Source organism: Bos grunniens, chromosome X (genome assembly GCF_055505025.1).
Source record: "Bos grunniens cultivar Pamir isolate PY7600 chromosome X, Bosgru_T2T1.0, whole genome shotgun sequence".
In the NCBI taxonomy this organism is placed as follows: Eukaryota; Metazoa; Chordata; class Mammalia; order Artiodactyla; family Bovidae; genus Bos; species Bos grunniens.
Genome location: NC_141194.1, coordinates 145,546,726 through 145,618,814, shown reverse-complemented (window position 1 = coordinate 145,618,814; position 72,089 = coordinate 145,546,726). Strand labels below are relative to the sequence as shown.

Genomic DNA, 72,089 nt, shown 5'->3' with positions numbered 1-72,089 from the left:
CTAGAACTGTCCTAATATAAGAAGTGTTTTTATTTAAATTTTTATTTAAAATTTTATTAATATTTTTATTTATCTAAATTTATTATTTAAATAAAAATAAAAAGACATTGCTACAATTGGGGTTACTAAAACCAATTTATTCCTTTTAAAAAATTTTATTTATATTTTTTGGCTGTGCTGGGTCTTCGCTGCTGCATGCAGGCTTTCTCTAGTTTGGGCGAGTGGGGGCTATTCTCTAGTTGCAATGTGTGAGCTTCTCATTGCAGTGGCTTCTCTTGTTATGGAGCACAGGCTCTAGAGCAAGGGTTCAGTAGTTGCAGCATGTGGGCTCAACAGTTGTGGAGCACAAGTTCTAGACTGTGGGCTCAGTAGCTGGGGTGCATGGGCTTGATTGCTCCTTGGCCTGTGGAATCTTCCTGGACCAGGGATAGAAACTGTGTCCCTCATACTGGCAGGCGGATTCTTTACCACTGGACCACCAGGAAGTTCAAAATCAATCTATTCTTAATCACTAATAAGTTGTTCAACCAAGGCTCAAAATTTCTGATGTCCTATTTGTTTCTAGATACCCTTCATCTGAGTCATTTTCTTAGTCCCATTTAAGGCTATTTAGGGAGGGTGTGCTCAAACTAGGAATGAAAAGTGCTCGGTTGTGAATATAAGGCTTTTGCTGCAAGAAAGTAGCCTTAGGGCTTATTGTGGCTTCTATATGTTGCTTATGCTTAGCCTGATCTGGGAAATCACTGCAAACTCCAGATGGAGAAAGGAGGAGGCAAAGAAAGCCTGATGTTTTGTGTTTTCTTTGAGCATTAGTCCTTCTGAAGCCAATGTCAGACCTTAGCTAGTTGATGAGCATTGACTGTATTCTGACATTTCAGGGTGCTCCCTAGAGTGGCAACATGGTAAACTTCGATGAATTCTCAAACCTTGGGAACAGGTTTTCTGGCTCATTTTAGAGGATGATGTGAAAGCTTTCAGTGTATGTTGGTTTCACCTGCTCTCTGAAATCTCATATAAAAAGGAACACCCACGAAGTCCCAGCTTCCGTACTGACACTAATCTCACTCCAGGTCAGAGAGCACAGAGAGAGAGAACACTTCATGCCTCAGGTGAAGAATAGCTCAAACCCCTTTAAGGAAAACCTCACTAAGTCTATGCACTGATTAAATCAGTAGAAGGGGCAACACTATAGGACTACTTGAAGCAATATCAAAGTCAATGACCGTGAGAGATGCAGTGTTGGGAGAAGCAAAACCCATTAAAGAATATTTAGGCCTCTCCCTCCCTGGATTTCTGGAAAAACTCCGTGTGGAAGTCTAAAGGACTATAGCGTTTAGCAAATGAGCTAATTCAGCTTTGCGAGGGGGAAATAAATCCTGCTAAATTGAACCTTGATAAAGAAAATCAGAATTTTACAGTATCTCAAATTCAGAGCTTGATAAAATACATCATATATTCTGGTAATTTATAGAATGTATTCTTCCCTTTATCATAGGCTCTTTCAATCCCTAGCACCACTTCTTAACCTCCTGCTATTACCCATTTAATACTTTTGTTTCACAAGAATTGTCCTTTCCTTTTTCTTTATGGATTGTTGATTATGCTGGTTCCTTACCTTTTTCATGTTTCCCTTGTCTCTGTTTGGTCCAATGTTTATATTTAGAAATAAGCTAGTGTCATCTACAAAGTAACATGACTCCAAAATCCACATGCTTTTGCTACTGAAAGGTATATGTGGCGGGTCCAGCTCTGGCCACTCAAAAGCCAGTAAATAGCCCAGGTTGGTAGAAAGGAAAGTTTGCTTTATTTCAGATGCTGGCAGCTGGGGGAGGGGAGGGTGGCGGACATCTGTCCAAAGGCTGAGTCCCCCTGCTGACAAGCAGTGGGTGAGAGCATTTAAAGACAGAATTAGGTGAGGGTTACATGCAGAAACAGCACAGTTATCTCTAACAGTCATCTTCAATTGGTCATCAGTGGTCTGACTAGCATCATCTTGGTTGTTTTAGGTATAGTTAGTTCTGGGGTGCACTTGTTCCATTCGTTTGCAGTCAGTTCTCGGAATTATGGCAGCTCAAGTCCTGGATACTTCCCTGGTGGTTCAACCGGTAAAGCCTCTGCCTACAATGGGGGAGACCCAAGTTCAGTCCCTAGGTCAGGAAGATCTTCTGGAGAAGGAAATGGCAGTCCACTCCAGTATCCTTGCTTGGAAAATCCCATGGATGGGGGAGCCTGGTAGGCTACAGTCATGGGGTTGCAAAGAATTGGACATGACTGAGCAACTTCACTTACTCACTCAAATCCTGGGTACAGTCTGGTCATGTAGTTAACTTCTCTAACTGGTGTTTCAGTATCTATAAGGCAGTTCACAGGATATGGCTCAGAATATTTACAGCCCTTGAGAAAAAACTAAAGGTCCTTGACTGTGCTTAATGACTACATAATTATTATTTAGTGTCCTTTGACTGTTTTCCTTTGTTTCCACATTTCTTACTTCTCTGATTAAACTTACTCTTTGACTAGGGTTTTCCACAGTCAAAAGGCAGGCAGAGGACATGGCGGGGGGTGGGGGGCGGGGGGCAAGGGCCAAATGGTCCTGCTTTGTTTCACACTGAACTTGAGAAGAGTTGGTTGATATGAGTTGAGTACATTTTTTTCCTAGTGGATTTAATGAAGCTGTCGGGTTTTTGTTTTATATCTCTAGAAATTCTAAAGTTTTCTGTTGACTATGAATAAATTTAAGCACCATATTTTAATAGTATTAGCATTTTGTCAGAAAATTAGCATATTTCCTTAAATACAGTTTCAAATCATACAAAATGCTGCTCTTTATTCTCCTCTGTGATCCTTGTGTTTTATTTATTTTCATTTTATCTTTTCCAAGGAGCATCTCTCTTATGTTATCATGAAAGTTAAGGCAAAAAGTGATTCAAAACACATACATTCAACTGCAGGAAATATAATGTGAATTATATTTCACATTATATTCTGTCCTGCCAACACCATGGAAGAATTAGCAAAGTCTGTTTTGCCAGTGTATTGTCGGACACAACTGAGTAACCAACACTTCTCCTCTAAAAGTGCTGCAGTTCAGCTCCAAGACCTAGAGGTTTAGAGATATACCAAGGCTGTGTTTATCTGGCAGAAGTAGAACAGCATGATTGAGTCATTGTTTTGGATAATTAGTCCTTTTTTTTTTTTAATTAGTAGTTGATTTACAGTGTTGTGTTAATTTCTGCTATACAGCAAAGTGATTCAGTTATACATACATGCGTGTATATATATTATATATATACATTCTTTGTAAAATATTATTTTCCATTATGATTTATCATAAGATACTGAATCTAGTTCTCTGTGCTATACAAAGGATCTTGTTGTTTATCCATTCCATATATAATAGCTTACATCTGCTAACCTCAACCTCCTACTCCATCCCTCCACTAACCTCCTCCCCTTGGCAACCACCAGTCTGTTCTCTCTGTCCATGAGTGTGTTTCTGTTTTGTTATTGTAGTGTTGCTAAGTCATGTCTGACTTCTTTTGCAACCCCGCCAAGCTCCCCTCTGTCCGTAGCACTCCCCAGGCAAGAATACTGGAGTGGGTTGTTATTTCTTTCTCCAAGAGATCTTCCCAACCTAGGAATCGAACTCTCATCTCCTGCACTGCAGATGATTCTTTACCACACACCACCTGGGAAGCCTATATATATAACACATCTTTTTTTTTTTTTTTTTAAATGATGATGTCTTTCCTTCTTTCTTTTATTTATTGGCCACACTGTGTGCAGCATGTGGGGTCTTAGTTCTTGGACCAGGGATCAAACATACCCCTCTACCTGCATTGGGAGCTTGGAGTCTTAACCACTGGACAACCAGGGAAGTCCCTATTTAAAAAAAAATTATCAGAGTAAATAATTGATTAAGTGTTGTGTTAGTTTCAGATGTACAGCAAAGTAAATCAGTATACATATACATATATCCACTCTTTTTTTTAGATTCATTACAGAGTATTGAGTAGAATTCCCTATGCTATACAGGATCTTATTAGTTATCTAATTTATATATAATTGTGTGTATATGTCTATCACAATCTCCCAGTTTATTGCTCCCCCCATCCCCTGGTAACCATAAGTTTGTTTTCTATATCTCTGATTCTTCTGTTTTGTAAATAAGTTCATTTGCACCTTTTTTTTTTTTAAGATTCCACATATAAGCAATATCATATTTGTCCTTCTGTGTCTGACTTACTTCACTCAATATGGCAGTCTCTCGGTACATCCATGTTGCTGCAATGGCATTATTTTGTCCTTTTGTATTGCTGAGTAATATTCCTTTGTATATACGTATCATATCTTCTTTATCCTTAAATGGTGATGGACATTTAAGTTGTTTCAATGTCCTGGCTATTGTAAATAGTGCTACAGTGAACATTAGGGTGCATGTATCTTTTTGAGTTATGATTTTCTCCAGGTATACACCCAGGAGTGGGATTACTGGGTCATATGGTCATTCTATTTTTAGTTTTATAAGGAACCTCCATAATGTTCTCCATAGCGGCTGTACTTATTTACACTTCTATCAATAGTATAGGAGGGTTCCTTTTTCTCCAAACCCTCTTGAGCATTTATTGTTTGTAGATTTTTTTTATTATGACCATTCTGTTTGGTGTGAGGTGATACTTCATTGCAGTTTTGATTTGCATTTCTCTAACGATTAGTGATTTTGAGCATTTTTTTGTGTGTTTGTTGGCCATCTATGTATCCATCTTCCTTGGAGATATGTCTAATTAGATCTTCCACCCACTTTTTGATCGGTTCATTTGGTTTTTTGATTTTGAGATACATGAGCTGTTTGTATATTTTGGAAATTGATCCCTTGTTGCTTGCTTCATTTGTAAATATTTTCCCAGATTCTGAGTCTTGTCTTTTGTACCATATTTTCTTTATCTATTTGTATTTCTTCTTTAGACAAATGTCTATTTAGGTTTTTAGGTTTTCTGCCCATTTTTTGATTGGGTTGTTTTTTGTTGTTGAGTTGTATGAGCTGTATATTTTAGAAATGAAACCCTTATTTGGTCACATTGTTTGCAAATATTTTCTCCCAGTATGTAGGTTGTCTCTCTCTCTTTTTTTTTTTTTTTTTTTGATAACTAGTCCTTTATATGGACAAGTGTTGTTAACATAATTAAAACCATTACATTAACATTAATGACCAATCTGTTGCTTTGGTTGACTTGGTTAAATAATGGAGATTTATGGAGTCATGTTCTAGATAGTACTAGTGGTTAATAAGAAAGAATTCTCAGGATCTTCTGTGGAATAGCATTCAGTTCCCTGATTCTGAAAAGACACTAGACTCATTCCCTTTCTTTTCTTTTCTTTTTTTTGCCTCTTCTACTTGCCTTCTTTGCTTCTTTCCCATATATAAATATATCCCATACTCCTCCCTTAGGATAAATACCTATTTCTTTTTAGTATACTAAATACATATATTTATACAAATATTATATGTAAATATGCCATACTCCTCCATTCAGGTATGGAGATAGATGTAGACAGTATAGATGTAGATACAGATTTCCCAAGGGAAGGGGTCGGGGGAAGGGAGGAAAGGAGGTAGAGGGGAATGGAGTTCTCAGGTATTTGAAAATTGAGGGGAGGAATAATGAGCTTTTCTTGATCAAAGCCTTAGTCCATTTTATAGATTTACATATATTTCCAGGACTGTAGATCAAAGGTAGTGTTTTGTTGTTTTCATTTTTCATAGCCTCTTATAGGGTAAGAGGTATTAGGCAGTACTGGTTGTGCAAAAACTATAAGGAAATAACTTGGTTTATTTATCTTATGATACTTTATACATTCTGGTTGATTGCACACAAACCGGGGTAAACGTTGTACCTCTCCTCATACATTTTAAGCTCCTACATGGTAACGACAGTGTTCTTATTTTATCCCTTATGGTATGTAACATACTACCTGCAACAAAGCAAGTACTTGTGTATGCTTTTGAAGAAATGAACCCTAGAGATTGGAGAGCTGTAAGACAACTTAACTTTGAACAAAACTATAGTCCTAGAGGTATATTACCTGGGTTCTGTACACATTTAAAAATGATTCAAAAAGGTGAAAACTTACCTTCATTAATCATAAAGGTTTATGTTGGCAACCACTTAGTTCCTATGGTTACATTTCCAAGAAATTATGAAATAGGTTCTTCAAAGGTTTGGGAACAGGAACAAATTGGCTGTTATAGAATTCATGAATGCTAATGACTCATTTACTTATAATGCTTACAATTAAGTAGTTAAAAATCATCTACTGTAGTTTTAAAATGAATAGGATATTTAAAGGTCACCATTGCTCTCGGCTCTCATTTAAAACTCTAATCAAACAAAAATATATTGTGGATATCAATTAAAACATTTAAAATTATTCTTTAGCTAAACTTAGTCTAGAATAGTAAATGATGTACTCTCATGCTTTCTTTTAAGTGTTGTGATCTATACCCTATGGTTAAGTTATTACAAAACAATGTCCAAGGTTTTGGATGATGGGGGATATGCCCATAATTTATGAAATAGAATGAAGTAGAATGAATTATGTACACATGAATTTCTTGTTAGATGTTTAGCAATGAATCTTCATTTCTTTTTTTCTTCACTGGAAATGTCAATTGATACCATGTGCTAAACCATGTTTAATATTAAAGATATGAGATTCAATTAGCAAGTCCTTTTAGCAATGCCAAATATAGCATCCAACAATGAATCTCAACAAAAATGAAGCAACATATCCACATATAATGCTGACAGAAGAAATAGCATTTCTTGTAATTTTTGACTAGAGATATGTTAGCAGACATGTTGACACTATTAAAATGGGCCTCTTGTAATTATGAAAATGATAAATCTTTAGAAAAAATTGTTACTGTTGGTTCATGGCAGAATTTTCAAACTGTATTCCATGGAATACTGTTTCAGGAAATGTTGACAGAAATGTTACATAAAAAGGATTCCATGACCAAAAAAGTTTGGAGAGTTGTTAATGGTAGCTCTTTAACTATGTCTTCCTAATCTAAACAGATTTTTCTATTGTCCTGGATGAATGCAGGAAAGCATATATACCCATTTAATAATACCTTTTCTATGAAAACATTATCAATACATCAAAAAACACTGTTTAAATATGATGCACAAATTAACAACATATAAAGAACTATCAGTGCCAAGTGTGAGAGATTGTATTTTCCAAAGATAACTGCAACAATATCTTCCATCCCACATATTCTTACAAAGTCATGTCAACAATTCTCCATTGGAGAAGTGAGATCTATATTGCCTCTCCTTCAATCTGGGTGAGCTTATAACTACATCACTTATAACTCCAGTGATGCAGTGTGACTTCTGAGGCTAGGTCATGCAAAGTGACACAGTCTGCCTGGTTCTTTTGAATACTTGAGTGGAGTCACCATGTAAGCACTCCAAGTATTTTGAGGGCCTCATGTAGCGCCATGAGGAAGGCCAAATAGAGAGGACATGTGGAGAGGCCCTGAGGCTACATGAAGGAATAAGAATGCCAGGTCAGCCATCTGCTGCTTCAGCACCTCTTCAGTTTCTGCTCCAATCACCATCTGACGGCAGTCACATGTAGACTCTCATCCTGAACCACCCAGCTGAGCCCTTCCTGAAATTCCTGGTTCACAGAAACCCATGAGAGAGAGTGAAGTGATTTTTGTTATTTTAAACCATTAAGTTTTAGGGTGATTTTTAATATATCAATAGTAACTTGAACATTGGGTATGATATTCAATATAATCTTTAGTAGTAATATTAACCAGATACACATAGCCTCTTTTACCTTCAGCCTTTGCCATTGTAAAATGAGGATAATCTTTTGAACTTAAAAAAGGAATAACAGATAAAATATTTCACAGGTTCCAAATCTTAGGTTCTGTGGTAGACATGCTATGTGCTCACTGTCCAAAGTATTTCCATAAACAAACCTTAGGGTCACTTAGTCACTAGGAATGTATAATTTAACTGTTCTTGAATCATTTAAATATAACATTAGAAATCTTGACACCTGTTTCTTTACTATTCACTGCCCACAAACACCTTACTGTGATTTAGTGATTAAACAGGAGTTGAGTGTTCTTAGAGACTTTTATCTAGACTTGGAAAACTTCTCCTCACCATGAATACTTAAAAATAATCAGAGGTCAACTTGAGGACAATGATTGAAAAACTTGTTACAAGATGATCTTCCCTCACATGAGGTAAAACTGAGAAGACACTGCAGGTAGATTTCCTGAACATAGGAGTCCAATATGCTTCATTCATTATAGTCACTTAATTGGTTTGGTTGCCAAAGTTCTTCCTAAGAAGGGGAGGGGACACCTAATAGTCATAACTTAGCAAATTTTAAAAAGACCATTTGAAAGGAATGCTGATGATAATTGAATTTGAAGTAGGAAGCAATATAGGTCTGGGGAAATATTTTAGACTCTGAAATGAAGTCTAGTATTTGTTTAGGAGTGTGAAATATTCTCTATTTCTAGTCGACTTTAACTTTCTCTAAATACTGACATGTAATGTTGTCATATGGAGGTTGATTTCTTCTTTATCATCTAACCAGTGAATGATTAGAGTTTATCATCTTCATTTAAACTCACTTAATACTGCCTAGCATTTATTTATCCCTTACCAAGCACCTACTTTGTGTATTAACTCTTTTAAACCTCAAAATTCTGGGATAGATACTACTGTTATCATCCCCATTTTACAGATTAAGAAACTGAGCCCCCAAAAGCTTGCCCAAGATTAAACAGTCAGTAATTGATAGTTTGGATTCAGATTCTGTCAGTTAGGTTCTAGACCCAGTACTGTTCAATAACATGCTAGATTACCTCCCTTGAACATTTGCTTCAATATAGTACTAACCAAAGATAATCAGATCAGATCAGATCAGATCAGTCGCTCAGTGGTGTCTGACTCTTACAGACCCCATGAATCCCAGCACGCCAGGCCTCCCTGTCCATCACAAACTCCCGGAGTTCACTCAGACTCACATCCATCGAGTCAGTGATGCCATCCAGCCATCTCATCCTCTGTCGTCCCCTTCTCCTCCTGCCCCCAATCCCTCCCAGCATCAGACTCTTTCCAGTGAGTCAACTCTTTGCATGAGGTGGCCAAAGTACTGGAGTTTCAGCTTTAGCATCATTCCTTCCAAAGAAATCCCAGGGCTGATCTCCTTTAGAATGGACTGGTTGGATCTCCTTGCAGTCCAAGGGACTCTCAAGAGTCTTCTCTAACACCATAGTTCAAAAGCATCAATTCTTCGGCGCTCAGCCTTCTTCACAGTCCAACTCTCACATCCATACATGACCACTGGAAAAACCATAGCCTTGACTAGAAGGACTTTTGTTGGTAAAGTAATGTCCCTGCTTTTGAATTAGCTATCTAGGTTGGTCATAACTTTCCTTCCAAGGAGTAAGCATCTTTTAATTTCATGGCTGCAGTCACCATCTGCAGTGATTTTGGAGCCCAGAAAAATAAAGTCTGACACTGTTTCCACTGTTTCCCCATTTATTTGCCATGAAGTGATGGGACCAGATGCCATGATCTTCGTTTTCTGAATGTTGAGCTTTAAGCCAACTTTTTCACTCTCCCCTTTCACCTTCATCAAGAGGCTTTTTAGTTCCTCTTCACTTTCTGCCATCAGGGTGGTGTCATCTGCATATCTGAGGTTATTGATATTTCTCCCGGCAATCTTGATTCCAGCTTGTGTTTCTTCCAGTCCAGCATTTCTCATGATGTACTCTGCATATAAGTTAAATAAACAGTGTGACAATATACAGCCTTGACGTACTCCTTTTCCTATTTGGAACCAGTCTGTTGTTCCATGTCCAGTTCTAACTGTTGCTTCCTGACCTGCATACAAATTTCTCAAGAGGCAGATCAGGTGGTCTGGTATTCCCATCTCTTTCAGAATTTTCCACTGTTTATTGTGATCCACACAGTCAAAAGCTTTGGCATAGTCAATAAAGCAGAAATAGATGTTTTTCTGGAACTCTCTTGCTTTATCCATGATCCAGCAGATGTTGGCAATTTGATCTCTGGTTCCTCCGCCTTTTCTAAAACCAGCTTGAACGTCAGGAAGTTCACGGTTCACATATTGCTGAAGCCTGGCTTGGAGAATTTTAAGCATTACTTTACTAGCATGTGAGATGAGTGCAATTGTGTGGTAGTTTGAGCATTGTTTGGCATTGCCTTTCTTTGGGATTGGAATGAAAACTGACCTTTTCCAGTCCTGTGGCCACTGCTGAGTTTTCCAAATTTGCTGGCATATTGAGTGCAGCACTTTCACAGCATTATCTTTCAGGATTTGGAATAGCTCAACTGGAATTCTATCACCTCCACTAGCTTTGTTTGTCGTGATGCTTTCTAAGGCCCACTTGATTTCACATTCCAGGATGTCTGGCTCTAGGTCAGTGATCACACCATCGTGATTATCTGGGTCGTGAACATATTTTTTGTACAGTTCTTCTGTCTATTCTTGCCATCTCTTCTTAATATCTTCTGCTTCTGTTAGGTCCATAACATGTCTGTCCTTTATCGAGCCCATCTTTGCATGAAATGTTCCTTTGGTATCTCTGATTTTCTTGAAGAGATCTCTAGTCTTTCCCATTCTGTTGTTTTCCTCTATTTCTTTGCATTGATCGCTGAAGAAGGCCTTCTTATCTCTTCTTGCTATTCTTTGGAACTTTGCATTCAGATGTTTATATCTTTCCTTTTCTCCTTTGCTTTTTGCTTCTCTTCTTTTCACAGCTATTTGTAAGGCCTACCCATACAGCCATTTTGCTTTTTTGCATTTCTTTTCCATGGGGATGGTCTTGATCCCTGTCTCCTATACAATGTCACGAACCTCATTCCATAGCTCATCAGGCACTCTATCTATCAGATCTAGGCCCTTAAATCTATTTCTTACTTCCACTGTATAATTGAAAGGGATTTGATTTAGGTCATACCTGAATGGTCTAGTGGTTTTCCCTACTTTCTTCAATTTAAGTCTGAATTTGGCAATAAGGAGTTCATGGTCTGAGCCACAGTCAGCTCCTGGTCTTGTTTTTGCTGACTGTATAGAGCTTCTCCATCTTTGGCTGCAAAGTATATAATCAATCTGATTTTGGTGTTGACCATCTCGTGATGTCCATGTGTAGAGTCTTCTCTTGTGTTGTTGGAAGAGGGTGTTTGTTATGACCAGAGCATTTTCTTGGCAAAACTCTATTAGTCTTTGCCCTGCTTCATTCCATATTCCAAGGCCAAATTTGCCCGTTACTCCAGGTGTTTCTTGACTTCCTACTTCCTACTATTACCAAAGATAATACTGAGTTAAAATCCTGGCTTTTTAAGATTACTGACTCTGACCTTGGATAAATTACTTAATTGTTCTGACCCTCTGTCCCTGCAACTGTGTGGTGAGGTAATAATACAGTTCTTATTATAAGCATAAGAAAAGCTATGACCAACCTAGACAGCATACTGAAAAGGTGAGACTACTTTGCCTAGCTGGAATCAAGATTGCTGGGAGAAATATCAATAACCTCAGATATGCAGATGACACCACCCTTATGGCAGAAAGCGAAGAAGAACTAAAGAGCCTCTTGATGAAAGTGAAAGAGGAGAGTGAAAAACTTGGTTTAAAGCTCAACATTCAGATAACTAAGATCATGGCATCCAGTCCCTTCATATCATGGCAAATAGATGGGGAACCAGTGGTAGACTTGATTTTGGAGCCCCCCAAAGATAACTGCAGATGGTGACTACAGCCATGAAATTACAAGACGCTTGCTCCTTGGAAGAAAAGTTATGACCAACCTAGACAGCATATTAAAAAGCAGAGACATCACTTTGCCAACAAAGATCTGTCTAGTCAAGGCTATGGTTTTTCCAGTAGTCATGTGTGGATGTGCGAGTTGGACTGTAAAGAAATCTGAGCGCTGAAGAATTGATGCTTTTGAACTGTGATGTTGGAGAAGACTCTTGAGAGTCCCTTGGACTGCAAGGAGATCCAACCAGTCCATTCTAAAGGAGATCAGTCCTGGGTGTTCTTTGGAAGGACTGATGCTGAGGCTGAAACTCCAGTACTTTGGCCACCTCATGCAAAGAGTTGACTCATTCGAAAACACTCTGATCCTAGGAGTGATTGGGGGCAGGAGGAAAAGGGGATGACAGAGGATGAGATGGCTGGATGGCATCACCGACTTGATGGACACGAGTTTGTGTGAACTCCGGGAGTTGGTGATGGCCAGGGAGGCCTGGCATGCTGCAGTTCATTGGGTTGCAAAGAGTCGGACATGACTGAGTGACTGATGTGAACTGAACTGAACTGAAGAAGATACAGCTTTGGAACCAGGGACTAGTCTCAATCACTCAGTAGCTTTTGTGTAGCAGAGTTTTATTAAAGTGAAAACGGGACAAAGAAAACTTCTGATATAGACATCAGAAGGGGAACCGAGAATGCCCAAATCCCTAGTCTTAGCATGGGAGCTATATACTTTTTTAATCGGTTTTTAGAATAAATCAGAAGAATGTCTCAAGGTTGTAAAGATCTTAATAGACCCACTCCCACAATTTACATTTGAAGATGACAGGATTAGAACAATAGAAAGGTCTTACCAGACCCACTCCAATAATATACATTTTAAGATGACCTGATTAGAAGATGGCAGAGGAATAGGATGGGGATACCACTTTCTTCCCCACAAATTCATCGAAAGAACATTTGAACGCTGAGTAAATTCCACAAAACAAATTCTGGATGCTGCCAGAGGACATCAGGCACCCAGAAAAGCAGCCCATCGTCTTCAAAAGGAGGTAGGACAAAATATAAAAGATAAAAAGTGAGACAAAAGAGGTAGGGACAGAGATCTGTCCAGGGAAAGGAGTCTTAAAAAAGAGAGGTTTCCAAACACCAGGAAACACTCTCACCTTGCGGGTCTGTGGCAAGCCTTGGAACCTCAGAGGGCAACATAACCTTTGGGAGGAAAAATAAATAAATAATTAAAACCCACAGATTATGTGCCTAATGGCAACTCCCAGCAGAAAAGCAGTACAGACGCTCACATCCACCACTAGCAAGCAGGGAATGGACAGGGAGGCGCGGGCTGCATTGCTTAGGGTAAGGACCAAGCCTGAATGCCCTGAGGGCAATCTGAGGGAACTAACTTGAGATAGCAACCCAGACTGTGGGATAGCTATCCCGCAAAAAGCCCTAACCTAAGACACTGCCAGGCCCACTCACAGAACAAAGGACTGAGCAGATCTAGCTGGCTGCAGACCGGCCCATGTCCCACTGGAGACAGGCAGGAGAGGGCAGCCAGAGCCGGAAGAGGGCAATCACGGCCCCAGAGAGGCATCCTCTATGAAACTGCAAGCAGGCTTCGTTGCTAACCAAGACTTCTTGGGATTCTGGACGGTCAACATTTGCTGGGAGGGTAGCAGCCAGAGATCAGCTCCCCAGAAGAGACACATGGCACACCTGAGAAGGTGCACCAGTCACACACCCAGAAAACCAAGCGGCTGGGACAGAGGAGGAGATAAGCCGCAGCCCCCAACTGGGCGCGACAACGCTTGCCAAGCACCTGGTCACCTGAGCTGCTTGGACCTGGGAAGGGCACAAATCACAGGCCTAACAAAGTCTGCGCCTTTGTAGAGTACCCGAGAACCTGAACAGGAGTGGCTTAGACCTGAGAAGTGCATGCAAACCAGGGCCCGCCTGAGACACTTCCCAGCAGAGCAACCTAGAGCCTGAACAGTATAGACTGGGAAAACACGCAGGCCATGAGCGGGAGCAAACCGAGTGTGACCAAGACACTGCGAGCAATCCCTACACACACCAGTAATATTTGTTTGCAGTGTTCCTCCCTCCCCACAGCAGGACTGAACAAGTAAGCCTAAAAAGGTGACCACCACCGCCCCCTTGTGTCAGGGTGGAAATTAGACGCTGAAGAGACCAGCAAACAGAAGAAGCTAAAATAAAGAGAGGGAACTGCTTTGGAAGTGACAGGTGCAATAGATTAAAACCCTGCAGTTAGCACCAACTACATAAGAAGGGGCCTGTAGATCTTGAGAAGTATAAGCTGGATCAAGGAATTATCTGAAAGTGAACTGACCCCACACTGTCCACAACAACACCAGAGAAAGTCTTAGATATATTTTTACTATTATAATTTTTTTAATTTTTAAAATTTTTTAATTAAAATTTTTAAGTCCTGTATTACTCCTTTAATTTTCATTTTTATAGCCTACTATTACTTTGCAAAAAAGACCCTATTTTTAAAGCAAACTTAATATATACATATTTTATAATTTTTGTGACTTTTTTTTTCTTTAATATTGCATTTCTGAGAATGTAACCTCTACTCCAGATTTTTAATGTTGGCTTTTTGGTATTTGTTATCAATTTTGTACCTTTAAGAACCCAATCTTCAGTACCCATATTTACTTGGGAGTGAGATTACTAGCTTAATTGCTCTCTCCCCCTTTGGACTCTTCTTTTTCTCTGCCAGGTAACCTCTATCTCCTCCCTACCCCTTCTTTTCTCTGCCCAACTCTGTGAATCTCTTTGTGTGTTCTGGGCTATGGAGAACACTTAGGGAACTGATTACTGGCTAGATCTGTCTGTCTCCTTTTGATTCCACCTTTTATCCTCCTGGCCACCTCTGTCTCCTTCCTCTTCTCTCTTTGTATCTCTGTGAACATCTCTGAGGGATCCAGACCGTGGAGAGCACATAGGAAAGTGATATCTGGCTAGCTTGCTCTCTCCCCTTTTGATTCCCCCTCTTCTCTGCTGGGTCACCTCTATCTCCCTCCTCCCTCTTCTCTTCTCCATGTAACTCTATGTACCTCTCTGGGTGTCCCTCACTGTGGAGAAACTTTTCATAATTAACCTAGATGTCTTACCATTGGTGCTGTATAGACAGAGAAGTCTTGAAGCTACAGTAAGAATAAGACTGAAAACCAGAGGCAGGAGGCTGAAATGCAAATCCTGAGAACACTAGAGAACTCCTGACTGCAGGGAATATTAATCAATAGGAGCTCATCAAATGCCTCCATACCTACACTGAAACCAAGCACCACCCAAGGGCCAACAAGCTCCAGAGCAAGACATACCACGCAAATTCTCCAGCAACACAGGAACATAACCCTGAGCCTCAATAAATAGGCTGCCCAAAGTCACACCAAACCCAGTGACATCTCAAAACTCATTACTGGACACTTCATTGCACTCCAGAGAAAAGAAATCCAGCTTCATCCACCAGAACACTGACACAAGCTTCCCTAACCAGAAAACCTTGACAAGCCACCCATTCAACCCCACCCACAGGGAGGAACCTCCACAATAAAGAGGAACCACAAACTTCCAGCATACAGAAAGGCCACCCCAAACACAGCAACCTAAACAAGATGAAAAGACAGAAAAATGAAACAAATGAAAATGAAAACACAACAACCCAAAACCTGTGGGACACAGTAAAAGCAGTCCTAAGGGGAAAGTTCATGGCAATACAGGCACACCTCAAGAAACAAGAAAAAAGTCAAATAAATAACCTAACTCTACACCTAAAGCAACTAGAAAAGGAAGAAATGAAGAACCCCAGGGTTAGTAGAAGGAAAGAAATCTTAAAAATTAGAGCAGAAATAAATGCAAAAGAAACAAAAGAGACCATAGCAAAAATCAACAAAGCCAAAAGCTGGTTCTTTGAAAGGATAAATAAAATTGACAAACCATTAGCCAGACTCATCAAGAAACAAAGGGAGAAAAATCAAATCAACAAAATTAGAAACGAAAATGGAGAGATCACAACAGACAACACAGAAATACAAAGGATCATAAGAGACTACTATCAACAATTATATTCCAATAAAATGGACAACGTGGAAGAAATGGACAAATTCTTAGAAAACTACAATTTTCCAAAACTCGACCAGGAAGAAATAGAAAATCTTAACAGACCCATCACAAGCACGGAAATTGAAACTGTAATCAAAAATCTTCCAGCAAACAAAAGCCCCGGTCCAGACGGCTTCACAGCTGAATTCTACCAAAAATTTAGAGAAGAGCTAACACCTATCCTGCTCAAACTCTTCCAGAAAATTGCAGAGGAAGGTAAACTTCCAAACTCATTCTATGAGGCCACCATCACCCTAATACCAAAACCTGACAAAGATCCCACAAAAAAAGAAAACTACAGGCCAATATCACTGATGAACATAGATGCAAAAATCCTTAACAAAATTCTAGCAATCAGAATCCAACAACACATTAAAAAGATCATACACCATGATCAAGTGGGCTTTATCCCAGGGATGCAAGGATTCTTCAATATCCGCAAATCAATCAATGTAATACACCACATTAACAAATTGAAAAATAAAAACCATATGATTATCTCAATAGATGCAAAGAAAGCCTTTGACAAAATTCAACATCCATTTATGATAAAAACTCTCCAGAAAGCAGGAATAGAAGGAACATACCTCAACATAATAAAAGCTATATATGACAAACCCACAGCAAACATTATCCTCAATGGTGAAAAATTGAAAGCATTTCCTCTAAAGTCAGGAACAAGACAAGGGTGCCCACTTTCACCATTACTATTCAACATAGTTTTGGAAGTTTTGGCCACAGCAATCAGAGCAGAAAAAGAAATAAAAGGAATCCAAATTGGAAAAGAAGAAGTAAAACTCTCCCTATTTGCAGATGACGTGATCCTCTACATAGAAAACCCTAAAGATTCCACCAGAAAATTACTAGAAATAATCAATGACTATAGTAAAGTTGCAGGATATAAAATCAACACACAGAAATCCCTTGCATTCCTATACACTAATAATGAGAAAACAGAAAGAGAAATTAAGGAAACAATTCCATTCACCATTGCAACGGAAAGAATAAAATACTTAGGAATATATCTACCTAAAGAAACTAAAGACCTATATATAGAAAACTATAAAACACTGGTGAAAGAAATCAAAGAGGACACTAAGAGATGGAGAAATATACCATGTTCATGGATTGGAAGAATCAATATAGTGAAAATGAGTATACTACCCAAAGCAATTTATAGATTCAACGCAATCCTTATCAAGCTACCAACAGTATTCTTCACAGAGCTAGAACAAATAATTTCACAATTTGTATGGAAATACAAAAAACTTCGAATAGCCAAAGCAATCTTGAGGAAGAAGAATGGAACTGGAGGAATCAACCTACCTGACTTCAGGCTCTACTACAAAGCCACAGTTATCAAGACAGTATGGTACTGGCACAAAGACAGAAATATTGATCAATGGAATAAAATAGAAAGCCCAGAGGTAAATCCACGCACATATGGACACCTTATCTTTGACAAAAGAGGCAAGAATATACAATGGATTAAAGACAATCTCTTTAACAAGTGGTGCTGGGAAATCTGGTCAACCACTTGTAAAAGAATGAAACTAGACCACTTTCTAACACCATACACAAAAATAAACTCAAAATGGATTAAAGATCTAAACGTAAGACCAGAAACTATAAAACTCTTAGAGGAGAACATAGGCAAAACACTCTCTGACATACATCACAGCAGGATCCTCTATGACCCACCTCCCAGAATATTGGAAATAAAAGCAAAAATAAACAAATGGGACCTAATTAACCTTAAAAGCTTCTGCACATCAAAGGAAACTATTAGCAAGGTGAAAAGACAGCCTTCAGAATGGGAGAAAATAATAGCAAATGAAGCAACCGACAAACAACTAATCTCAAAAATATACAAGCAACTCCTACAGCTCAACTCCAGAAAAATAAACGACCCAATCAAAAAATGGGCCAAAGAACTAAATAGACATTTCTCCAAAGAAGACATACAGATGGCTAACAAACACATGAAAAGATGCTCAGCATCACTCATTATCAGAGAAATGCAAATCAAAACCACTATGAGGTACCATTTCACACCAGTCAGAATGGCTGCGATCCAAAAGTCTACAAGCAATAAATGCTGGAGAGGGTGTGGAGAAAAGGGAACCCTCTTACACTGTTGGTGGGAATGCAAACTAGTACAGCCACTATGGAGAACAGTGTGGAGATTCCTTAAAAAAAAACTGGAAATAGAACTACCTTATGAACCAGCAATCGCACTGCTGGGCATACACACTGAGGAAACCAGAAGAGAAAGAGACACGTGTACCCCAATGTTCATCACAGCACTGTTTATAATAGCCAGGACATGGAAGCAACCTAGATGTCCATCAGCAGATGAATGGATAAGAAAGCTGTGGTACATATACACAATGGAGTATTACTCAGCCATTAAAAAGAATACATTTGAATCAGTTCTAATGAGGTGGATGAAACTGGAGCCTATTATACAGAGTGAAGTAAGCCAGAAGGAAAAACATAAATACAGTATACTAACGCATATATATGGAATTTAGAAAGATGGTAACAATAACCCGGTGTACGAGACAGCAAAAGAGACACTGATGTATAGAACAGTCTTATGGACTCTGTGGGAGAGGGAGATGGTGGGAAGATTTGGGAGAATGGCATTGAAACATGTAAAATACCATGTAAGAAACGAGTTGCCAGTCCAGGTTCGATGCATGATACTGGATGCTTGGGGCTAGTGCACTGGGACGACCCAGAGAGATGGTATGGGGAGGGAGGAGGGAGGAGGGTTCGGGATGGGGAACACATGTATACCTGTGGCGGATTCATTTTGATATTTGGCAAAACTAATACAATTATGTAAAGTTTAAAAATAAAATAAAATTTATAATCCAAAAAAAAAAAAAAAAGAAGAAGAAGAAAGGGGATGTAAGCTGCAAGAGAGACACTTTAGTTTGGGAGAAATAAAACACTGAGGAAGCATTTATTTTCATCAAGTGAGCAGAGACTATAAATTAAGAAGTCATTAACAAAATATATTCTAAATAGTAGCTAAACATAAACTAAAACATATGGGACCAATAACTATGAAAATGAACTAAGATGACATATAAGATCAAGAATTGTAGAAAAACAACAGTATAGTTATGTCACTGGCTATTTCTGTGTTCAGAAATGCTTTTTTTCTTATAACAGCTGCTGTATCTACCATTAAAGCTAACTGATTTACTTGTTTTTCTCTAAATAAATGGATGAGTGTAAAAAAAAAAAAAGAAAAATATTCAGCATGTAAAGGAACATGATAAAAGCCCACCAAACCAAACAAAAGAGGAGGAGATAGGGAGTCTACCTGAAAAACAATTCAGAATAATAATAGTAAAAATGATCCAAAATCTTGAAAACAAAATGGAATTACAGATAAATAGCCTGGAGACAAGAATCCAGAAGATGCAAGAAAGGTTTAACAAGGACCTAGAAGAAATAAAAGAGTCAATATATAATTAACAATGCAATAAATGATTTCAAAAACACTGCAGGGAAGCAACAGTAGAATAATGGAGGCAGAAGATAGTATAAGTGAGGTAGAAGATAGAATGGTAGAAACAAAAGAATCAGAGAGGAAAAAAGAAAAAAGAACTAAACAAGGACAACCTCAGAGACCTCTGGGACAATGTTAAATGCCCCAACATTTGAATCATAGGAGTCCCAGAAGAAGAAGACAAAAAGAAAGACCATTAGAAAATACTTGAGAAGATAATAGTTGAAAACTTCCCTAAAATGGGGAAGGAAATAATCACCCAAGTCCAAGAAACCCAGAGTCCCAAACAGGATAAACCCAAGGAGAAACACCCAAAGACACATATTAATCAAATTAACAAAGATCAAATACAAAGAACAAATATTAAAAGCAGCAAGGGAAAAATAACAAATAACACATAAGGGGATTCCCATAAGGATAAAAGCTGATCTTTCTATACAAACTCTTCAGGCCAGGAGGGAATGGAAGGACATACTTAAAGTGATGAAAGAAAATAGCCTACAGCCCAGATTACTGTACCCAGCAAGGATCTCACTCAAATATGAAGGAGAAATCAAAAGCTTTACAGACAAGCAAAACTGAGTGAATTCAGGACCACCAAACCAGCTCTGCAACAAATGCTAAAGGATCTTCTCTAAACAGGAAACACAGAAGGGGTGTATAAACTCGAACCCCAAATAACAAAGTAAATGGCAATGGGATCATACTTATCAATAATTACCTTAAATGTAAATGGGTTGAATTCCCCAACCAAAAGATAAAGACTGGCTGAATGGATACAAAAACAAGACCCCTATATATGTTGTCTACAAGAGACCCACCTCGAAACAAGGGACACATACAGACTGAAAGTGAAGGGCTGGAAAAAGTTATTCCACGCAAATAGAGACCAAAAGAAAGCAGGAGTAGCAATACTCATATCAGAGAAAGTAGACTTTAAAACAAAGGCTGTGAAAAGAGACAAAGAAGGACACTACATAATGATCAAAGGATCAATCCAAGAAGAAGATGTAACAATTATAAATATATATGCACCCAACATAGGAGCACCACAATATGTAAGACAAATACTAACAAGTATGAAAGGGGAAATTAACAATAACACAATATAGTGGGAGACTTTAATGCCCCACTCACAACTATGGATAGATCAACTAAACAGAAAATTAACAAGGAAACACAAACTTTAAGTGATACAATAGACCAGTTAGACCTGATTGATATCTATAAGACATTTCACCCTAGAACAATAAATTTCACCTTTTTCTCAAGCACACACAGAAGCTTCTCCAGGATAGATCACATCCTGGGCCATAAATCTAGCCTTGGTAAATTCAAAAAAAATGAAATCATTCCAAGCATCTTTTCTGACCGCAGTGCAGTAAGATTAGATGTCAATTACTGGAGAAAAACAATTAAAAATTCCAACATATGGAGGCTGAACAACATGCTGCTGAATAAGCTACAAATCACAGAAGAAATCAAAAAAGAAATCAAAATATGCATAGAAACAAATGAAAATGCAAACACAACAACCCAAAACCTATGGGACACTGTAAAAGCAGTGCTAAGGGGAAGGCTCATAGCAATACAGTCTTACCTCAAAGAAAATAGAAAAAAGTCAAACAAATAACCTAACTCTACACCTAAAGCAACTAGAAAAGGAAGAAATTAAGAACCCCAGGGTTAGTAGAAGGAAAGCAATTTTAAAAATTAGGGCAGAAATAAATGCAAAAGAAACAAAAGAGCTGATAGCAAAAATCAACAAAGCCGAAAGCTGGTTCTTTGAGAAGATAAATAAAATTGACAAACTATTAGCCAGTCTCATCAAGAAACAAAGGGAGAAAAATCAAATCGATCACAATGGAATACAGAAATACAAGGAATTATAAGAGACTATTATCAACAGCTATATGCCAATAAAATGGACAACTTGGAAGAAATGGACAAATTCTTAGAAAAGTACAACTTTCCAAAAGTGGATAGGAAGAAATAGAAAATCTTAACAGACCCATCACAAGCATGGAAATTGAAACTGTAATCAGAAATCTTCCAGCAAACAAAAGCCCAGGACCAGATGGCTTCACAGCTGAATTCTACCAAACATTTAGAGAAGAGTTAACACCTATCCTACTCAAACTCTTCCAGAAAATTGCAGAGGAAGGTAAACTTCCAAACTCGTTCTATGAAGCTACCATCACCCTAATACCAAAATCTGACAAAAATTCCACAAAAAAAAAGAAAAGAAAATTACAGGCCAATATCACTGATGAACATAGATGCAAAAATCCTTAACAAAATTCTAGCAAACAGAATCCAACAACATATTAAAAAGATCATACATCATGACCAAGTGGGCTTTATCCCAGGGATGCAAGGATTCTTCAATATCCTCAAATCAATCAGTGTAATACACCACATTAACAAATTGAAAAATAAAAACCATATGATTATCTCAATAGATGCAGAGAAAGCCTTTGACAAAATTCAACATGCATTTATGATAAAAAAAAAAAACCTCCATAAAGCAGGAATAGAAGGAACATACCACAACATAATAAAAGCTATATATAATAAACCCACAGCAAACATTATCCTCAATGGTGAAAAATTGAAAGCATTTCCCCTAAAGTAAGGAACAAGACAAGGGTGCCCACTCTCACCACTACTATTCCACATAGTTTTGGAAGTTTTGCCCATAGCAATCAGAGCAGAAAAAGAAATAAAAGGAATGCAAATTGGAAAAGAAGAAGTAAAACTCTCACTATTTGCAGATGACATGATCCTCTACATAGAAAACCCTAAAGACTCCACCAGAAAATTAATAGAGCTAATCAATGAATATAGTAAAGTTGCAGGATATAAAATCAACACACAGAAATCCCTTGCATTCCTATACACTAACAATGAGAAAACAGAAAGAGAAATAAAGGAAACAATTCCATTCACCATTGCAATGAAAAGAATAAAATACTTAGGAATATATCTACCTAAAGAAACAAAAAACCTATAAATAGAACATTATAAAACGCTGGTGAAAGAAATCAAAGAGGACACAAATAGATGGATAAATATACCATGTGCATGGATCGGAAGAATCAATATAGTGAAAATGAGTATACTACCCAAAGCAATCTATAGATTCAGTGCAAACCCTATCAAGCTACCAACGGTATTTTTCAGAGAACTAGAAAAATTATTTCACAATTTGTATGGAAATACAAAAAAACTTTGAATAGCCAAAGCAATCTTGAGAAAGAAGAATGGAACTGGAGGAATCAACCTGCCTGACTTCAGGCTCTACTACAAAGCCACAGTCATCAAGACAGTATGGTACTGGCATAAAGACAGAAATATAGATCAATGGAACAAAATAGAAAGCCCAGAAATAAATCCACACACCTATGGGCACCTTATCTTTGACAAAGGAGGCAAAATATACAATGGAGAAAAGACAATCTCTTTAACAAGTGGTGCTGGGAAAACTGGTCAACCACTTGTAAAAGGATGAAACTAAAACACTTTCTAACACCATACACAAAAATAAATTCAAAATGGATTAAAGATCTAAACATAAGACCAGAAATATAAAACTCCTAGAGGAAAACATAGGGAAAACACTCTCCGACATAAACCACAGCAGGATCCTCTATGACCCACCTGCAAGAATATTAGAAATAAAAGCAAAAATAAACAAATGGGACCTAATTAAAATTAAAATCTTTTGCACAACAAAGGAAACTATAAGCAAACTGAAAAGACAGCCTTAAGAATGGGAGGAAATAATAGCAAAAAAGAAATGGACAAAGAATTATCTCAAAAATATATAAGCAACTCCTGCAGCTCAATTCCAGAAAAATAAACGACCCAATCAAAAAATGGGCCAAAGAACTAAACAGACATTTCTCCAAAGAAGACATACAGATGGCTAACAAACACATGAATAGGTGCTCAGCATCACTCATTACCAGAGAAATGCAAATCAAAACCACAATGAGGTACCATTTCATGCCAATCAGAATGGCTGCTATCCAAAAGTCTACAAGCAATAAATGCTGGAGAGGGTGTGGAGAAAAGGGAACCCTCTTACACTGTTGGTGGGAATGCAAACTAGTACAGACACTATGGAGAACAGTGTGGAGATTCCTTAAAAAACTGGAAATAGAACTGCCTTATGACCCAACAATCCCACTGCTGGACATACACACTGAGGAAACCAGAAGGGAAAGAGACACGTGTACCCCAATGTTCATCACAGCACTGTTTATAATAGCCAGGACATGGAAACAACCTAGATGTCCATCAGCAGATGAATGGATAAGAAAGCTGTGGTACATATACACAATGGAGTACTACTCAGCCATTAAAAAGAATACATTTGAATCAGTTCTAATGAGGTGGATGAAACTAGAGCCTATTATACAGAGTGATGTAAGCCAGAAAGAAAAACACCAATACAGTATACTAACACATATATATTGAATTTAGAAAGATGAAAATGATAACCCTGTATGTGAGACAGCAAAAGAGACACAGATGTATACAACAGTCTTTTGGACTCTGTGGGAGAGGGAGAGGGTGGGATGATTTTGGAGAAGGGCATTGAAACATGTATATTATCATATGTGAAATGAATTGCCAGTCCAGGTTCAATGAATGATACAGGGTGCTCGGGGCTGGTTCACTGGGATGACCCAGAGGCATGGGATGGGGAGGGAGGTGCGAGGGGGGTTCAGGATGGGGAATACATGTATACCCGTGGTGGATTCATGTCAATGTATGGCAAAACCAGTACAATATTGTAAAGTAATTAGCCTCCAATTAAAATAAATAAATTTATATTAAAAATAAAATAATAAAATAAAATTTTTTTTAAAAAGATGACAGGTTTAGTCAGAAGGTTCTCAAGAAGGAGAAACATGTTCTCAAAAAGGATACATTGTTGTTATATAGTCATTGGTAGAGAATTTAACTCAGATGACCATTATATCTACTACTGTGGGCAAGAATCCCTTAGAAGAAATGGCGTAGCCATCATAGTTAACAAGAGAGTCCAAAATGTAGTACTTCAATGCAATCTCAAAAATGACAGAATGAACTCTGTTCATTTCCAAGGCAAACCATTCAATATCACAGTAATCCAAGTCTATGCCCTGACCAGTAATGCTGAAGAAGCTGAAGTTAAACAGTTCTATGAATACCTACAAGACCTTCTAGAATTAGCACCCATCAAAAAAATGTCCTTTTCATTATAGGGGACTGGAATGCAAAAATAGAAGTCAAGAAACACCTGGAGTAACTGGCAAATTTGGCCTTGGAGTACAGAATGAAGCAGGACAAAGGCTAATAGAGTTCTGCCAAGAGAATGCACTGGTCATAGCAAACACCCACTAGCAACAACACAAGAGAAGACTCTATACATGGACATCACCAGATGGTCAACACCGAAATCAGATTGATTATATTCTTTGTAGCCAAAGATGGAGAAGCTCTATACAGTCAGGAAAAAAAAGACCAGGAACTGACTGTGGCTCAGAACATGAACTCCTTATTGCCGAATTCAGACTTTAATTGAAGAAAGTAGGGAAAACCACTAGACCGTTCAGGTATGACCTAAACCAAATCCCTTTCAATTATACAGTGGAAGTGAGGAATAGATTTAAGGGACTAGATCTGATAGATAGAGTGCCTGATGAGCTATGGAATGAGGTTCATGACATTGTACAGGAGACAGGGATCAAGACCATTCCCAAGAAAAAGAAATGCAAAAAAACAGTATGGCTGTCTGAAGAGGCCTTACAAATAGCTGTGAAAAGAAAAGAAGCAAAGGAGAAAAGGAAAGATATGCCCATTTGAATGAAGAGTTCCAAAGAATAGCAAGGAGAAATAAGAAAGCCTTCCTCAGTGACCAATACAAAGAAATAGAGGGAAACAATAGAATGGGAAAGACTAGAGATCTCTTCAAGAAAATTAGAGATACCAAGTGAACATTTCATGCAAAGATGAGCTCAATAAAAGACAGAAATGGTATGAACCTAACAGATGCAGAAGATATTAAGAGGAGGTGGCAAGAATACACAAAAGAAGAGTACAAAAAGATGTTCATTTCCCAGAGAGTGACGATGGTGTGATCACTCACCTATAGCCAGATATACTGGAATGTGAAGTCAAGAGGGCCTTAGGAAGAATCACTATGAACAAAGCTAGTGGAGGTGATGGAATTCCAGCTAAGCTATGTGAAGTCCTAAAAGATGATGCTGTTAAAGTGATGCACTCAATATGACGGCAAATTTTGACAACTCAGCAGTGGCCACAGGACTGGAAAAGGTCAGTTTTCATTCCAGTCCCTAAGAAAGGCAATGCCAAAGAATGCTCAAACTACCGCACAATTGCACTCATCTCACAGACTAGTAAAGTAATGCTCAATATTCTCCAAGCCAGGCTTTAGCAATACATGAACCATGAACTTCCAGATTCTCAAGCTGGTTTTAGAAAAGGTAGAGGAACCAGAGACCAAATTGTGAACAACCACTGGATCATGGAAACTGCAAGAGAGTTCCAGAAAAACATCTCTTTCCACTTTATTGATTATGGAAAAGCCTTTGACTGAGGGAATCACAATAAACTAGATAATTCTAAAAGAGGTGGGAATTCCAGACCACTTTACCTGTCTCCTGTGAAATCTGTATGCAGGCCAAGAAGCAATAGTTAGAACCAGACATGGAACAATGCACTGGTTCAAAATTGGGAAAGGAGTATGTCAAGGCTGTATATTGTCACCCTGCTTATTTAACTTATATGCAGAGTATATCATGAGAAATGCTGTGCTGAATGAAGCACAAGCTGGAATCAAGTTTGCTGGGAGAAAGATCAATAAACTCAGATACGCAGATGACACCACCCTTATGGCAGAAAGCAAAGAACTACTGAAGAGCCTCTTGATGAAAGTGAAAGAGAAGAGTGAAAAAGTTGGCTTAAAGTTCAACATTCAGAAAACTAAGATCATGGCATCTGGTCCCATCACTTCATAGCAAATAGATGGGCAAACAGTGAAAATAATGACTGACTTTATTTTGGGGGGCTAAAAATCAGCGCAGATCGTAACTGCAGCCATGAAATTAAAAGACTCTTTGGAAGAAAAGTTATGACCAACCTGCTGCTGCTAAGTTGCTTCAGTTGTGTCGGACTCTGTGCGACCCCATAGACAGCAGCCCACCGGGTTCCCCTGTCCCTGGGATTCTCCAGGCAAGAACACTGGATTGGGTTGCCATTTCCTCCTCCAACGCATGAAAGTGAAAAATGAAAGTGAAGTTGCTCAGTCATGTCCGACTCTTAGCGACCCCATGGACTGCAGCCCACCAGGCTCCTCTGTCCATGGGATTTTCCAGGCAAGAGTACTGGAGTGGGATGCCATTGCCTTCTCCATGACCAACCTAGACAGCATATTAAAAAGCAGAGACATTACTTTGCCAACAAAGGTCCATCTAGCCAAGGCTATGGTTTTTCCAGTAGTCATGTATGGATATGAGAGTTGGACTATAAAGAAAGCTAGCACCAAAGAACTGATGCTTTTGAACTGTGGTGTTGGAGAACACTCTTGAGAGTCCCTTGGACTGTAAGGAAATCCAACCAGACCATCCTAAAGGAAATCAGTCCTGAATCCTCATTGGAAGGACTGATGCTGAAGCTGAAACTCCCAAAAATTTGGCCACCTGATGCGAAGAGCTGACTCATTGTAAAAGACCCTGATGCGGGGAAAGATTGAAGGCGGGAGGAGAAGGGGACGACAGAGTATGAGATGGTTGGATGACATCACTGACTCCTTGGACATGAGTTTGAGTAAGCTCTGACAGTTGGTGATGGACAGGGAGGCCTGGTGTGATGCAGTCCATGGGGTCGCAAAGAGTCAGACATGACTGAGCAACTGAACTGAACTGAAGAACTTAGTTTTGGTGGGGGAATAGGACTTTGGTCCTCTACCAGATGAACCCAAATAACCTAGCAGAGAATATAAATCTCGGGTGTAAGATGGGGTGGGGGTTGGGGTGCAGGGCGGCAGTGGTCAGATTTTAAAATAACTGCTTTAGTGACAAGTGGGCTGGAAAGGACAGGTTTGAGCTAGGCTGCCTCTCTTACTATACCTCTCACTATGTGTTCTTCCTCTAGGTCTCCCAGTGTCCTCAGTGCTGATGGGAGGTACTGCTGTGAAAAGTCACAGTTGGGAAGGTGTAGTAGAGCATGCCCATGCTGTCTCTACCCTTGGACCCAACCACTGGCAGGTTGATCACCCCTGCACCCTGCTTCTGTTTCAAGTAGGAGACCAGGTTCCTGAGAAGCCGCCTCTGTAGGCCGGGATCCATCATGGGCATCCCCTCAGTGCCAGGCCCACTGGGGTTCACCTGCATGGCCAGGAGCACTGAGTAGCCATTGGGGCTCCCCTGTGTGATGCATCGTGTGACTTCTTCCAGCTTGGTCTGGTCCAGGCTAAGGTGCTGGGCAATCTTTAGCTGGATCAGCTTACTCCTGGAAGTGTGATCTTTTGAGGACTGCTTATCACCCCTGATCCCCATCTAGGATGTGCATAGATGTCGGGAAGCAGCTGTTTTTCAACAGCAGAAGCCTGTTCCAACCCAGCTGCAGCATCTGGGCATCCTCTGAAGGATTCTTGAGCTTTTAGGTCTTATGTTTTGGCTCTTCCAGAGGCTTGGGCTCGGCCTCAGTGATCTGAAGTCTAGGCTTGCTCTCTCGGATCTTCTTTCCTGTGGGAAGAGTTGGGAGCCTCGTGGCAGGGGTGGCAGCTCTGCTCTTCTGCCCCATGTCTGCTGATGCTGAAGGAGTTGCTGCTGGACTCCTTGGCCCCTTCACTGGAATGATCTTTCTTGTGGCTGTGCTTGGGGGTTGTGGTCGGAGCCTCGGTCCACAGGGTGCCCACCAACCTTGGTCCTGCTCCGTTCCTCATAAGGGGAGTGGGTTGTCCTTCTGTGATCACCGGGGAGGCTCCGATGCTTCCACCTGTCCTCCAAGGCCTTGGGCAGGACAAACCCCCCGGTCCCCATCTCCTCCCCAGCACTCACGACTCTGGCTGCGCACTGAGCAGCTACAGCCCTAGAGGCTGGGCAGTCAGAGCGTTTACTGGGGTTGGTCCAGTCCCCTTCCACAAAGGTCCTCTCGGTCTGAGTACAGGAGGTGTGTGGGGGTGGGGGGGGCATCCTGTCCTGCACCTGCAGGTTGGTGTCCAGGTTCCGGTGCAGGGTATACCCGTCTTGGAGTAGCTCATAGGACACAGGGAGGTGGGGTAGGTCAGTGTTCATTCCAGTCCCAAAGAAAGACAATGCCAAAGAATGTGCAAAGTATTGCACAATTGCACTCATCTCACATGCTAGCAGGCTTCCCTTGTAGCTCAGTCGGTAAAGAATCTGCCTAGAGTGCAGGAGACCTGGGTTCGATCCCTGGGTTAGGAAGATCCCCTGGAGAAGGAAATGGCAGTCCACTCCAATATCCTTGCCTGGAAAATCTCATGGACAGAGGAGCCTGGTGAGCTGCAGTCCATGGGGTCGCAAAGAGTTGGGCACCACTGAGTGACTAACACTTACTCACTTACCTACACACACTAGTAAAGTAATGCTCAAAATTCTCCAAGCCAGGCTTCAACAGTACATTAACTGTGAACTTCAGATGTTCAAGCTGGATTTAGAAAAGGCAGAGGAACCAGAGATCAAATTGCGAACAACTGCTGGATCATAGAAAAAGCAAGAGAGTTCCAGAAAAACATCTACTTCTGTTTTATTGACTATGCCAAAGCCTTTGACTGTTTGGAACACAACAAACTGTGGAAAATTCTTAGAGATGGGAATACCAGACCACCTGACCAGCCTGTTGATAAATCTGTATGCAGGTCAGGAAGCAACAGTTAGAACTGGACATGGAACAATAGATCGGTTCCAAATAGGGAAAGGAGTACATCAAGGCTGTATATTGTCACCCTGCTTATTTAACTTATATGCAGAGTACATATGAGAAACCCTGGGCTGGATGAAGCACAAGCTGGAATCAAGATAGCTGGGAGAAAGATCAATAAGCTCAGATATGCAGATAACACCACCCTTATGGCAGAAAGCAAAGAACTACTAAAGAGCCTCTTGATGAAAGTGAAAGAGGAGAGTGAAAAAGTTGGCTTAAAACTCAACATTCAGAAAACTTAAGATCATGGCATCTGGTCCCATCACTTCATGGCAAATAGATGGGGAAACAGTGACAGACTTTATTTTGGGGAGCTCCAAAATCATTGCAAAGGGTGACTGCAGCCATGAAATTAAAAGAAGCTTGCTCCTTGGAAGAAAAGCTATGACCAACCTAGACAGCATATTAAAAAGCAGAGACATTACTTTGCCAACAAAGATCCATCTAGTCAAGGCTTTGGTGTTTGCAGTAGTCATGTATGGATGTGAGAGTTGGACTATAAAGAAAGCTGAGCGCCGTCAGCATCATCAAAGAACTGATTAACTGTGGAGTTGAAGAAGACTCTTGAGAGTCCCTGGGACTGCAAGGAGATTCAACCAGTCCATCCTAAAGGAAATCAGTCCTGAATCCTCATTGGAAGGACTGATGCTGAAGCTGAAACTCCCAATACTTTGGCCACCTGATGCGAAGAACTGACTCATTGGAAAAGACCCTGATGTGGTGGGCAAAGATTGAAGGTGGGAGGAGAAGGGGACGACAGAATATGAGGTGGTTGGATGGTATTATTGACTCAATTGACATGAGTTTGAGTAAACTCCGGGATTTGGTGATGGACAAGGAGGCCTGGCATGCTATAGTCCAAGGGGTTGCAGAGTTGACCCGACTGAACAACTGAACTGTAGTGATCTAGGAACTTAAAATATACTGAAAGCAGTGAAAGAAATGTCTTTTTCACAGTGTATCAGATGATTGCCAACCACATGTCTTATATTGTTGCATAACCATCAGTGTATAAACTAGTAGTTTTACCTCGAGTGATAGACCCGGTCATGCAGTGCTCTTCAACTCTTATTGTGCATCAAAATCGTCTGTGGAAAAATTTTTTTAAATATTTGGAAATTGTACTTTTTAAGTGTTCAAATTCTGGTTCAGTTTGCCAGAGGTGGGACCTTGTACCTTGGAAAACTCTTCAGGTGAATTTAATGTATCATTTGAATTGAAAGTCCTGTATTTGTTTAGAGTACAGGTAGGGGCAAAAGTTAGTGAATGGAGAAACTACGAGCAAGTTGTGTTAGTCTCAGAAGAAAAGAATGTTGAATATTTGTGATGGGAAACAGTGTCAGTGAATGAACTTTAACCATTTTAAAATACAGAATACAATTGTTTATTAAAATCTTATTCAACAAAATTTGTTGAGTGTGTGTTATGAGCCAATCAGTGTGCCAAGTTCTAAAGACTTGAAGATAGGGTCCTTGCCTTCATGAGACAGTTTGATGTATGTTTCTTTAAGTCAAAAAATAATTACACAAATAACTAATCACAAATATTGTGCATGCTATGAAAAATATCTCAAGAGCGTTAGTCTGGAAGCTCAAGGGAAGCCTTTCATAAGGGTTGTTTAAAGTTTACACTTGATGTATGACCCAGGTAAAGGTTTCTATGTGTCTAGGGGCTCTGAAACAAGAAAAAAAATGCTATTGTAGTGGTCCCTAAACCAGCAGCATCATCTGAGAACTTATAGAGATGCAAATAATGAAGTCCCACCTTAGACCTACCTAATGAGAAATTTGGGGGATGGAGTCTAGCTATTTGTGTCTTAACAAGCCCTTCAGAGGAAAGTGTGAAACTTCCCTGGTAGCCCAGTGGTCAAGACTCTGAGTTTGCAATGTGGGGGCCTGGGTTCAGTCCCTGATTAGGGAACGTGATCCCACATGCCACAGGTGGCCATTTCCTCCTGCCTCCCCTCCCCCACCCCCATCCTGCCATCCCCAGGATCTTCCCAACTTAGTGATCAAACCCATGTCTCTTGCCTCTCCTGCATTGTCAGGCAGATTCTTTACCACTATGACATCTGGGAAGCTCAAAGACCCCACATGTGGGAAGGAAGATGGAAGATCCTGCCCATGTGCCACAACTAAGACCAGCACAACCAAATTAAATAAATATTATATATATATATATATATATAAAGGTTAATTGTATGGGACTTCCCTGGCAGTCCAGTGGTTAGGACTCCATGCTTCCACTGTAGGGGACGTGGGTTCGATCCCTGGTTGGGGAACTAAGATCCCACATGCTGCATGGTGCAGCCAAAAAAAGAAAGTTCACCTTGGAAGCTGTGAGGAGGGGAATATGGAGGATGAAAGAAACAAGACCACTTATGAGACACATGTAGTGGTCTAGGCAAAATATGAAGGAAGAATAGTGATAGTGTGGATGGAGAGATGGAAGTATATTTAAGAAATAATAGGTGGTAGACTTCATCAGACTTCGTGATAGGATACTGAAATGAGATATTGGATGCCATTGACTGAAATAAGAATAGCGGGGAAATTGAAAAGCTAAGCCAGTTTGAGGAGATAAAATTGAATGTTGGGGGGCATGGATCAGATAATCCTCATAATTCTTACAATGTTGTGAGGATTGTGGAAGTGAATGAAGTAATTGCTCAGTCTCACACACATGCTAAATAGCAGGAATGGATTGAAACCTAGGTCTGTCTGACTCTACAAGCTATGTTCTTTTTGTTTATACTAGATGGCATTTTCATAGTAGTGAGTCTTTAGTATTGTGTAAGGCAATATGGTATGGCAGAGATGAATTAAAGAGGGCTCTTTTGGCCTCTCCTGGTCCGATGAACCATGTGGAGGTAGTGGAAAAGAACCTCGGTTTAGGAAAAGGAAATCACAGTGAAGAACTGAATGAGAATGTGCAGAAAATAAGGCATAGGAAATCATGGAGCAGAGACTTTGAGTGCATAGCCTCCAAGTTGACTTACAAGCGTAATTATTGTTTGGATTTGACATGCTATAGAGTTGATTATACTACAGGCTTGAGAATAGGGGAGTCACATAATCTGAATATCAAATAGGGAATAGACTTGCTTTCGTGGTGGTGTTAGGGCCAAGGGCAGGCTTGCCCCAAGATGTGCCACTCTGGCATGAAGATTATTTTGAGCTGAAAACAAACAACCAAGCCCCAAAAGACTAAGGAAAAGCCTTTGAGCTTCCCCCAACTGCCTAAAAGAATTTTAGAAGGCCTGTTCCAGGAAGAAGTTATGACTGTAGATAACTATAGTGAAGTAGTAAGTATGGTAGAAAGAGAGGAACTTGGCAAAGCCCATTTGACCAGTTGTCTCTGTGTGGCATTGCATTTGGATAGCCAAAAAAGTATTTGTTTCCCAAACGTTAACTCTTTATCTTCTTGTGAATTACCTTACTTCTCTGATGCCTCAGACCCCTACCTCCTCCTCCTTAATCCAGAATAAGTATATGTCACCTTGTCTTGATGTCCTTGAAATTCTTCATACTTATGTGAATTCCCTGTGCACATGTAATAAATTTGATTTTCTCCTATTAGTTTGCCTCATGTCATTTTAATTGCCAGCCAAAAGATCTAATAGGGGAAAGAAGTGAAATTTCTCCTCCCCCAACAATGGCATTAAGGAGACAACTATTCATCCAGCTGATTGTGATTTGATTTGGGATCTAGAGAGGAAAAGACACATCTGAGACCTCTAAATTTTAGGAGCTCCTTGGAATTCTTGAGAGTTATTTCTTAAGATCTTTACACATTTTCAAATCCATGAATACCACTCTAGCATATAATGTCTCCATAAAATGTAGGGAAGTATGACTTAAAATTTTAAGGGAACCCTTTGGGTCTTTAACAGTCTTACAAATACAGTCTAAAATAATTCATAAAGCTCTTAAATTCTACCAATATTATTAAGTCACTGTGCTCTTAGATCGTTTCACTTTCAGCACCATTACTTGGAAATTGGCATTCTCTGTACAGCCTTTATACGAAAAGTTACTTAGTCCCACCCTATTCCTAAACGTTGGTATGTCATCCATTTCCAATAGAGAACAAAGCTATGTTAAAAAGCAGGCACTTGAAGAAAAAGAAAATGAAGTCTGTGGTGGCCAGTCAGATAGTTTCACTTACTAGCTAAGTAACTCACCTCCACATAACCAGCTCCAGAGAGGACATGGCCCAATTTCATGCCCCAGAACACTGACAAATGACTGTGTGTCATGAACCTTCAGAATCACTTGAGAATAATTAGAACTGAGTTTCAAGCCTAGGAATACTTGGTCAAGGTTGAGTATGCATTAACCCTTTTGACACTTAAGGTAAGACTATTGGCCCATGCCCTTACCTACCCACTAATCATAATTACTTATTAGGAGCCCTTCTGCTTGTAATACTCAAATCATGTCAAAAAGGGGCCGAGCATGGAACCAGCTCACTTATATGAGCATGAAAGTGTTGCCTTTTTTTTTTCAGCATGAAACCACTCAGTTATAATATGAGCATGAAAGTGTTGCCTTTGTTTTAAATTTATTTTAACACGGCACTACTCTATTACATCTGTGAAAACTCTATGCCAGTGATTTTTGCCTCCCAGGCAACATTTGGTAAGACTTTGGTTGGTTCAGGGCTTCCTGGGTGGCTCAGATGGTAAAGAGTCTGCCTGCAATGCAGGAGACTGGGGTTTGATCCCTGGGTCTAGAAGATTCCCTGGAGAAGGGAATGGCAATCCACTCCAGTATTTTTTTTTCTTTTTTGAAGGATAATTGTTTTACAGAATTTTGTTGTTTTCTGTCACACCTCAATGTGAATCAGCCATAGGTATACGTATATCCCCTCCCTTTCGAACCTCCCTCCCATCTCCCTTCCCACTCCAGTATTCTTGCCTGGAGAATTTCATGGACAAAGGAGCCTGGTGGGCTACAGTCCATGGGGTTGCAAAGAGTTGGACACAACTTAGCGACTAACACTTTCATTTATGGTCAGTACAACTTGGTGAGTTGTGTTACTGGTGTCTGGTTGGTAGAAAGCAGGGAAGTGTCTAAACATTCCACAATACATATGAAAGTCCCCTGCAACACAGAATTACCCAGCTCAAGATGTCTGTAATGTTAAGGCTAAGAAATCCTGTCTTAGGTCAAGGGAATCATCTAATCAGGGAAAGACCACTTGCAATTTTTCCAACTAAAAACTGTGTTTGGTTCCCACTTTGTTCTTTTTGGTTCTGTCAGTCCTATGATTATGAGAATCTACAGTTCCTGCAGTAAAGGATACAGATTTTTTTCTATTTACCAACACTTCTCTTGAGTAACATTTGTCCCATGTATAAAAATTGCTATGAACTTGTTAGGTAGTTAGAATAGGGAAAAGGAGTCCAAAATGGTGGTGGCTAAAAGACAAGGAAGGGAAAAGCCCATGAAAATAGACCAAAGGAAGGTCCGAAGACCTGAGTGAGGACTTCAGGTAGAACAACACTCCTGGCTGAGCCCAATTTGCATAGGGCAGGCTCAGGGGGAAGAAAACATATAAAAGGAGGAGCCAAGCACTCTTTCGCTCTCTCTCTCCCACATGCAAACACTCTCTCTCAACTCCCCTCTACCCCTGCCCCAGGCACACCAGTGAGCTCCTCCACTCTCTTCTCTTCTTTGAGGATGGATTCTCCTGCTATCTTCTAAATAAAATAGAGCTGTAACACTGATTTGTCTTAGAGCTATGACACGGTTTGTTCAAGACCCTAGAGCTGTGATGCGCCGAGGGCTTTAATGTCCGTTGCTCCAAATCACTGTTGTGACAAGACAAGAACCGAGAAGCATACACTCGCCTGACATTCATGGTGCCATGACTCGGATTTAACCTGGCTGAAATAACCTTGCGGAAGAGGCCAAGCACAGCAGGAGCCCAACTCAGCAAAGCTCCCTCAGTGGAAGCTGAACATGAAGAAAACCCAGCACAGGGGAAGGCCCATCATGCTGGAAACCAGGACAGTGCAAAACGAACTCAGCAGAAAGCTCAGGCGGCTCAGTCTCAGATTCCAGAAGACCTCCGGTTAACGTAGGAGGTCCTCGCTCTGATGGCTGAAGGGACATATGCCTAACGAAATCGGAATTCCTTTAAAATCTCTCATTTCTTGTTTCCTCAAACCCCCTGTGAACAGGCGGGCGGCAGTGGGAGCAATTGAGGGATTCTGGAGAGGCTCCTCTTTGGTATGTCCTGACTGCAGCCATGAAATTAAAAGACACTTAAACTCCTTGGAAGAAAAGTTATGACCAACCTAGATAGCATATTGAAAAGCAGAGACATCACTTTGCCAACAAAGGTCTGTCTAGTCAAGGCTACGGTTTTTCCAGTAGTCATGTATGGATGTGAGAGTTGGACGTGAAGAAAGCTGAGCGCTGAAGAATTGATGCTTTTGAACTGTGATGTTGGAGAAGACTCTTGAGAGTCCCTTGGACTGCAAGGAGATCCAACCAGTCCATTCTGAAGGAGATCAGCCCTGGGATTTCTTTGGAAGGAATGATACTAAAACTGAAACTCCAATACTTTGGCCACCTCATGCGAAGAGTTGACTCATTGGAAAAGACTCTGATGCTGGGAGGGATTGGGGGCAGGAGGAGAAGGGGACGACAGAGGATGAGATGGCTGGATGGTGTCACTGACTCGATGGACGTGTCTGAGTGAACTCCGGGAGTTGGTGATGGACAGGGAGGCCTGGCATGCTGCGATTCATGGGGTTGCAAAGAGTCGGACACGACTGAGTGACTGAACTGAACTGAACTGAAAGGCACTATCTGCTGGGCCCCAGTAGCTGTTACCCAAGCCGGTGGGGGTTCTTCTGTCCTTACTCTTCTCTGTGCCAAGAATCAGGCCAATGAAAACTGTGAGCACAGGTCAGGAATTTAGCAGATTTTCCAGCAGGCTATGAAGGGGATTCCTTGGCACGTTTTTCCCACTGATTTTTCCTCCTGTTCTTCAGCTCTATCCCAACTCAAGCCTGGACAAAAAGTAAGAGTTGGATTTGTTAGGATTCAGAGAGAAGCCATGCTTCAGTGTGTGGGCCATTGCCGAGGACATTGCTGAGGACAAGGTCATGTAATGTGGTCTGGTTAGGTTTTGGGAGAGGGATTAATTCCTTTGCTAATGAGTGGGAGGATCATCCCAGCCATTGGGGAACCACCCACTACTCCATCTTTTGACAGTGGCTTGGAGCTGTTCTGCCACCTCTGGGTGTGTCTGTTGGCTTATAGATTGGGGCTTAAGATTTACTTGAATTTGACTTGTCATCTTGGACCCAACTGATTTTAATTGATTTACGTTATGCCCTTGTGCTATGTCATTCTTTCAAAGGTTGTGCTCTGCCTCCTTCCCTCCTCTTTCATGCTCCTTTTCTCAGCCCCATCTGGGCCCACAATATTGCCTCTACAATCTTCTGGAGGGACAACCAGAAAATAGCTGGCCTTGGGAGGGAAATACTGTATAATATCCAACCCCTTAATCCTACCCAGCACTGGTCACGCTGAAGATCTTGGGGATGCCCAACTCCAGTCTGGGCATCACGCCTTGACCTGCCTAAGGATCTGGTCCTCAAAAGTTTGTCACACCTCAACCTGCTTGGGGATCCACCAGTCCCAAGGGTCCCAGGAAGTCATCGTGCCTTGACCTGCCCAGAGACCCAATTCTTGGGAGGCCGTCATGCCTCGACCTGCCCGGGGATTCGATCTCTAGGAGGCTCTCACACCTCAGCCTGCCTGGGGATCTGCACCCTCACCCAGGGACGCCTGGCTCTCAGGTTGCAACAGTTCTGGGTAAGATAAGCTTCAAAAAGACTCACCCATAGGGAAGTCCACCCGTGAAAATTGAAGGAGGCCTATTAGTTTTCTTCTTTTTTTTTCCTCCCTGTCATGACTGTCTTTAAGATGGGAAATAACCAATACACTTCCCGGCAGATGCCCTTGAGATACATCCTTGATAACTGAAGCTGTTCGATCCTCTAACTCTGAGGAGGAGTTGCTTAAAATTCCTTTGTGCCACTGTGTGGCCACAATATCCACTGGGGGGCAAAGAACACTGGCCTGAGGATGGGAGTTTAAATTACAATACCATCCTACAGCTGGAATTATTCTTCAAAAGACAAGAGAAATGGACAGAGATCCCCTATGTCCAAATTTTCTTCTGACTAAGAGATATGAAGGAACCCTGTCTTAAGTATGAGATTGTTGTACGCCCTAAAAGTGAGCTTACTAGGCAAATGGTGTTAGGCACAGGCAACCAAGAGAAGGAACCCCCCGTAAAGGTTCACCTCCCATGCTCCTAAAGAGACTGGAGCCTCCCATAGCTCCCGAATTGTCTGGTGCTTCTTCCTTGTAACCAAACGTGCCCCCATATCTGGGAGCAACCCCTCCACAAAAGCCAGCTTGAGTATGTCCTTTAGTTGAAACTGGAGGAGAATTCAGACCAACCCATGCCCATAAGCCCTTCTCCCTCTTAGAACTAAGACAGATCAAACAAGACCTTGGAAGCTATACAGATGATCCAGGCAAATATATAGATACCTTCCAACATATTACCTTGGCCTTTGACTTGACATGGAAAGACATCATGGTCATATTTAGTCAAACTTTATCTGACCCTGAACATACTAGGGTCTTAAAGGAAGCCCAAAGGTATGCAATGGGACTTCGCATGTCAAGTGATAAATACCCAGTAGGAAAAACTGCAGTCCCCTCCTCCGATCCTAATTGGAATTATAATGACCCTGAGAACATCTGGGAAAGAGATCATTTTCTAATCTGTGTGAAGGCAGGACTAAAAACAGGCCAACAAAAAGTAATCAGCTATGCCCAGGTCTCAGCAATAACTCAGGAGCCCAATGGAAAGGCTTAAAAGAGGCCCTCCAAAAGTTTACCAATCTGGACTTAGACTCTTATGAGGGACAGATGATTTTAAAGGACAAATTCCTGTCCCAATGTGCATCAGATATCAGAATTAAGTTACAACAGCTACAGAAGCAGGACCCTGCTGCCTCTTTAGATGAGATGGTCCAGACAGCCACCAATACCTTTTATAACAGAGAACAGGAGAAGGAGGCCAAGGCCCAGGAGAGGGATAGAAGGAAAGAGACAAGGCATGCCCAAATGCTGGCCACCCTCCAGAGAAGCCCTATGGCAAGCCCCGAGTCCTTGAAGGACAAGGCATGAAGAAAATGCCCAATCTGTAGACAGGCAGGGCATTGGGCCAAAGAGCGTCCAAACCGTGACAAGTCTCCTAAAACGGCTTGCCACAAGTGCCCTCAACTGGGACATTGGGCGGCACTCTGCCCTTGGGACCCAAGAGCCTCAGGGTCAAGCACCAAGCCTTCCCTCATGATGGTGCAAAAGGACTGAAGTGGCCTGCTCCAGCCAGCCCGCCTGTCACAGATAACCATCACAGAGCTGGAGCCAAGGGTGCAACTGGATGTGGCAGGTAGGTCCGAAAATTTCTTGGTTGACACAGGGGCTACCTACTCTGTCTTAATCTCCTACTCTGGAGCCTTCACCTCCCAAACCTGTACCATTTTGGGTGCTACAAGAAAAACAACTACTAAAAGATTCACCCAAGCACTTCTTTGTTGCTGAGATGGACAAATATTTCCCACCAGTTTCTGGTGGTCCCTGAGTGTCCTACTCCCTTACTGGGAAGAGATATACTCACTAAATTGAGGACCACCCTTCTGATGGGAAGTTTTTCAGCCCCTAGAGCTCTACAGCTCCTGGTTACTACTGAAGAACCCATTACACCTTCTCCAATAGGGAGGAACCAAAAACTATGGGATGATAAAATTAACCCCCAGGTGTGAGACCAGGGAATTCCTGGACAAGCCCACCAAGCTCAACCGGTCATCATTGTCCACTGAGATCCCACTTGGTTTCCTAACCGGAAACAATATCCCCTCAAAAGAGAGGCTTGGGAGGGACTATAGCCTTTAATAAATAAATTCCTTGCTTGTGGGCTCTTGGTCCCCACAAATTCGCCATGAAACACCCCAATCCTCTCAGTAAAGAAAAAGGAATGAACCTGGTGAATGGTTCAAGATCTCTGGATAATAAATGAGGCTGTAGTCCCCCTCCATCCCCCAGTACCCAATCCCTATGTAATCTTGGGAGAAATCGCACCCAGTGCCAAGCGGTTTATAGTCTTGGACCTCAAAGATGCATTTTTTACATACCATGAGCTAAAGAATCCCAATATCTTTTTGCCTTTGAGTGGGAGTCCCCAGGAAAAACACACCAACAGATGACTTGGACAGTATTACCTCAGGGATTCAGAGACAGCCCCCACTTGTTTGGACAGGCCCTTAGCCGGGATCTCCTAGATCTGGACCTGGGACCTAATGGGAAAATATTACAATATGTAGATGACCTACTAATCTGATCTCCAGATGAGGAAAATGCCCAACAACATCCAATTCAGGTTCTAAACTTTTTGGCAGAAAGGGGATATAAAGTCTCTCATGCTAAGGCACAGATGGTCGAGACAAAGGTCACTTACCTGGGAGTTCAAATTACACATGAGTCTAGGAGGCTGTCCTCTGATGGAGTTATAAGAAATCCTCCAGTTGCCCTCCCCTACGACTACTTGAAAACAATTGCAAGCTTTCCTGGGGATAACTGGATATTGTAAAATCTGGATACCCAACTATGGTCTAATTGCCCAGCCCTTATATGAAAGCTTAAAGGGACAAGATGATTCAATCCCACTGATGTGGGGAACTCCTCAAAAGAAGGCAGAGGCTACATTAAAACAAGCCTTAACTCAGGCACCTGCCTTGAGGTTGCCAGACCCAGAGAAAGCATTCCAACTTTATGTACATGAAAGAGAGGGAATAGCCTTGGGAGTGTTAACTCAAAGGTTGGGATCTGAGCCTCAGCCTGTAGCTTACTTATCCAAGAGACTCGATCCAACCGCCTGAGGCTGCCCCACCTGCCTTCAAAATCTTGCAGCTATCGCAATCATGATAGAAGATGCTTTAAAACTCTCTTTTGGAGGCAAACTATTTTTACCAGCCACCAAGTAAAACAACTCCTAAATAGGAGAGGCCATTTATGGATTCTGGGATTTCTTTGGAGGGAATGATGCTAAAGCTGAAACTCCAGTACTTTGGCCACCTCATGCGAAGAGTTGACTCATTGGAAAAGACTCTGATGCTGGGAGGGATTGGGGGCAGGAGGAGAAGGGGACGACAAAGGATGAGATGGCTGGATGGCATCACTGATTCGATGGACATGAGTATGGGTGAACTCCAGGAGTTGGTGATGGACAGGGAGGCCTGGTGTGCTGCGATTCATGGGGTCTCAAAGAGTTGGACACGACTGAGTGACTGAACTGAACTGATCAAAGAATCCTCAGATATCAAGTAAGGCTGATGGAAAATCCAGGCCTCACTATATCCCCTTGTGAGGTTCTTAACCCAGCCACCCTCCTGCCTACCCCCGAGGGCTCTCTCCCCTTTCACTCTTGTCTAGACACGTTGGACCACTGGAGAAAACCCCGAGATAGATTGTCAGAAGATCCTCTGACCAATCCCGAGGAAATCTGGTACATTGATGGAAGCAGCTTTGTCTTAGATGAAAAAAGAAGAGTCAGGTATGCAGTAGTCTCCAATTTTGAGACCATAGAGGCTAGGTCTCTGCCACCAGGTACTTCAGCCCAATTAGCAGAGCTAATCGCCCTGACTCGAGCTTTAGAGCTGGGAAAAAGAAAAAGACTAGTCATTTACACTGACTCCAAGTATGCCTTTCTGGTGCTACAGGCACATGTGGCTATTTGGAAAGAAAGAGGCCACTTGACCACCCAAAGGTCCCCAATCAAATATGGTTATCAAATTCTTATATTCTTCGAGACAGTCTCCCACTGTAAAGGATACAAAAAAGGGAGCACGGAAGTGGCACGAGGGAACTAAGCAGCTGGTCAGGCATCTAAGAGAGCAACATTACAGAGCCATTACCTAATAGGGGTTGCCACCTTAGTTCCACACACTAATTTGCCAAAAACTCCTTCATATACTGAAGGTGAGACTCTTTAAGCTAAGAGTGAGGGCTTTCAAGAAGATCATATGGGGTGGTTCCAAAAGGAGGGACTCCTTTTTCTGCCTGGGAACCTCCAATGGAATTTGGTTAACTCCTTACATGCCACCACTCATTTAGGGCAAAAGGCCCTCCAAAAATTACTTAAAAGGTCCTTCAGAAAAACAGGCCGCCAAACAACTGTAAGACAAGTGATCTCCTTTTTTCCCACTTGCCAATTAAACAACCCCAAAGGAGCTCAAAGACCCCAGCTGGTCCAGCCCATCCAACGACGTTGGACCTACCCAGGAGAGGACTGGCAGATGGACTTCACCCAGATGCCAGTTTCTCAAGGGTATAAATACCTATTAGAAATGATAGATACATTCACAGGATGCATTGAAGGTTTTCCCATCCAGACTGAGAAGGCTGAGGAGGTGGTAAAAAAAACTGCTCCATGAAGTCATTCCAAGATTTGGTCTGCCCAGGTCATTACAAAGTGACAATGGGACATCATTTACTTCTAAGGTCACCCAAGGGGTCTCGAAAGCATTGGGCATTACTTATTATCTCCATTGTGCCTGGAGGCCTCAATCTTCAGGAAAAGTAGAAAGAGCCAACCAATTCTTAAAATCAGCGATAAAAAAGATAACCCAGGAGACCTCCCTGGGATGGAAGGAGGCTTTACCAATAGCTCTCCTCTGCACCCGCATTGCCCCTAAGGAACAGGTTGGTCTTAGTCCTTATGAGATGCTATATGGGAGACCTTTTGTTTATGTCAATGACCTCTTCCTAGATCCAGAGGTTCAGACCCTCCAGTCTTATACCATGGCCATTGGACAATTCCAAAAGGGTATTCACTTGTAGGGTATGAACCAGGACCCAAAAGATTCTAAGGAGTCACCACTATATGCTCCAGGGACTCACGTCTTAATTAAAGTCTGGAAAGATGGGTCCCCAAAGGCTCAACTCCAGCCCACATGGAAGGGCCCCTACCCTGTAATACTTTCTACCCCCACAGCAGTCAAGGTACCAGGACATGACTCCTGGATTCACTACCAATGAGTCAAGCCATGGAAGAAAACAGAAGGCACTCAATACACCTGTGAGCCCCTGAGAGATCTCAGACACCTATTCAGGACTACAAATGAGTGCCGTTCTAATGAACACTACCAAAATCTGGTTTCTGGAGATAAGATTTCTCAGGCTAGCTCTAAAGAGCCAACAAAGCTTGACAGATATTGTACTCCCAGACAGACAGGAGATAGATCTTCTGATCTCTGAACAAGGAGGGACTTCAGCCATTCTGGCGATGTAAATTTAGAATTGGCTAATACCCCTACTAGTCCTTGTTATGCCATATTGATGCTGCTTATGATTGTTCCATGTATTATCAATTGTCTAACCTGTTTTGTCTCTGACCAGGTCAACAAGCTACAATATGCAGTGCCAGTTCAACAAAGATATAAAACTATAGCCAACCACAGAAAATGTCACCCACCATTAGATGGGCACTGCTATGAGGACTCTGAAGTTTGAGACTAACAAAAGGGGGAGGCCCAATACCCTTCACCGTCCCAGTTCAGCAGGAAGTAGCCAAAAAGACCTTGATGCCCCTATTCCCAAAGAATTGGGCCTCCCATCTCTTGAGGGGGGAAGGTTAGGTAGTTAGAATAGGGAAAAGGAGTCCAAAATGGCGGTGGCTAAAAGACAAGGAAGGGAAAAGCCCACAAAAATAGAAAAAAGGAAGGTCCGAAGACCTGAGTGAGGACTTCAGGTAGAACAGCACTCCTGGCTGAGCCCAATTTGCATAGGACAGGCCCAGGGGAAAGAAAACATATAAAAGAAGGAGCCAAGTACTCTCTTGCGCTCTCTCTCAACCACGTGTGTACACTCTCTCTCTCTCCCCACACCCCACCACGCACACGCTGGCGCACTCCTCCACTCTTTTCTCTTCTTCGAGGATAGATTCTCCTACTATCTTCTAAATAAAATAGAGGTGTAGCACTGATTTGTCTTAGAGTTGTGACACGGTTTGTTCAAGACCTGAGAGCTGTGACATGCTGAGGGCTTTAATATTCGTTGCTCCAAATCATTGTTGTGATGAGACAAGAACCGAGAAGCATACACTCGCCTGACAAACTGACTGTGTCCCCACCAAATTCATATGTTGAAGCCTTAAACCTAGCATGATGGCATTGGGAAATGGGGCCTTTGGGAGGTAATTAGGTCATGAGAGTAGAGCCCTTATAAGTTACATGGTGTCCTTATGAGAAGAGGCTGGGGGGCTGGCTCACTTCCTTTCCACCATGTGAAAATGGAAGTCAGTCTTCTGCCTCTGGGAAAAGGGTGCTCACCTAGAACTTATCTCCAGTGGCACTATGATCTTGAACTTCCAGTCTCCAGAACTGTGAAATATAAATGTTGCTTAAACCACTCAGTTTATGGTATTTTGTTACAGCAGATGGATATTTTGCATCAATATGTGCTAGTTCTGAGTGGTAGTAGAGAAAGTCGTCCCTTATAGTCCCATAATATTTGCATTTTAGTAAGTAATACAGATCAGCAGATGAAAACGATGCTGAATGGTAAATGTTGTGATGGCAGAAGTTGAGGTTCTCAGGGAGATTGATGTGGATTTGTTGAGACCAGTCATTTGAGAGCAACTCACCTTAGAAGTGTAACTCTTCTCTCATAGCATAACTGAGTGGGAACCTATGAAGCCTTTCTGGGACAGCCCCCTCCCCCATGTCTTCTGCTGTAGCTCCTCTCTGAAGTACCTAGATAACAGTATCTGATGCACATTTCCTGAGCTATTTTGCAGATGCTAAAATCCCCAGCAAATGGAAGATGTTAACTACTTGATGACCTGATGACCGTGGGCACGTAGCCCCGGGCCTCCTGGGGATTGATAATGATAACCCCTGTGACACTGCCCTGTTACCTCACTATCAATCAATCAGACAATTGTGTATGAACTGATCACACATGGAGAAGGGGGGATTCATTTCGGGGTTTTCTGTAAGATCTGAAAACGCTGAAGAAACTTTTTGGTCAACCAATATATAAAAATGAGAGGCAAAAGTCCCTGTCAACACTTGTTAATTTCTCTTCCCAAAGGAAGCCAACAGAGTTATAAATACCCTGCTGGCCTTGTCGTCACTTCTTTTGAATGTCTTTACATTTACATGCTGTTTATAATCTTGAGGGTTTTAAAGCATAAATTGTATCATGATATAGATACAGGTGTAAACTTCTTCCCCTTTTCACTTTTGCAATATTTTCTGGAAATATTTAAATATCAGCCCATAATTTATTGGGGCTCTTATTTCACCAAAGTTCCCCAATTCCTTTTCTGCAAAGTGGGCAGGGCAGTAGACTGCCCACTGAAGATGCAGTGGATTGTGGGATGATAAAGAAACTAATGAGAACTCCTTAGCTGAGGGTTACATACAGACCATCTATATCTGAGATCTCCTCCCCTAGACCACCATCTGCCACCCAAAACATTTTTCCTTTCCAATTTTTACCCAAGCCCATTAGGCTGCATATTTTCTCCTGCTCCGCCCCTCAGGAATGTCTTTGATGTTTACCTTAATTATGATTTCATTTGTATAAATGTACCTAAGGAAGGGAAAGGCAGGGAGCGCCCCATGGAACTGGCCCCAGGACCTGCCCACTCCCTTTTGTCAGCTATGCTTCAGAGGAAACGCAATTGGTTGCTTTTAGATGTAATTTAAATGATAATCAGGATTTTAGAAAGAAGGCCAGGAAAGGAATTCAGGGAATTTTCAAAAAAGTAAAATGCAGTTAACAGGAAGCAGAGAGTAGAGGCACCTGGCTGGGCAAGCCCACAGTAAAATAACATATGTTTGAAAAGCCCTAGGCACAGAGGGGGTTTATTTGAATTGTTAACTACATTATGGTTTTTTTTTTTTCCTTCCTGTCTTCGAAGGTTTTATTGGTGTATGTTTACAGGATCAAGAGAACAGGCAATCTGAATTACCATTTGAAAAATCATCTGCAACACCATGTTTTGCTTTACAATTTTTATTAAAGGTGGTATGTATTCATCCCTCCAGATGACCTCAAAGCAGATATGGATTATTGACTTTTGTTTGTTTTCAGCCAAAAATGGGGTGGACTAAGGCAGGTGTGATTGTTAGGGGAAGCATACTGACTGAAACCCGCCCACCATGGCCAGGCACCATAGTAACCATTTGCATGAGTTGTTTTAAGACAGGAGGTCCTAGTAAGGAACATGGAACTAATAAGCCACCACCAACTGGAAGAGTTCAAGAAAGGTCAAAAGGAGACACCACATATCCAACCACCTCCCAGAATCCTTTTCTCTGGCATCCATCTTGGCTGAACAAGGCATGTACCACATGACTGGCTGAAGACAACCCGGAAACTAATCCCATCACCATAAAACCTGAGACTGGGAGCCAGGTGTCAGAGCTGTTCTCCTGGGTCCCCTTACCTACTGCTCTCCACCTGAGTGCCCTTTCCCAATAAAATCTCTTGCTTTGTCAACACATGTGTCCCCTCGGACAATTTATTTCTGCGTGTTAGACAAGAGCCCAGTTTCGGGCCCTGGAAGGGGTCCCCCTTCCTGCAACATAATCACTGGAGAGCGAGATGGTTCAAAGTGCCCTGGGAAATTCTAGGCATTGACAGAGGAGAGACAAGAACATGAAGAGCAGTTCAGTTCAGTTCAGTTGCTCAGTCTTGTCTGACTCTTCATGACCCCATTGACTGTACCCCGCCAGGCTCTTCTATCCATGGGGATTCTCCAGGCAAGAATACTGGAGTGGGTTGCCATGCCCTCCTCCAAGGGATCTTCCCAACCCAGGGGTCGAACCCAGGTCCCCTGCCTTGCAGGCAGATTCTTTACTGTCTGAGCTCCCAGTATGTAGGAGAAAGAAAAAAGGTAATTGGATCAAGCAACACAGGAGCTAGAACAGAAAACAGGCAAAAATTGAGAGGGCTCAGTCAACCTGCTCAGGGTCAGGAATACAAAAACCTAAAGTGAAAGTGAAACTTGCTCAGTCATGCCCAACTCTTTGCAACCCCATCGACTATACAGTCCATGCAATTCTCCAGGCCAGAAAACTGGAGTGGGTAGCTGTTCCCTTTTCCACACCTTGTGACTCCCCTCCATCATGCATGCTAAGTCACTCCAGTCGTGTCTCTTTGTGACTCCATGGACTATAGCCTATCAGGTTCCTCTGTGCATGGGATTTCCCAGGCTAAAATATTGGAATGGGTCTCCATTTCCTCTTCCAGGGGACCTCCTGACCCAGGCATCAAACCTGGATTTAAGTCTGCGGCATTGGCAGGTGATTCTTTACCACTAGCGCCACCTGGTGACTCCCCTCCATCAAATAGACTGCCAGCATTACTGCACCAAACTTTGGTTTACTCACCCACGTGCAATAATGCCAATCTTCTGACACCTGGTGGTGGTGGAGGAAAGTGCAATGTTTATTGTGAGATGTGCAAGGGCAGCTAATGCTCAATACACCCCAATTCCCCAATGGCTTTCAGGGAATTTTTTTAAGGGCAAGGTGATGGAGGGGAGTCACCAGGCGGCACTAGTGGTAAAAAAAAAACCCGCCTGCCAATGCAGGAGACTTAAGAGATGCGGGTTCCATCCTTGGGTCAAGAAGATCTCCTGGAGGCAGAAATGGCAACCCACTCCAGTATTCTTGCCTGGGAAATCCCATGGACAGAAGAACCTGGCAGGCTATATTCCATGGGGTCATATAGAGTCAGACATGACTGGTGCGACTTAGCACACATGAGGGAGGGAAGTCACAGGGTGTATGAACAGTTTATGCACAATTCTGATTGGTTGATGGTGAGGTAACAGGGTGATATCACAGGGATTAATATTATCAGTCTTTAGCTCCACTGGGTCTAGGGACTACATAAGTGCTCATGGTCTTCAAGTAATTAATGTCTTCTATTTGGTGGGAGTTTGGGCATTTGCAAAGCAACTCAGGAAATATGCATCAGATACTGGTATCTAGGTACTTCAGGGAGGAACTGAAGATTCTGTGACTGTCATGTGACTGATCTACTGTTAAAATTCTTACCAGTTATCCTGGACCAACTACATGTTCACATCCTTTCAATTATTAATTCTTGAGCCAGGTTTTTGTGACCCAAGGGAGGTCTGGGAGACTACAGCTTTTTTACCCAGAGGCAGACAGAAGAGATGGAGGGATGGATCTGTCCCAAGAAGGTCCCATAAGATCCTGCTCAGTTATATCAGTGGACCAAGTTGAGTAACCAAGGAAGATGATTGGCAAGAAAGGGCCACTATTGAGATGTTACATTACTGACTAGTTGTACCAAAATTGCTTGATCTTAGCTTTGAAGAACTCTAAGAATCCTACCAAAGTGAGTTGAGAAGAGCATAATTTTAGTGGCATAGATTAAAGGATACAGGGTGAAGCATAGCAATGAGTGGTCAATTCTCATATATAAGATTTTGATCTATATTCTTCCAAGTCTCCTAGGTATTTAGCCATCCTTATGTAGAGTTGAGAATCCAAGGTATATCTGTAGTTTGTATTCTTCTGAGCCATTTACTGCTTCAAAGGGAAGTAGCTATAGTTATGACAAGAGAACAGTCAATTTTTGTTGGAGTGAATGGAGAGAGGAGTGAATATGGACAGTACCTATAACAAGAGTGTTGTGACACTAAAGAGCCTTAATATTAGTGGAAACTCTGTGAAAATGCTCCTCAGTTTCTTGAAGAGATGGGTTGACATGGAAATGGGTGCCCATCTTTTCCAGGTATCTCTTTTATAAAGGCTCCTCATTGGGATGCCATGGGTTTGCTTGTGCTTTTTGTTTGTTTAATTAGAAGATAATTACTTTATAATATTGTGATGGTTTCTGCCATACATCAATGTGAATTGGCCACAGGTATACATATGTCCCCTCCCTCTTCAACCTCCCTCCCACCCCATCCTACCCCTCTAGGTTGTCACAGAATACCAGCTTTGGGTTCCCTGCATCATACAGCAAACTCACACTGGTTATCCACTTCACATATGATAATGTATATGTTTCAATGCTATTCTTTCACATCATCCCACTGTCTCCCTCCCCCACTGTGTCCAAAAGTCTGTTCTTTATGTCTGTGTCTCCTTTGCTGCCCTGCAATTAGGATCATCAGTACTATGTGTGGCCAGTAAGTTCAGTCATGTTGACTCTTTGCAACCCTGTGGACTGTAGCCTGTCAGGCTCTTCTGTCCATTGGATTCTCTAGGCATGAATACCGGAGAAGGCAATGGCACCCCACTCCAGTACTCTTGCCTGGAAAATCCCATGGACAGAGGAGCCTGGTGGGCTGCAGTCCATGGGGTCGCTAGGAGTCGGACACGACTGAGGGACTTCACTTTCACTTTTCACTTTCATGCATTGGAGAAGGAAATGGCAACCCACTCCAGTGTTCTTGCCTGGAGAATCCCAGGGGTGGAGGAGCCTGGTGGTCTGCCTTCTCTGGGGTTGCACAGAGTCAGACACGACTGAAGTGACTTAGCAGCAGCAGCAGGCATGAATACTGGAGTGTTGCCATCCTCTCCTCCAGCGGATCTTCTCAACCCAGAAATCAGATCATACCTACATCTCCTGCATTGCAGGTGGCCCGGGAAGCCCTCTAGATTCCATGTATATATGTTAATATATCATATTGGGTTTTCTCTTTCTAACTTACTTCACTCTGTATAATAGGCCCTAGGTTCATCCACCGCATTAGAACTGACTCAGATGTGTTCCTTTTTATAGCTGAGTAATATTCCATTGTATGTACCACAACTTCCTTATCCATTCATCTATCGATGGACATCTAGGTTGCTTCCATGCCCTAGCTATTATAAATAGTGCTGCAGTGAACACTGGGGTACATCTGTCTTTTTCAATTATGGTTTCCTCAGGGTATTTGCCCAGTAGTGGGATTGCTGGGTCATATGGTAACATTATTCCTAGTGTTTTTGTTTTTTTTTAAGGAATCTCCATACTGTTCTCCATAGTGGTGGTATCAATTTACATTCCCACCAACAGTGCAGGAGGATTCCCTTTCCTCCACACTGTTCTCCAGCATTTATTGTTTGTAGACTTTCTGATGATGACCATTCTTACAGGTGTGAGATGATACCTCATTGTAGTTTTAATTTGCATTTGTCTAGTAATGAGTGATGTTGACGCTTGAGCTTTATTATTGACTTCTTCCCACTAAACTTGGTAGGCATATCAGAGTTACTTAGGGCAGTGTGTAGTAAATTTATTTTTATTTTTTTTAATTAAGGCAACTTTGATTTATAATATTATGTAAGTGTCATCTGTAGAATATTATACTTCTACTTCTGTATACACTACAGCATGCTTACCACCAAAAGTTTAGTTTCCATTCAGTTGATCCCCTTTACTCATTTAGCCCTCTGACCTCTACCCTACTCCTCCACTTCTGATAACCACTACTCTATTCTCTATATTTGTTTATTTTTGTTTGGTTTGTTCATTTATTTGTTTTATATTCAACATATGAATGAAATCATATAGTATTTGTCTTTCTCCATCTGACTTATTTCACTCAACATGATACCCTCAAGATCAATCCATGTTTGTGCAAATGGCAAGATTTCATCTTTTTATGGCTAAGTAGTGTTCTAAATCTTATTTTTAACAGTAGGTTTTATTTTTATCCAATGGAAACTTAGAGAGTTGTAATATGTAAATATATGTTAGAATATTTTAAGTTCACATTTATACCATTTACTTAGGGTATAATCAGTATATGAATGTGGTTTTGATAAATACAAACCTTTGAAATAGGGGATTCTGGGTGACAGTTATGGTCTTAGGTTCAGCTTCATTATCTAATTTATTTTTTCTATAAGATTTTAGTTGCATAGTGTAGAGACATTCTTAATTCACACATATAAGTTGCAAATAGAAACGGTGTTTGGATAGCTCAACTTGCAGTCTGAGGGGAGTCTTGAATTAAAGAAAAGTGGTAGGAGTAGTCCTCAGTCAAGGTTTGCCTCCTAAACTAATTTACACAGTAAAATAAATGAACACGGTGCTGCTGCTGCTGCTGCTGCTAAGTCACTTCAGTCGTGTCTGACTCTGTGTGACCCCATAGATGGCAGCCCACCAGGCTCCCCCATCCCTGGGATTCTCCAGGCAAGAACACTGGAGTGGGTTGCCATTTCCTTCTCCAATGCATGGAAGTGAAAAGTGAAAGTGAAGTTTCTCAGTCGTGTCCAACTTAGCGACCCCATGGACTGTAGCCTACCAGGCTCCTCCATCCGTGCGGTTTTCCAGGCAAGAGTACTGGAGTGGGGTGCCATTGCCTTCTCTGAATGAACACTGTAGCGGTTTCCAATATATTACAATTTGAGTGTGCTGTTGTTTTGCTATATTTTGAAAGATTTTTAAAATATAATTATTGTAATTCAAATTGGATGCTTTTCAGAGACACCATAAACTCTTAGAAGAATCTTCAAGGTTTTTGAATCATACTGGTACAACCCTTGGCCTAGGAAGGTATCTACTCTGGGAACAGCATTGTGAGAGGTGAGTCAGGGAATTGAATCAGAGGAAAACTGTCGTTTGTAAGAAAACCATGTTCTGAATAAAGTCAGATGATCATGTAAGCAAATTCCATGACTCCACATAAGAGGCATACTCATTCCATGGGTCATGCAACAGAAAAATTATCTTTCTGAGTTTGAGTGTCTGGAACTTAGTGGAGGTGGTGTGATCAGCAAAGTAGGCAGACCCTGGCCTGGAGCACACAAAATATACTGCTACTGAAGTCTTTTTGCTTCTTTTCTTTTCTCTTTGTATATTCAGTTTCTACTACAATACTTTGCACAGAGTAGCTTTTCAATAAATATTTACTGAATGAGTGACAAGGGCTATGTGAATGGTTACTTGACAAAAGACTTCACAGAGACAAGATTTACTGTTGTTCAGTCACTAAGTCACGTCTGACTCTTTGCAACCCCATGAACAGCAGCATGCGAGACTTCTTTGTCCTTCACTACCTCCCAGAGTTTGCTCAAACTCATGTCCATTGAGTTGATGATGCCATTCAACCATCTCATTCTCTGTCGCCCTCTTCTCCTCCTTCCCTCAATGTTTTCCAGCATCAGGGCCTTTTCCAATGAGTTGGCTCTTTGCATCAGGTGGCCAAAGTACTGGAGCTTCAGCATCAGTCCTTCCAATGACTGTTCAGGGTTTATTTCCTTTAGGACTGACTGGTTTGATCTCCTTGCTGTTCAAGGGACTCTCAAGAGTCTTCTGCAGCACCACAGTTCAAAAGCATCAATTCTTAAGCACTCAGCCTTCTTTATGGTCCAACAGTCACATCCGTACATGACTACTGGAAAAACCATAGCTTTGACTATACGGACCTTGGTCAGCAAAGTGATGTCTCTGGTTTTTGATATGCTGTTTAGATTTGTCATAGCTTGTCAACAAATCAAGATGGCAGAGTAGAAGGGCATGTGCTCATCTTCTCCTATGAGAACTCCAAAATTATAACTCACTGGTGAACAACCATCAACAGGAGAATGTTGGATCCCACCAAAAAAAGATATCCCATGTACAAGGGCAAAGGAGAAGCCCCAACCAGACGGTAGGAGGGGCAAAATCACACTTAGAATCAAATCCTATACCCATTAGGAATTAGTGCATAGAGGGTTCAAACAAAACCTCAGGCACAGCAGGAGTACCCACAGAGACTGAGCCAGATCTGCCTTTGAGTGGTTGAGTGTGTCCTGCAGAGGTATAGGTCAGCAGTAGCCTGCCACAGGAGCAGACCTGGGTGTGTCACAAGCCCTCTTGAAGGAGCTCACCATTAACCCCACCACAGAGCCACCAGAACTTACATAGGACTGGGGAAACAGACACTTGGAGGGCACAAACAAAAGTTTGTGCACACCGGGACCCAGAAGAAAGGAGCAGTGACCCCACAAGAGACTGACCCTGACTTGCCTATGAGTATCCAGGAGTCTCTGACAGAGGTGTGGGCTGGTGGTGGCCTGCTGCAGCGTTGGGGGCACTGAGTGCGACAGTGAGTGTATGGGACCTTTTGAAGGAGGTCGCCATTAACTTCATTACCTTCACCATAGTTTGGTCTCAGGTCAAACAACAGGGAGGGAACACAGCCTTGCCCATCAACAGAAAATTAGATTAAAGATTTATTGAGCACATGGCTTCACCTATCAGAACAAGACCGAGTCCCCCTGCAGTCAGTCTCTCCCATAAGGAAGCTTCCATAAGCCTCTTATCCTTATCCTTCAGAGGGCGAACAGAATGAAAGCCACAATCACAGAAAACTAATCAAACTGATCACATGGACCACAGCCTTATCTAACTCAATGAAACTATGAGCTGTGACATGTAGGGCCACCCAAGACAGATGGGTCATAGTGGAGAGTTCTGACAAAATGTGGTCAACTGGAGAAGGGAATGACAAACCACTTCAGTATTCTTGCCTTGAGAATCTCATGAACAGTATGAAAAGGAAAAAGATATGACACTGAAAGATAAACTCCCCAGGTTGGTAGATGCCCAATATGCTACCGGAGAAGAGTGGAGAAATTAATCCTAAAGAATGAAGAGATAAGCCAAAGCAAAAATAATGTCCAGTTGTGAACATGACTGGTGATTCAAGTAAAGTCCAGTGCTGTAAAGAGCAATATTGCATAGGAACCTGGAATGTTAGGTCCATGAATCAAGGTAAATTTGATGTGGTCAAACAGGAGATGGCAAGAGGAAACATTGACATTTTAGGAATCAGTGAACTAAAATGGACTGAAATGGGTGAATTTAACTGAGATGACCATTATATATAACTACTGTGGGCAAGAATCCATTAGAAGAAATGGAGTAGCCCTCATAGTCAACACAAAGAGTCCAAAATGTAGTACTTGCATGCAATCTCAAAAACAACAGAATGATCTCTGTTCATTTCAAAGGCAAACCATTCAATATCACAGTAATCCAAGTCTATGTTCCGAAGCAGTAATGCTGAAGTTGAACGATTCTATTAAGACCTACAGGATCTTCTAGAACTAACACCCAAAAAAGATGTCCTTTTCATTATAGGGCATGGGAATGCAAAAGTAGAAGTCAAGAGATCTGGTAGTAACAGGCAAATTTGGTCTTGGAGTACAAAATGAAGCAAGGCAAAGATTAAAGCATATGCCAGGAGAACGCACTGGTCATAGCCAACACCCTCTTCCAACAAAAAAGAGAAGACTCTACACATGGACATCATTTCAGTTCAGTTCAGTTGCTCAGTCGTGTCCGACTCTTTGTGAACCCATGAACTGCAGCACGCCAGACCAACCTATCCATCACCAACTTCTGGAGTTCACTCAAACTCACGTCCACAGAGTCGGTGATGCCACCAGCCATCTCATCCTCTGTCGTCCCCTTCTCCTCCTGCCCCCAATCCCTCCCAGCATCAGAGTCTTTTCCAATGTGTCAGCACTTCGCATGAGGCGACCAAAGTACTGGAGTTTCAGTTTTAGCATCATTCCTTCCAAAGAACACCCAGGACTGATCTCCTCTAGAATGGACTGGTTGGATCTCCTTTCAGTCCAAGGGACTCTCAAGAGTCTTCTCCAACACCACAGTTCAAAAGCATCAGTTCTTCAGCTCTCAGCTTTCTTCACAGTCCAACTCTCACATCCATGCATGACTACTGGAAAAAACATAGCCTTGACTAGATGGACATTTGTTGGCAAAGTAATGTCTCTGCTTTTCAATATGCTATCTAGGTTGGTCATAAATTTCCTTCCAAGGAGTAAGCTTCTTTTAATTTCATGGCTGCAGTCATGATCTGCAGTGATTTTGGAGCCCAAAAATATGAAGTCTGACACTGTTTCCACTGTTTCCCCATCTATCTGCCATGAAATGATGGGACCAGATGCCATGATTTTCGTTTTCTGAATGTTGAGCTTTAAGCCAACTTTTTCACTCTCCTCTTTCACTTTCATCAACAGGCTTTTTAGTTCCTCTTCACTTTCTGCCATAAGGGTAGTGTCATCTGCATATTTGAGGTTATTGATGTTTCTCCCGGCAATCTTGATTCCAACTTGTGCTTCTTCCAGCCCAGCGTTTCTCATGATGTACTCTGCATAGAATTTAAATAAGCAGGGTGACAATATACAGCCTAGACGTACTCCTTTTCCTACTTGGAACCAGTCTCTTGTTCCATGTCCAGTTCTAACTGTTGCTTCATGACCTGCATATAGATTTCTCAAGAGGCAGGTCAGGTGGTCTGGTATTCCCATCTCTTTCAGAATTTTCCACAGTTTATTGTGATCCACACAGTCAAAGGCTTTGGCATGGTCAATAAAGCAGAAATAGATGTTTTTCTGGAACTCTCTTGCTTTTTTGATGATCCAGTGGATGTTGGCAACTTCATCTCTGGTTCTTCTGCCTTTTCTAAAACCAGCTTGAACATCCGGAAGTTCACGGTTCATGTATTGCTGAAGCCTGGCTTGGAGAATTTTGAGCATTACTTTACTAGCGTGTGAGATGAGTGCAATTGTGCGGTAGTTTGAGCATTCCTTGGGATTGCTTTCTTTGGGACTGGAATGAAAACTGAACTTTTCCAGTCCTGTGGCCTCTGCTGATATTTCCAAATTTGCTGGCATATTTAGTGCAGCACTTTCACATCATCATCTTTCAGGATTTGAAATAGCTCAACTGGAGTTCCATCACCTCCACTAGCTTTGTTCATAGCGATGCTTTCTAAGGCCTACTTGACTTCACATTCAGTGATGTCTGGCTCTAGGTGAGTGATCACACCATCGTGATTCTGGGTCGTGAAGCTCTTTTTTGTACAATTCTTCTGTGTATTCTTGCCACCTCTTCTTAATATCTTCTGCTTCTGTTAGGTCCATACCATTTCTGTCCTTTATAGAGCCCATCTTTGCATGAAATGTTCCCTTGGTATCTCTAGTTTTCTTGAAGAGATCTCTAGTCTTTCTCATTCTGTTGTTTTCCTCTATTTTTTTGCATTGATCGCTAAGGAGGATTTTCTTATCTCTTCTTGCTATTCTTTGGAACTCTGCATTCAGATGCTTATATCTTTCCTTCTCTCCTTTGCTTTTCGCTTCTCTTCTTTTCACAGCTATATGGAAGGCCTCCTCAGACAGCCATCTTTTTTTCCATGGGGATGGTCTTGATGATCTTGATCCCTGTCTCCTGTACAATGTCAGGAACCTCTGTCCATAGTTCATCAGGCACTCTATCTATCAGATCTAGTCCCCTAAATCTATTTCTCACTTCCACTGTATAATCATAAGGGATATGATTTAGATCATACATGAATGGTCCAGTGGTTTTCCCCACTTTCTTCAATTTAAGTCTGAATTTAGCAATAAGGAGTCCATGATCTGAGTCACAGTCAGCTCCTGGTCTTGTTTTTGCTGACTGTATAGAGCTTCTCCATCTTTGGCTGCAAAGAATATAATCAATCTGATTTTGGTGTTGACCATCTGGTGATGTCCATGTGTAGAGTCTTCTCTTGTGTTGTTGGAAGAGGGTGTTTGCTATGACCAGTGTGTTCTCTTGGCAAAACTATTACCCTTTGCCCAGCTTCATTCCGTACTCCAAGGCCAACATTTGCCTGTTACTCCAAGTGTTTCTTGACTTCCTACTTTTGCATTCCAGTCCCCTATAATGAAAAGGACCTCTTTTTCGGATGTTAGTTCTAAAAGGTCTTGTAGGTCTTTATAGAACCATTCAACTTCAGCTTCTTCAGCATTACTAGTTGGGGCATAGGTTTGGATTACCGTGATATTGAATGGTTTGCCTTGGAAATGAACAGAGATCATTCTGTCATTTTTGAGATTGCATCCAAGTACTGCATTTTGGACTCTTGTTGACCATGATGGCTACTCCATTTCTTCTAAGGGTTTCTGCCCACAGTAGTAGATACAATGGTCATTGGAGTTAAATTCACCCATTCCAGTTTATTTTAGTTTGCTGATTCCTAGAATGTCGACTTCACTCTTGCCATCTCCTGTTTTACCACTTCCAATTTGCCTTGATTCATGGACCTGACATCCCAGGTTCCTATGCAAATTTGCTCTTTATAGCATCAGACCTTGCTTCTATCACCAGTCACATCCACAGCTCGGTATTGTTTTTGCTTTGGCTCCATCCCTTCATTCTTTCTGGAGTTTCTCCACTGATCTCCAGTAGCATATTGGGCACCTACCGACCCGTGGAGTTCCCCTTTCAGTATCTTATCATTTTGCCTTTTCATACTGTTCATGGGGTTCTCAAGGCAAGAATACTGAAGTGGTTTGCCATTCTCTTCTCCAGTGGACCCCATTCTGTCAGACCTCTCCACCATGACCTGTGCATCTTGGGTGGCCCCACACGGCATGGGCTAGTTTCATTGAGTTAGAGAAGGCTGTGGTCCATGTGATCAAATTGGCTAGTTTTCTGTGATTATGGTTTCAGTGTGTCTGCCCTCCGATCCCCTCTCACAACACCTACCATCCCACTTGGGTTTCTCTTACCTTGGTCGTGGGGTATCTCTTCAAGGCTGCTCCAGCAAAGTGCAGCCACTGCTCCTTACATTGGACGAGGGGTATCTCGTCACGGCCGCCCCTCTTGACTTTGAACGTGGAGTAGCTCCTCTTGGCCCTCCTTTGCCCGTGCAGCCGCCGCTGCTTGGATGTGGGGTTGCTCCTCTTGGCCGCTTCCCCTGACTTCAGGCATGGCGTAGGTCGTCTCAGCTGCTGCCTCTGACCTCGGACGTGGGGTAGGTCCTCTCGGCCATGCTTCTGTGCAGTCTGGCACAGCTGGCATGCTCCATTCAGATCATTCAGGTATGACTTAAATCAAATCCCTTATGATTATACAGTAGAAGTGATAAATAGATTCAAGGCATTAGATCTGATAGCCAGAGTGCCTGAAGAACTATGGATGGAGGTTCATGACGTTGTACAGGAGGCAGTGATCAAGACGATCCCCAAGAAAAGGAAATGCAAAAAGGCAAAATGGTTGTCTGAGGAGGCCTTATAAATAGATGAGAAAAGAACAGAAGCTAAACGCAAAGGAGAAAAGGAAAGATATACCCATCTGAATACAGAGTTCCAGAGAATAGCAAGGAGAGATAAGAAAGCCTTCCTCAGTGATCAATGCAAAGAAATAGAGGGAAACAAAAGAATGGGAAAGACTAGAGATCTCTTCAATAAAATTAGAGATACCAAGGGAACATTTCATGCAAAATGGGCACAATAAAGGACAGAAATGTTATGGTCTTAATAGAAGCAGAAGATATTAAGAGGTGGCAACAATACACAGAAGCACTGTACAAAAAAATATCTTCATGATCCAATAACCACAATGGTGTGATCACTCACCTAGAGGCAGACATCCTGGAATGTGAAGTCAAGTGGGCCTTAGAAAGCATCGCTACAAACAAAGCTAGTGAAGGTGATGGAATTCCAGTTGAGCTATTTCAAATCCTGAAAGATGATGCTGTGAAAATGCTGCACTCAATATGCCAGCACATTTGGAAAACTCAGCATTGGCCACAGGACTGGAAAAGGTCAGTTTTCATTCCAATCCCAAAGAAAGGCAATGCCATAAGTGTTCAAGCTACTGCACAACTGCACTTATCTCACACAGTAGCAAAAGAAAGCTCAAAATTCTCCAAGCCAGGCTTCAACAGTACATGAGCCATGAACTTCCGGATGTTCAAGCTGGATTTAGAAAAAGCAGAGGAACCAGAGATCAATTTGACAAATCCATCCGTTGGAACGTTGAAAAAGCAAGAGAGTTCAAAAAAAAAAAAAAAAAAACTGCTTTATTGACTATGCCAAAGCCTTTGACTGTGGAAAATTCTTAAAGAGATGGGAATACTGGACCACCTTACCTGCCTCCTGAGAAATCTGTATGCAGGTCAAGAAGCAACAGTTAAAACTGGACATGGAACAATAGACCAGTTCCAAATAGGGAAAGGAGTACCCAAAGGCTGTATATTGCCACCCTATTTGTTGAATGTATGTGCAGAATACATCATGTGAAATGCCAGGCTGGATGAAACACAAGCTGGAATCAAGATTGCAGGGAGAAATATCAATAACCTTAGATATGCAGATGACACCACCCTTATGGCAGAAAGTGAAGAAGAACTAACGAGCCTCTTGATGAAAGTGAAAGAGGAGAGTAAAAATGTTGGCTTAAAACTCAACATTCTGAGGTGGTCCTAAGATGGTGGAGGAATAGGACGGGGAGACCTCATTCTCCCCCACAGATTCATCAAAAGAACATTTGAACGCCAAGAAAATTCCACCGAACAAATTCTGAATACTGGCAGAGGACATCATGCACCCAGAAAGGCAGCCCATTGTCTTCGAAAGGAGGTAGGGCAAAATATAAAAGATAAAAAGAGAGACAAAAGAGGTAGGGATGGAGATCCATCCCAGGAACAGAGTCTTAAAAAAGAGAGAAGTTTCCAAACACCAAGAAACACTATCTCTGGAGGGTCTGTGGTGAGCCTTGGAACCACAGAGGGCAAAATAAATGGGAGGAAAAATACATAAATAATTAAAACCCACAGATTATATGCCTAACAGCAACTCCCAGTGGAGCAGCAGCCCAGAGGCTCACATCCCCCACTAGCAAGAGGGGGCAGGACACGGAGGAGCAGGCTGCATTGCTTTGGGTAAGGATCAGGCCTGAATGCCCTGAGGGCAATTTGAGGGAACTAGCTTGAGATAGCAGCCCAGACTGTGGGATAGCTATCCCTCAAAAGGCGAAAAGACCTAACCTAAGACACCGCCAGGCCCACTCACAGAACAAAGGACTGAGCAGAGCTAGTGGGCTGCTGACCAGCCTATTGCCCACCAGAGACAGGCAGGCGAGTGCAGCCAGAGCCAGAAGTAGGCAATCACGGCCCCAGAGAGGCATCCTATACCAAAATGCAAGCAGACTTCGTTGCTAACCAAGACTTCTGGGGTTTCTGGATGGTCAACATCCGCCAGGAGGGTCGCAGCCAGAGATCAGCTCCCCAGAATAGACACACCAAGAAAACCAAGTGGCTGGGACGGGGGAGAGGATAAGCCACAGCCCCCAATTGGGGGTGACAGCGCTCGCCAAGCACCTGGTCACCTGAGCTGCTTGGACCTAGGATGGCACAAAACGCAGGCCCAACCAAGTCTGCATCTTTGTGGAGTACCTGAGAACCTGAACCTGAGCGGCTTAGACCTGGGAAGTTCAGGCAAACCAGGGCCTGCATCAGACAGTTCTCAGCAGAGCAACCTAGAGTCTGAGCAGTGTAGCCTGGGAAAGCACACACACCATGAGCGAGGGCAAACCCAGTGTGGCTGAATCACTGTGAGCACACGCCAGTGATATTTGTTTGCAGCGTCCCTCCCTCCCCAAGGCACGACTGAACAAGCGAGCCTAAAAAAGAAAAAGTGACCACCGCCACGCCCCTTGTGTCAGGGCAGAAATTAGACACTGAAGAGACCAGAAAACAGAAGAAGCTAAAATAAACAGAGGGAACCGCTTGGAAGTGAGAGATGCAATAGATTAAAACCCTGTAGTTAGCACCGACTACATAGCAAGGGGCCTATACACCTTGAGAAGTACAAGCCGGACCAAAGAACTATCTGAAAATGAACTGACCCCACACTGTCTGCAAAAGCTCTAGAGAAAGTCTTAGATATATTTTTACTATTATCATTTTTTTAATTTAATAAAAAATTTTTTTAATTTTTTAAAGTCCCCATTACTCCTTTAATTTTCATTTTTATAACCTACTATTACCTTGCAAAAAAAATAAAGAAAGACCCTATTTTTAAAGCAAACTTCATATATATATTATAATTTTTGTGAATTTGTTTTTTCTTTTTTCGTTAATGTTGTATTTTTGAGAATCTAACCTCTACTCTAGATTTTTAATCTTTGCTTTTTGGTATTTGCTGTTAACTTTGTACCTTTAAGAACCCAATCTTCAGTACCCATTTTTACTTGGGAGCGAGATCACTGGCCTGTTTGCTCTCTCCCCCTTTTCACTCTCCTTTTTCTCCACCAGGTCACCTCTATTTCCCCCCTCCCCCTTTTTTTCTTTACCCAATTCTGTGAATCTCTTGTCTGTTCTGGGCTGTGGAGAACACTTAGGGAAGTGATTACTGGCTGGATCTGTCTCTCTCTTTTTGATTCCCCCCTTTATCTTCCTGGCCACCTGTGTCTCCTTCCTCCCTCTTCTCTTCTCTGTGTAACTCCATGAACACCTCTGAGGGATCCAGACTGTGGAGAACACATAGGGAAGTGATTACTGGCTAGCTTGCTCTCTCCCGTTTTGATTCCCCCTTTTCTCCTTCTGGTCACCTCTATCTCCCTCCTCCCTCTTCTCCTCTCCATGTAACTCTATGTACCTCTCTGGGTGTCCCTCACTGTGGAGAAACTTTTCATCATTAACCTAAATATTTTATCATTGGTGCTGTATAGATGGAGAAGTCTTGAGGGTACTGTAAGAATAAGACTGAAAACCAGAGGGAGGAGGCTTAAGTCCAAATCCCGAGAACACTAGAGAACTCTTGACTCCAGGGAACATTAATTGATAGAAACTCATCAAATGCCTCGATACCTACACTGAAACCAAGCACCACCCAAGGGCCAACAAACTCCAGAGCAAGACATACCACACAAATTCTCCAGCAACACAGGAACATAACCCTGAGCCTCAATATACAGGCTGCCCAAAGTTATACCAAACCCACTGACAACTCAAAACTCATTACTGGACATTTCATTGCACTCCAGGGAGAAGAAATTCAGCTCCACCCACCAGAACACTGACACAAGCTTCCCTAACCAGGAAACCTTGACAAACCACCCGTCCAACCCCACCCACAGGGAAGAACCTTCACAATAAAGAGGAAACACCAACTGCCAGAATACAGAAAGGCCACCCTAAACACAGCAATATAAACAAGATGAAAATGCAGAGAATAACCCAGCAGGTAAAGGAACAGGATAAATGCCCACCAAACCAAACAAAATAGGAAGGTATAGTGAATCTATCTGATAAAGAATTCTGAATAATGATAGTGAAAATGATCCAAAATCTTGAAAACAAATTGGAGTTATAGATAAATAGCCTGGAGACAAGGATCAAGAAGATGCATGAAGGACCTAGAAGAAATTAAAAAGAGTCAATATATAATGAATAATGCAATAAATGAGATCAAAAACACTCTTGAGGGAACCAACAGTAGAATAAAGGAGGTAGAAGAAAGGATAAGTGAGGTAGAAGATAGAATGGTAAAATAAATGAAACAGACAGGAAAAAATAAAAACGAATTAAAATAAATGAGGACAACCTCAGAGACCTCTGGGACAATGTAAAATGCCCCCAACATTCAAATCATAGGAATCCCAGAAGAAGACAAAAAGAAAGACCCATGAGAAAATACTCGAGGAGATAATAGTTGAAAAATTCCCTAAAATAGGGAAGGAAATAATCACCCAAGTCCAAGAAACCCAGAGTCCCAAACAGGATAAACCCAAGGAGAAACACCCAAAGACACATATTAATCAAATTAACAAAGCTCAAACACAAAGAACAAATATTAAAAGCAGCAAGGGAAAAATAACAAATAACACATAAGGGGATTCCCATAAGGATAACAGCTGATCTTTCTATAGAAACTCTTCAGGCCAGGAGGGAATGGAAGGACATACTTAAAGTGATGAAAGAAAATAACCTACAGCCCAGATTACTGTACCCAGCAAGGATTTCACTCAAATATGAAGGAGAAATCAAAAGCTTTACAGACAAGCAAAAGCTGAGTGAATTCAGCACCACCAAACCAGCTCTCCAACAAATGCTAAAGAATCTTCTCTAGACAGGAAACACAGAAGGGGTGTATAAACTCGAACCCCAAATAACAAAGTAAATGGCAATGGGATCATACTTATCAATAATTACCTTAAATGTAAATGGGTTGAATGCCCCAACCAAAAGACAAAGACTAGCTAAATGGATACAAAAACAAGACCCCTATATATGTTGTCTACAAGAGACCCACCTCGAAACAAGGGACACATATAGACTGAAAGTGAAGAGCTGGAAAAAGATATTCCACGCAAATAGAGACCAAAAGAAAGCAGGAGTAGCAATACTCATATCAGAGAAAGTAGACTTTAAAACAAAGGCTGTGAAAAGAGACAAAGAAGGACACTACATAATGATCAAAGGATCAATCCAAGAAGAAGATGTAACAATTATAAATATATATGCACCCAACGTAGGAGCACCACAATATGTAAGACAAATACTAACAAGTATGAAAGGGGAAATTAACAATAACACAATATAGTGGGAGACTTTAATACCCCACTCACACCTATGGATAGATCAACTAAACAGAAAATTAACAAGGAAACACAAACTTTAAATGATACAATAGACCAGTTAGAGCTAATTGATATCTATAAGACATTTCACCCTAGAACAATGAATTTCACCTTTTTCTCAAGCACACACAGAAGCTTCTCCAGGATAGATCACATCCTGGGCCATAAATCTAGCCTTGGTAAATTCAAAAAAATTGAAATCATTCCAAACATCTTTTCGGACCACCATGCAGTAAGATTAGATATCAATTACAGGAGAAAAACTATTAAAAATGCCAACATATGGAGACTGAACAACACGCTGCTAAATAACCAACAAATCACAGAAGAAATCAAAAAAGAAATCAAAATATGCATACAAATGAATGAAAATGAAAACACAACAACCCAAAACCTATGGGACACTGTAAAGCATCCTAAGCAGTACTAAGGGGAATGTTCATAGCAATACAGGCTTACCTCAAGAAACAAGAAAAAAGTCAAATAAATAACCTAACTCTACACATAAAGCAACTTGAAAAGGAAGGAATTATGAATCCCAGGGTTAGTAGAAGGAAAGAAATCTTAAAAACTTGGGCAGAAATAAATGCAAAAGAAACTAAGGAGACCACAGCAAAAATCAACAAAACCAAAAAACTGGTTCTTTGAGAAGTTAAATAAAATGGACAAACCATTAGCCAGACTCATTAAGAAAAAAAGGGAGAAAAATCAAATCAACAAAATTAGAAGTGAAAATGGAGAGATAACAACAGACAACACAGAAATACAAAGGATCATGAGACTATTAACAGCAACTATATGCAAATAAAATGCACAACTTGGAAGAAATGAACAAATTCTTAGAAAAGTACAACTTTCCAAAATTGAACCAGGAAGAAATAGAAAATCTTAACAGACCCTTCACAAACACGGAAATTGAAACTGTAATCGGAAATCTTCCAACAAACAAAAGCCCAGGACCAGATGGCTTCACTGCTGAATTGTACCAAAAATTTAGAGACGATCTAACATCTATCCTACTCAAACTCTTCCAGAAAATTGCAGAGGAAGGTAAACTTCCAAACTCATTATATGAGACCACCATCACCCTAATACCAAAACCAGACAAAGGTGCCACAGAAAAAGAAAACTACAGGCCTTAACAAAATTCTAGCAAACAGAATCCAACAACACATTAAAAAGATCATACATCATGACCAAGTGGGCTTTATCCCAGGGATGCAAGGATTCTTCAATATCCACAAATCAATCAATGTAATACACCACACTAACAAACTGAAAAATAAAAACCATATGATTATCTCAATAGATGCAGAGAAAGCCTTTGGCAAAATTCAACATCGATTTATGATAAAAACCCTCCAGAGAGCAGGAATAGAAGGAACATACCTCAACATAATAAAAGCTATATATAACTAACCCTCAGCAAACATTATCCTCAATGGTGAAGAATAGAAAGTATTTCCCCTACAGTCAGGAATAAGACAAGGGTGCCCACTCTCACCACTACCATTCAACATAGTTTTGGAAATTTTGCCCACAGCAATCAGAGCAGAAAAAGAAAAAGAATCCAGACTGGAAAAGAAAAAGTAAAACTCTCACTGTTTGCAGATGACATGATCGTCTACATAGAAAACCCTAAAGACTCCAACCAGAAAATTACTAGAGCTAATCAATGAATATAGTACAGTTGCAGGATATAAAATTAACACACAGAAATCCCTTGCATTCCTCTACACTAACAATGAGAAAACAGAAAGAGAAATTAAGGAAACAATTCCATTCACCATTGCAATGAAAAGAATAAAATACTTAGGAATATATCTACCTAAAGAAACAAAAGACCTATATATAGAAAACTATAAAACACTGGTGAAAGAAATCAAAGAGGACACTAATAGATGGAGAAATATACCATGCTCATGGATTGGAAGAATCTATATAGTGAAAATGAGTATATTACCCAAAGCAATCTATAGAGTCAATGCAATTCCTATCAAGCTACCAACAGTATTTTTCAGAGAACTAGAACAAATAATTTCACAATTTGCATTAAAATACAAAAAACCTCAAATAGCCAAAGCAATCTTGAGAAAAAAGAACGGAACTGGAGGAATCAACCTGCCTGACTTCAGGCTATATTACAAAGCCACAGTCATCAAGACAGTATGGTACTGGCATAAAGACAGAAATATAGATCAATGGAACAAAATAGAAAGCCCAGAAATAAATCCACGCACCTATGGGCACCTTATCTTTGACAAAGGAGGCAAGAATATACAATGGAGAAAAGACAATCTCTTTAACAAGTGGTGCTGGGAAAACTGGTCAACCACTTGTAAAAGAATGAAACTAGAACACTTTCTAACACCATACACAAAAATAAACTCAAAATGGATTAAAGATCTAAACTTAAGACCAGAAACTATTAAACTCCCAAAGGAAAACGTAGGCAAAACTCTCTCCGACATAAATCACAGCAGGATCCTCTATGACCTACCTCCCAGAATATTGGAAATAAAAGCAAAAATAAACAAATGGGACCTAATTAAAATTAAATGCTTATGCACAACAAAGGAAACTATAAGCAAGATGAAAAGACAGTCTTCAGAATGGGAGAAAATAATAGCAATGGACAAAGAATTAATCTCAAAAATATACAAGCAACTCCTGCAGCTCAATTTCAGAAAAATAAAAGACCCAATCAAAAAGTGTGCCAAAGAACTAAACAGACATTTATCCAAAGAAAACATACAGATGGCACACATGAAAAGATGCTCATCATCACTCATTATCAGAGAAATGCAAATCAAAACCACAATGAAGTACCATTTCACACCAGTCAGAATGGCTGCGATCCAAAAGTCTACAAGCAATAAATGCTGGAGAGGGTGTGGAGAAAAGGGAACCCTCTTACACTGTTGGTGGGAATGCAAACTAATACAGCCACTTAGGAGAACAGTGTGGCGATTTCTTAGGAAACTGGAAATAGAACTGCCTTATGACCCAGCAATCCCACTGCTGGGCATCCACACCGAGGAAACCAGAATGGAAAGAGACATGTGTGCCCCAGTGTTCATCGCAGCACTGTTTATAATAGCCAGGACTTGGAAGCATCCTAGATGTCCATTGGCAGATGAATGGATAAGAAAGCAGTGGTACATATACACAATGAAATATTACTCAGCCATTTAAAAGATTACATTTGAATTGATTCTAATGAGGTAAATGAAACTGGAGCCTATTATATAGAGTGATGTAAGCCAGAAAGAAAAGCACCAATACAGTATACTAATGCATACATATGTAATTTAGATATATGATAATGATAACCCCATATGTGAGACAGCAAAAGAGACACAGATGTACTGAACAGTCTTTTGGACTCTGTGGGAGTGGGTGAAGGTGGGATGATATGGGAGAAGGGCATTGAAACATGTAAATTATCATATGTGGAATGGATCGCCAGTCTAGGTTCGATGCATGATACAGGATGCTCGGGGCTGGTGCACTAGGATGATTCAGAGGGATGGGATGTGGAGGGAGGTGGAAGCAGGGTTCAGCATGGGGACCACATGTACATCCATAGTGGATTCAAGTCAATGTATGGCAAAACCAATAGAATATTGTAAAGTAAAATAAATAAACAGGAAAAAAAATGTTAATTTTTTTTTAAAAAAAGAAAGAGAAGAAGAAAAAAAAAAACCTCAACATTCAGAAAACTAAGATCCTGGCATCCAGTCTCATCACTTCATGGTAAATAGATGGGGAAACAATGGAAACAGTGAGAGACTTTGCTTTTTGGGCCTCCAAAATCACTGCAAATGGTGACTGCAGCCATGAAATTCAAAGACACTTGCTCCTTGGAAGAAAGGCTATGACCAAGTTAGACAGCATATTGAAAACCAGAGACATCACTTTACCAACAAAGGTCCATCTAGTCAAAGCTATGGTTTTTCCAGTAGTTATGTATGGATGTGAGAGTTGGACTATAAAGAAAGCTGAGCACTAAAGAATTGATGCTTTTGAACTGTAGTGTTGGAGAAGACTCTTGAGAGTCCCTTGGACAGCAAGGAGGTCAAACCAGTCAATCCTAAAGGAAATCAGTCCTGAATATTCATTGGAAGGTCTGATGTTGAAACTGAAACCCCAATACTTTGGCCCCCTGATGTGAAGAACTGACTCATTGGAAAAGACCATGATGCTGGGAAAGATTGAAGGCAGGAGGAGAAGGGGATGACAGAGGTTGAGATGGTTGGATGGCATCACTGACTAGATAGATGGACACTAGTTTGAGTAAGCTCTGGAAGTTGGTGATTGACAGGGAAGCCTTGCGTGCTGTAGACCATGGGGCCGCAAAAAGTCAGACAGGACTAAGTGACTGAGCCGAACCTAACTGTACAGAATGGTGTTCCAGGAATCTCAATCATCAGTCTTCCGCTCCTGACTAGTTTGAGGTCCATGTGTTCGTGCTCAACCTGAAATTTGCCATCCTCCACTTAATGTGTGTTTGGGTGAGGGGAGGCGCTTAGTTCCTGTAGAACTCAGAGATACAGATCAGATTGTTATTTATAGCACTTCAGGAGGAATTAGGACTCTGCTTTATCAGTGTACCATTATTTCTTTCTGAATTTCCTCACTGTCCCTCACTTTTTGATACTGCCCTTTGGAATTCAGGGAAGGTCTAGGAGGCTGAAAGCCTTTTTCTTACAAACAAGAAATGCAGGACATGGAAAGGCTTTTATACTCTGGAAGGCCCCACAGTGACCTGCTCAGTTTCAATCCCCCATTTTCTCTGACTCTCCTCAATCTTAAGGGGAACAGGTATTGGACAAGAATAAACTCAACAGAGAGACTCAGTTTTAGGGGGACTCATTTTCAAGCACAGGCTGACTTTTCTCAAGGAAAGGCTGGTTTCTTTGACATGGAAAGCTGAGTTTCTTAAGATAAGATTACTCCAAGAGGGGATTTGATTTTGGACTTGCTATTGTCTGAGCTCATTCTTATGGATTTTCCAAACTACCCTCAAAGCAATATGTTCCCATAGTAAACTCAGTTATAGTTGACTTTGCTTATTTATTTCTGGTCCAGAGGTCTTGTCCCCATTTAGTGAAGAACATGAGGAAGGAATTTCAGTTCCAAATAAAGTCAAAGCTCAGCAATTCTCTCTCTCTTTTTCCTCTCTCTCCATCTCCCTACAACTGTTACATGTAACCCCAAATAAATTCTTTATGTTTAATCTGATCATTTAGGATAAACATTCAGTATTTACAGGGATGCTGCATAGGTGTAATAAGGATAAAAAGAACAGGCTCTTTCTTATTTTGTTGATGACTCTATAAAATAAAGTAGAGATAGGCTATGGGGATGCAAAAAGTTAGGCACTTTTGGTCTTACGAGAGAAAGAGAGAAATGAAGAGAGGGAGAGGGGAAGGGAAAGAAGGAGGGGGAGAAAGAAAGAGAGAGAGAGAAAGTTTGTACCAGACAGTAAGAGGAATGTGCCATACAGGATAGTCTGGATAGATCATCCAAGATATACAGCTTCTTGGCCTCTGTATGATGAAAAAGAAAGGAAAAATGGAAACAATGGTAACTATAGATGAAAAGTGGAGTTTGTGAATCTAAATTAAGGATTTAAGTACCACATAAAAAGAGAAATTCTATACTGGATACTTGTGAATTTTCCAACCAGAGTCTTGAAAATTAAGAAAAGATGTATTAAGAAGTTGATTCAGTGTAAATATAAGAATTAAAGAAAGAAATGATTGGGTTTAAATGGAACTCAGAGAAGCAGAAAAAATTATTTTAACAAAAATTTGGAATAGTGTTCTTTTTCTTCCCCTTGTGTGTTTGTGTAGAAACAGGGGCTCTGATTTGGTAAAGATCTATGTCCCAAAAGGCACTGGTACAGCCTTTGTAATCTGGTTTCAGGGAATAGCAGGGGTGGGGTGCAGAGATGGACAAACCTGGGTGTAAGCAAAAAGAAAAGAGAGAGTACAGAAGGCTATACAGAACTGTCAGGGAGGAAGAATTTTTCCTGTACCGTTTTAGGTTCCTCTGGCTAGTTTAAGAATTAAATCGACATGAAATAGATTAACAGGAGAAAATCAAAGTGTAATAACATATATACATGAGAAAGATCCAGGAAAACTGAGTAATTTATGAAAAAGCCTGAACCCCTCACCTTAAATACTATCTTCAGCTAAAGACAAAAGAGGATGTTTGGGTTAAGGGTTTGGGACTTCAAAGGGGAGGAGGACAATTCACATGGAGATAGAAAAACATGTGTTTGATAAACAAATGTTTTGCTGGGCCATGTGGAGACAACAGGACACAGAAGAATTTTAACAAGCAGACTGCTAGTTTCCTCCCTGTCAACACACCTAGTTAACACTATAGTCATCTAAGGTGATAATCCTTCCTGGAACAAGTTGTCTATCTATATTCTTTCAGTTAGGCAGTGTTATCGACCAAGATTCAGTCCTGCCTGCAGTAAACCAATCTACTGACACCAGGTTGTGGTAAAGAAAGGTGCAGTGTTTATTGTAAGACACCAGACAAGGAGTCCAAGGGCAGCTAATGCTCAAAACATGCAAACTCCCAGGTTTCAGGGAAGTTTTTAAGGGCAACGTGAGGGAGGGAAGTTGCAAGATGTGTGATCAGTTCATGCACAATTCTGATTGATTGATGGTGAGGTAACAAGGCCATGTCACAGGGGTTAATGTTATCTGTCCTTAGGCTCCATTAGGTCTGGGGACTATGTAAGCGCTCATGGTCATCAAGTAGTTAATGCCTTCCATTTGGTGGGGTTTTAGCATCTGGAAAACTACTCAGGAAATGTGCAACAGAAGCTATTAATATTATCTAATGGTATTACTATTACTAATAGTAATATCCAATAGTATTACTATTACTAACAGAGAGTTACTAAAGCAGAAGATTTAGGAGAGGTGTCTGTTTCTGGAAAGCCCCATAAGGTCCTGCTCAGTTACATTAGGAGAAATGTCAAAAGTTCTTCCTGAATTTTGGGGGCCTTAAGAATAATCAGCCTAAATTAATTCTCATGTGTAAGAGATACAATTAGGGGTGGCAGAGTTTGCTTCTCTACAAAGAAAACAGTGAGGGACCTTGTAGATAAGCCAGAAACTCTACTGGATCTGTTTTTTGTTTTTTTTTTTTTTAAACTTTACATAATTGTATTAGTTTTGCCAAATATCAAAATGAATCCCCCACAGGTATACATGTGTTCCCCATCCTGAACCCTCCTCCCTCCCCATACCATCCCTCTGGGTCGTCCCAGTGCACTAGCCCCAAGCATCCAGTATCGTGCATCGAACCTGGACTGGCATCTCGTTTCATACATGATATTTTACATGTTTCAATGCCATTCTCCCAAATCTTCCCACCCTCTCCCTCTCCCACAGAGTCCATAAGACTGTTCTATACATCAGTGTCTTTTTTGCTGTCTCATACACAGGGTTATTGTTACCATCTTTCTAAATTCCATATATATGTGTTAGTATACTGTATTGGTGTTTTTCCTTCTGGCTTACTTCACTCTGTATAATAGGTTCCAGTTTCATCCACCTCATTAGAACTGATTCAAATGTTTTCTTTTTAATGGCTGAGTAATACTCCATTGTGTATATGTACCACAGCTTTCTTACCCATTCATCTGCCGATGGACATCTAGGTTGCTTCCATGTCCTGGCTATTATAAACAGTGCTGCGATGAACATTGGGGTACACGTGTCTCTTTCTCTTCTGGTTTCCTCAGTGTGTATGCCCAGCAGTGGGATTACTGGATCATAAGGCAGTTCTATTTCCAGTTTTTTAAGGAATCTCCACACTGTTTTCCATAGTGGCTGTACTAGTTTGCATTCCCACCAGCAGTGTAAGAGGGTTCCCTTTTCTCCACACCCTCTCCAGCATTTATTATTTGTAGACTTTTGGATCGCAGCCATTCTGACTGGTGTGAAATGGTACCTCATAGTGGTTTTGATTTGCATTTCTCTGATAATGAGTGATGTTGAGCATCTTTTCATGTGTTTGTTAGCCCTCTGTATGTCTTCTTTGGAGAAACGTCTATTTAGTTCTTTGGCCCATTTTTTGATTGGGTCATTTATTTTTCTGGAGTTGAGCTGTAGGAGTTGCTTGTATATTTTTGAGATTAGTTGTTTGTCAGTTGCTTCATTTGCTATTATTTTCTCCCATTCTGAAGGCTGTCTTTTCACCTTGCTAATAGTTTCCTTTGATGTGCAGAAGCTTCTACTGGATTTTTAAGAGCTATTTTTCAGTTCTTTTGTTGTTAAATTCACATTTGTAAAGCACAAAGAAGAACCATGAGTCGGTTATTGAAAAGAAGTAGACATTTAGGATGCTGGGGAAGTAGAATAAAATGTGTGTGCTCACACACACACACCCTGACTGTTATTATTCTTAAATAGCCTATATCCCAAGCCCACAGCAATTTAGGCCAATGATACAGTTCTACAGGCAGTTCAAATACTAGTATGAGCTGGGTACTGAAACATTTTCTATAGCCCTGACCCACAGAAGGTGAACCCAGGGTTCACCAGCATGCTACACTGTTGTGACTAGCGCTTTAGTGGGGAGAAGTTCAAGGGGTTTTTCAGGGTCAGGGAGAAAGAAAAGTTACACCAAGTACCCAGAGCAAAAGGAGCCTGGCAGAATCTCTCTTCTCCTATGCCTGCTGTTGTCAAGTACTCCCTCAAAAAGTCTTGAGTGGATATTGTGTGGAACAGAAGACAAACTTCTCTGACCTTATGATTTTGCTAAAGGTAATGAAAAGAACGAGTGGATCCTTTCTATTTCCAGTAGCAACAAATGGATGATGGGAATAGAAACTCTGTTCCCTATAAAACATAGGATGGGAGAACAAAAGTACTAACAGCCTAGACCTTTATCAATAACTAGTTGATCTTACTACACAGAGAAACTCTTTCTAGATTTTAAGATCTGATTATTTAATCCCTTCATAGCACCACATTTTTTATACCCCCAATAAGAAGTGCATTTTTTTTGCCAGTGCTTAAAATGCAAAGATATTCAACCCTGAAGGAATGAAAAGTAACATAGAGTAAATGACCTTTCTTCAGTAGGATGTTCTAAGCTTTTGCTAAATTAAAAAA

The 72,089-nt window shown here is 41.2% G+C and overlaps 1 pseudogene; it reads right to left on the bottom strand.

The window, feature by feature from the left end:
• Positions 1 to 27,595: 27,595 nt before the first annotated feature.
• Positions 27,596 to 28,788, bottom strand: LOC147341589 (putative RNA-binding protein 15B; annotated as a pseudogene).
• Positions 28,789 to 72,089: the final 43,301 nt, after the last annotated feature.